The sequence below is a fragment of the Schistocerca americana genome, chromosome 6 (assembly GCF_021461395.2).
Source record: "Schistocerca americana isolate TAMUIC-IGC-003095 chromosome 6, iqSchAmer2.1, whole genome shotgun sequence".
In the NCBI taxonomy this organism is placed as follows: domain Eukaryota; kingdom Metazoa; phylum Arthropoda; class Insecta; order Orthoptera; family Acrididae; genus Schistocerca; species Schistocerca americana.
In genome coordinates, this window is record NC_060124.1 from 494,009,889 (window position 1) to 494,081,977 (window position 72,089).

Sequence of the window (72,089 nt, forward strand, 5' to 3'; positions counted from 1 at the left end):
TGCTCAGACTTTGAGAAAAACACTGCTATTTTACTGTGATGAACGATCAGGACTGTCTTTATGAACTGTGAGAAAATTTTAGCTTTTGACCAACATTGTATCACTAAGTGTGTGCATTTGATTTCTTTGTTATTGTAATTATGGAAAATTTTATCAAATCATTATTTGCCACTGCCCAAAACAATTTGTAAAATTTTTTGTGGGGAGCGTGGGGGCTATGTAAGTAGGCTGTTTATGTTTTCTTATTGGCAACGTTACGTAGGGCTCTGTATGAAAATCACTGGCTGTGCTGCGTGCAGTCTGTGGCTGGTTTGCATTGTTTTGGCCATTGTAGTGTTGGGCAGCGGCAGCTGGATTTTAACAGCGCGTAGCGTTGCGCAGTTGGAGGTGAGCCGCCAGCAGTGGTGGATGTGGGGAGAGAGATGGCGGAGTTTGGAAATTTGTAAGACTGGATGTCATGATCTGTTATGTATATTATGATTTTTCAACACTATTAAGGTAAATACATTGTTTGTTCTCTACTAAAATCCTTCATTTCCTAACTATGCCTATCAGTAGTTAGTGCCTTCCGTAGTTTGAATCTTTTATTTAGCTGGCGGTAGTGGCGCTCGCTGTTTTGCAGTAGTTCGAGTAACGAAGATTTTTGGTGAGGTAAGTGATTTGTGAAAGGTATAGGTTAATGTTAGTCAGGGCCATTCTTTTGTAGGGATTTTTGAAAGTCAGATTGCGTTGCGCTAAAAATATTGTGTATCAGGTTAAGCACAGTCCTGTATAATTGTTCAAAGGGATGTTTCATCTATAGGGAGTACGAAACTTTACGTATGGCAGTGGTCCCCTTACTTTTGCAGCTCCCGCCCTGTTCGATTTCCTGTCAGAGTTGTCTCTGTGGTGTCACCGCGACACCACACTTGCTAGGTGGTAGCCTTTAAATCGGTCGCTGTCCGTTAGTATACGTCGGACCCGCGTGTCGCCACTGTCAGTGATTGCAGACCGAGCGCCGCCACACGGCCGGTCTAGAGAGACTTCCTAGCACTCACCCCGTTTGTACAGCCGACTTTGCTAGCGATGGTTCACTGACAAATTACGCTCTCATTTGCCGAGACGATAGTTAGCATAGCCTTCAGTTACGTCATTTGCTACGACCTAGCAAGGCGCCATTATCAATTGCTATTTATCTTGTGATGCATGTACCGTCAGACCGATGTTCACCAATTATGGATTAAAGTTAAGTATTCCAGAAGCTACGTACTTTTTTAACTAGACTCAACTCCTTTAACTGTTCCAGACCTCACGCCAGCCTGCGTGAGCTTAAACGCGTGCCTTTCGGCTACCTCGTAGTGGCTTGGCTGTCTCGCCAAGTCACAACAGTCTCCTTTAACCGAAGATATCCAGTCTTAGTAAACCAGAAACTCGAGTATCAGTTCCCTATCTGCGTACTCAAACAGCGTGGACTGGAGTATACTCTTTGTCATTTTGAAGTTATTAGGGAGAGTGGAAGATTATCTACAACTATTACAGAAACCAGACTGCATTTACGAGAGGCGAAGGATGCGGAAGGGGGGCAATAGTAGAGAAGGGAGTGAGGAAGGGTTGCAGCCTATGCCTCACCTTATTGAATCTGTACACAGAGCAGGCAGTAAAGGAAACCAAGGAGAACTTAAGAAAATGATTTGACGCCTAAGAAGAATTAATAAAACCTTTGAGGTTTGCTGATGGCATTGTAATGCTGGCACACTCGGCAATGACTTCATTTGAAGGGGGTGTAAGATCTACGCCAACGGAAGTAAAACAAGAATAAAGAAGTGTAGCCGAAGGAAATAGACGATGCTGAACGAAATACTTTAGGAAACGAGACACTAAAAGTAGCTGATAAGTTTTGCTGTTTGGGCAGAAAAATAACTGACAGTTTTTAAAGCGAAGAGGGTATTAAATAACGACTGGCAACATCAACAAAAGCGCTTGTGAAAACGTGAAATTTTTAACATCAAATATAAATTCATGTGTTAGGAAGTCTTCGATGAAAGTGTTTGACTGGAGTGCAGCCATGTATGGCAATAAAATGTGGACAGTAAACAGCACCGACACGAGGGGAAAAGAATTATTTGAAATATAGTGTTACAGAAGAATGCTGGGGACTAAATTGGCAGACTAAGGATTAGAGAGGAAAGATCTTTGTGCCTCACTTGCTGAGGCATCGAGAAATACGATAATGGAGGGAAATGTGTGTATGAGTAAGGGGGAGGGGAACTGAAGAGGGAGACCTAAGCTTGTAGGCAGGTTCAATTGGATGTCAGTTCCCATTGTTACACAAATATGAAAAGGCTTGCAAACGATAGAATAGGGTGGAGAACTGTATGCCTTCTAAAATTGGAGTGAATAAACAGTTAAATTCTGAGCCTCCATACTATTACAAGAAAAATCTATTTTCATCAATTTTATCGACAAACAGTGATGAATTATAGAGGTTTTTGTAGGCAACACTCTACAGCTGTTATATATATATATATATATATATATATATATATATATATATATATATATATATATATATATATATATCCTCACCTCTACAATGTGGGTATGTTTAATGGGTTATTAACTGCTTCAATTTACTTAAGTGGGATTTTTTGACATTTCAAGATGTATGTAGTTCTGAGAGAGACTACTCACAGATTTTTTAGACCTTCGGTTTTACTTGGGACTGACCCTATGTGATCAGTTTTATAGAAACAGATACGATAAACACTACATTGGTTGCTATCAGATGCAGGGGTGATGTTTTGCAGTCTTATTTCAGGTGCATGCTGCAACATTTTTCATGTACTCTGTAAGGTTTTTTATCAAGTACATTACCAAATATTTTTCCTCTCCAGGTGCATATCAATAGCCACTGCCAGTAATTTTATTCCTTTAAAAATTATCAGTCATCTGCCTGTATGACTGATATAAAGTTACATGACATAGGGTGCACATATCCTTATACATGTGATTGACTTTGATGACAATGGCACTAAGGTGAGTGATAATACTTCCAATCATTGCTTACTTTCTTTCTCTGTCACAGTTTAAAAATATATTGTTTTTATTATTTTAGCATAATATTCATACTGACTGATGTATTTATTTTAGATATACTTTAAAATGTAATTTTATATGATTTTTGTCAATGAAACATCCCTGGTATTTCCTCTCCCTAGAATATATTTTCTACTGTTGTGCGTAGCCAATACGAACTCTTATGTTCCTATCCTTATATAAGTTGATGATATACTTACTATATAACTAATTTTATTTGTAACCTGTGTTGGGATTTTACGTGACTTGAGGTACTATTGGTTTACCTAATAGCATAGCTTACCCCATAAGTAATTAAGAATCTGAACCTCAATATGAGGTAGTTTAGGTACAAGTCTTTATCTATGGTCACGTGAATCTCAGTTTAATGTGATACCACTAGTTTTACACAAAATCCATGCCATATAATGTTTAAGATGTAAGTTTCGTATGTGTTCTTGACAGTCACGTCTTCTAAAAAAAATGATAGTAGAAATAGAAATAAATGTCACTTCACTACCTGGGTACTACAATTATTAAGTTGTTAATTAAGGCTCATGGGATTAGAGGCATAAGCACAAGGTGCAGGACATCTGTTACTTAAATGTTACACAAATCCCCATCTGTGGTCTTAGTTTCAAGTGCCTGAAGCCATGATTTGGCTATCCAGAGACAGAGATATTACCCATCACCCAAGGTCCAAATATAATACAAACAGACACTTACCATCTAAATTCTAGACAGATCGTAGTGTTCTTGGGATCACACCATCCGTTACTCAGTATCTAGGTTCTGTGCTATCTGTTGCCAGAGGTCTAGATATCATGTGTATATGTGATCTGATTATAGGGATTTGTGGAACTTTCCACTTAAGATTGTTAGTTAGACATTACATGGCAGGGTCTAAGATTTATATTTCTTGGGATTGAATTTATTTGTGGGCTTTTCACTGAAACTCCCTATTAAACAATAAATAAATTGAATATGCTACTTTCAGTGCCTCATATGTAAATTAATACCCACAAAATCTGGATGGAGATGTTCAGTAGTATGATTAATTGTCTACATGTGTTAAACCGAGATTATTCTGTAGATCTTTTACTGTTAGCTAATGGTTTCCACAAGGACAAAATAGTACTTAATAAGATCTGGCAGTCACTGTAACACAAATTTAAAGTCAGACAAGATGAATGGTTCTTAGAGACAGTTGGTTTCTATGTCTGGCTTCAGCACCTCTTATGCTGTTATTGCATTTGTTGATCTATGTACATAATACCTTCTTCTGCAATTATCACGTAGTATAACAGTTTTTAATCTTCTACTCCACTTCAGTCCTTTAAATTGACTTCTTTCACTGTGTTTAGTTCAAATAAATACTTCCTTTTTAATTTCTGTAACACTAAAGTCAATGTACCACTTACTAACAGGTTATGTATTTATGTTCTTGCTCATGCTTTTTTGCATTTCTATTATTGTAATATTTGAATTTCAAGTATTCATCCTTTGTATGTGTTTCAACTTGACATCTTTTATATTCACATAGTGTATGTACCTTTGACAGTAATAATGTGTCAGATATTAAATGTGGAGTTATCACTAAGTGTACATTACCACACTGTATTTGTACAAAGGCACAGTGCATTTTTATGGAACGTGTTAAGACAGACCATTATGAGAATTATATATATTCTACATTTAGTTGGTTCATACATGACAAAAATATATGTTTAGTCTACTAAGGTACACTGTATAAGTACTATGATTTTAAAAATGAACTGTTTCTAATTCCTCAATTTCCTGTAATGCTTGTGTATTTTCTATATTCGTCTCCTTTGCAACTTATAGTTTTCTCCTTTAAAGATGATTGTAATAATTGGAACCAGGAGAGAATAAAAATGCCATTGTACAGCTGATGACACAAATATAGTTTCTGAAGTAGTGAATTACAATGGTTGCAGTCCATTCCAGGAGTCTTATCCCAGGGATCACTTGTTCTGGCACAGTGTTCCATCTACCAAGTAATAAGTAGAAACGTGTGACCATAGAACTGCATTTATTATGTAAACAACATCAACCGTCAACAAAAATAGTCACAGTATCAACATGCGTCAGACATATTTTCCCATTGCTGCCAACCTAACTATGGAAAGCAGTTATAAAAATACAGGTAGTGTATTGTTAGTCACAATGACTGACCTCAACATTAAGTCACTCTGAACTGCCTGAGGCCTCTCCTAAAGACCTTTATGTATCTATGATGCCTCTTTTCATTAGTTTAAGAGATATGAGGTGAGAACTTGTATGAATAAGTAATTAATAGTAAACTGAAGCTGCCTGACGGCTATTACTTTCCTTATTTCAACATAAAAGAATTTGTCTCTAATACATTAAATTAATATTAATGTATAGCAACGTGGTAGAAAAAATACTTCAGTCAACTACTACTGCCAAAAATCGTTCTGCCATCGTAGAAAAGTAAAATAACGTTTAGGTTACAGGTGTAAAATATGATCTTTTGTTCCTACCATCAGTTGAATGAATTTTATTTTTAAAATAGTCGTTTAATTGAATTTTTATATTGCAACATATTGCTTACGTTAATTGTGACATGGTTTTGCAGTTAGCCAAATTACTAGGCCTCCCGTCGAACCTTCTGTCCTATTACAGTCATTGTAGAACCTCAGTTCATTGTAGCAAAATATAGGATGATGAATTTAGCTGGTTACAACATTCGAAATAGGGACTTGTTACATGAATCCTAAAATACAGCTTCAGAAGGATTGCGTGGTATCTATTGAATCAGCAAGCAATCAGCATTGTTGTGCTGTTTTTTATAAACATGTTATATGTATAAAAAAGTACAATTTATGTAATATCATTTTAGGTTAGCGTCAAAGAGTCTGTTGATAGCCACCATGATCGACTTTTCTTCAATAATCGACAGTCGGCTATGAAATTATATCACAGTTATCAGTCATTTCTCGAAGTGAAGGCCACGACAACAGTTACAGTATTTTCTGACAGAGGTGCTGCGAAATCGTAGAGATATTCTTTAGTATTTACTACACTTATGTAGGAACAAATCAATTTAATATATCTGTACATAAAATCAAACGTCTATCCTTCATAGGATGCTTGTCAGCAATATTATGTGTGACGATCAGTAATATTCAAGTAGTCAATCATTTCAAATTTCTCCTCTGTTAGTCTAGTTTATCCAAGAAACAGATACTGTCGATAAGCTGGAAAATTGCTCTCCAATGAGTGAAAAACTTAGAAGCCCATTTCAAAAATAACCAGAGTTATACGACAAAGAAATTATATAGGTCTTTGTCGGTGTTGGAACAATGCTCCGACGATCATGATTTAAGGGTTCTTCCAGATCCACGAAAGAACATGAACCTCGGGCATAGTGTGAGCAATAAAACGTGATGTGGCATCACTGCGTCATTTAACTTGAAGTTAGTGCTACATGAGAAAACTGACGAATATGTGATGAGTGGCACTTACCTTGTGTCGTGCAAGCTCCACCCATAGCATACGGAATCTAAATAAAGTTTGTGTTGTTCTTGTTTGATAATAGAGGATACACAGGGAATACTCATACTGTAGTCCGGTAATACCTATCCTGGTTAGTCAAGCACCCAATGTAGGTCAACACTGCATGCGAACTGGATTTTTTCGGCGGAGAGCGTCTCATGCATTTCTACAACTACATATACACTTTCCAAGCCACTGTTGAGTGCACATGAGAAGGTACTTCGTATACAGGGTTTCACGAGATCGACGTCGCCTGTTTTGCGAAACTTCCCTCTCACGTTCTCCGATCACAGTTCCGTACTTCCGTAGGGGCTATACCGACCTTTTACGAACCTTGCAGAGCGTCTCAGAATTCGTTCGTTGCCTCTTTTAATTCCTAATTGATGAGGGATACAAACGATGGAACTGGTCGCACTTTCACGTTCTCCGAACACAGTTCCATACTTTCGTAGGGGCTATACCGACCTTTTACGAACCTTGCAGCGAGTCTCAGAATTCGTTCGATGTGTCTTGTAATTCCTAATTGATGAGGAATACAAACGATGGAACTGGTCGCACTTTCGTCTTTTATTCGGTTTCTGCAAAAATGTACCGCGCATTCGCAGAATTCATCCAACAAGTCAGTCTTTCATTCGCCTGCTCTAATAATGATTTAGGTTAACGTTCCATTTCAAACAGTTTCTTAGTATTCTTTCCAGTTTGTTTTGTTCGTTGAATATCATTTAAAGATAGTTACCATTAATTACACCCGGTGAGTCGAAATATATAGCTAGTGCAGTCACGAGATGTCCTTACATTGCGGGTACTCATCCATCAACTACACTACTGGCCATTAAAATTGCTACACCAAGAAGATGACGTGCTACAGACGCGAAATGTAACCGACAGGAAGAAGAAACCGTGATGTGCAAATGATTGGTGCCGGTGGCGACACCTACAACGTGCTGACATGAGGTAAGTTTCCAACCGATTTCTCATACACAGACAGCAGTTGACCGGCGTTGCATGGTGAAACGTTGTTGTGATGCCTCGTGTAAGGAGGAGAAATGCGTACCATCACGTTTGCGACTTTGATAAAGGTCGGATTGCAGCATATCGCGGATGCGGTTTATCGTATCGCGACATTGCTGCTCGCGTTGGTCGAGATACAATGACTGTTAGCAGAATGTGGAATAGGTGGGTTCAGGAGGGTAATACGGAACGCAGTGCTGGATCCCAACGGCCTCTTATCACTAACAGTCGAGATGACAGGCATCTTATCCGCATGGCTGTAACGGATCGTGCAGCCACGTCTCGATCCCTGAGTCAACAGATGGGGACGTCTGCAAGACAACAACCATCTGCACGAGCAGTTCGACGACGTTTGCAGCAGCATGGACTATCAGCTCGGAGACTATGGCTGCGGCTACCCTTGACGCTGCATCACAGACAGGAGCGCCTGCGATGGTGTACTCAACGACGAACCTGGGTGCACGAATGGCAAAACGTAATTTTTTCGGATGAATCCAGGTTCTGTTTACAGCATCATGATGGTCGCGTTTGGCGACATCGCGGTGAACGCACATTGGAAGCGTGCATTCGTCATCGCCATACTGGCGTATCACCCGGCATGATGGTATGGGATCCCATTGGTTAGACGTCTCGGTCACCTCTTGTTCGCATTGACGGCACCTTGAACAGTGGACGTTATATTTCGGATGTGTTACGACTCGTGGCTCTACCCTTCATTCGATCCCTACGAAACCCTACATTTCAGCAGGATAATGCGCGACCGCATGTTGCAGGTCTTGTACGGGCCTTTCTGGGTATAGAAAATGTTGACTGCTGCCCTGTCCAGCACATTCTCCAGATCTCTCACCAATTGAAAACGTCTGGTCAATGGTGGCCGAGCAACTGGCTCGTCACAATACGCCAGTCTCTACCCTTGATGAATTGTGGTGTCGTGTTGAAGCTGCATGGGCAGCTGTACCTGTACACGCTATCCAAGCTCTGTTTGACTCAATGACCAGGCATATCAAGACCGTTATTACGGCCAGAGGTCGTTGTTCTGGGTGTTGATTTCTCAGGATCTATGCACCCAAATTGCGTGAAAATGTAATCACATGTCAGTTCTAGTATAACATATTTGTCCAATGAATACCAGTTTATCATCTGCTTTTCTTCTTGGTGTAGCAATTTTAATGGCCAGCAGTGTATGAGATAGGGACACCTTCCACTCACAGAGCCAGAAAGGTTCGCATACTCTTGCAGGAAGTAAACTCTGTACTGTATGGGACGAATGTGACTTCTCATCGCAACCTTTTGAAACAATAGGATAATCTTGTTTGTTTGTGATAATTATAAATACAGACACCAGAGTGCACTATTATAATTTGCGAAAATTCTTGATACAAACACCAGAGTGCACTGCTATTACATTAAACATCTCTGACTTTGATTGTTGTTTCTAACTTACTGGGAAGATGTTATCTAATGATGAAAGAAGTTGTGCTTTAAAACATGGTACAAAGTAATACTTAAGTAACAAATATCTCATTTATGTTGAAGTGTGTGCGACGATAACGCAAGCAGTTGAGGACTTGAAAGAAGCCATTTACAACGTTTTTGAAGACATTGTTTCTGATAAAAGATTGTGTGCACAAGTATGCTTAAGGGTCACAGGTCGTCTGACGAAATGTATCAACAAAAATGGAAAACAGTTAGAGAAAGAATGTTATAAATAATCCCGCATCTTCAATAACGTGTTCAGTTATTTTAGAATTCCAACTGTTTGTTCTGTATTCAGTTAGGTTACGGTGGGTAGCGACTTTTGGCCCACCCTGTGTGTCTCATCCACCACATTTTACTTTTGTTTTTAGATGAGGCATCAGGCATTTGACTTGTCACTAATTCGTCTCTTGTGCCAACCTCTTCACCTGCACACTATGTCCTTCGCTATTTGTTCTATGCTTTCCGATCGCTGCCTTCCCCTACGGATTTTACCCCCTACAGTTCCCTCTGGTACTGCGGAAGTTATTCCCTGGCGTCTTAATACACGTCCTGATGCCCTGTCATCCAGTTCCTTCTTCTTGGCTGTATTTACAATAGGTTCCCTTCTTAGTCGATTCTGCGGATAACCTACTTACACCTCCTTTATTAGTTCATCTAGTTTTTAACACCCTTCTATAGCACCACAACTCAAATGCTTAAATTATCTTCTTTTACAGTCTTCTCACAGTCCATGATTCACTACCACGCAGTTCTGTGCTCCAAACGCACATTCTCAGTATTTTCTTCCTGAAATTAAGACCGACGTTTGTTACTGCCAGGGTTCTTTTGCCCTGCTAATCTGATTTTAATACCCTCCTTGCTTACAACGTTACCTTGCTACCAATATAGCAGATTTCCTTAATGTAATTCACTTCGTGTTCTCTAATTTTGATGTTAAGTTTGTCGCTAATCTCATGTATCCTATTCCTTATTACTCTCATCTTTGTTCGGTTTATTCTCAATGCATATTTTGTAATCATTAAACTGTACACTCCATACAACACGACTTGTATTTCTTCTTCACTTTCATTGAGGACAGCAATGTCATCACCGAATATTATCACTGATATCCTTCGTTCCTGAATATTAACCACAATGTTGAACCTTTCTCTTATTTCCGTCATTGCTTCTTCCATATATAAACTGAATAGTAAAAGCGACAGACAACATTTCTGTTTTACACGCTTTTAAATCCGAGCAACTCGTTCTAAGTCTGCAGTTGTATTGTTTCCTCTTGGCTCCTATACGTATTTTACATTATCCGTCGATCCCTACAGCATACTGGTATTTTTCTAAAAATATCTAACATCTTCCAACAGATTACGTTGTTGAACTCTTTTTCTACGTCGACAAACACTATCCTAATTTTTCTTAAGGTTTCATAATCAATTTCAACGCCAGGATTGTCTCTGTAGTCTTTCCCTTTCCTAAAGCCAAACTGATCGTCACCAAATGGATCCGCAGTTTTATTTTCCGTTTTTCTCTATATTATTCATGCCAGAAACTTGGATGAATCAGCTGTTAAGATGATTTTGCGATATTCTCACACTTGTTCGGAACTATGTGAACGATATTTTTTCGATAGTCTGATGGCCTGTCTTCCGATTTATACATTCTACGCACCAACCTGAATAGTCTTTGGATTTCCACTACTCCCAATTACTTTAGAAATTCAGGAGGAATGTTACCTGTTCCTTCTGCCGTATTTTATCGCAAATATTCGAAAGCTCGTTTGAACTACAGTATTATGTCCCTATGTCTTCCATAGTTTGTCTCTCGATTTATACATTCTACGCTCCAACTTGAATAGTCTTTAATTTTATTTGTTCCTTCTGCCGTATTTTATCGCAAATATTCGAAAGCTCGATTGAACTATAGTATAATGTCCCTCTGTCTTCCATACAGACCCCAGTTTTGTTCTCAGTCATGTCGTTAGGCAATTGCTCCCTCTCATACAGACTTTCAGTCTATCCTTCCACCTATTTTCTTTCTCTTCTGCGCTTAACTATAGAATTGCCTTGCTTTTAATTTTACCGAAAGTTGTTTTTATTGACTTTTCTATAAGCTGAGTCAGTCTTTCAGACGACCATTTCCTTTCCAATTTCTTCACATATTTTCTGAAGATATTTGGTCGTAGCTTCCCTGCACTGCCTGTTCATTTCATTCATGAAGTGAGTTACGTTTGTATATTCCTGAATTTCCTTAAACATTTTTTTACTTTGATCTTTCGTCGATCAATTCAAGGATTTTTCGTGTTGCAAAAAGCTTCTTCCTAGTTACCTTCCTTATACCTATGTTTGTGTGTCCAACTTCTGTAATCACCCTGTTATAGAGATGTCCATTCCGCATCAACTGAACTGCCAAATGTCGTATTCAATATCGCAGTGCCTATAGTCTCAGAGAAGTCTAAACGCCTGTTATCATTCCTCGATACCTCAGTATCCCCCCTTCTTTGGAGACTGATTCCTCCTGATAAGTCACTTAAGCTTCATCATAACTAAATTGTGAGGAAAGGTCAAACTAGTGAGAGAGGCATAATGTTGATTTGATTATTAACTGCCCCTTACCTAGTTTGTTCAGTATGAGCACCGGAGACGTCGACGAGATGCTGTACCTGTAAAACTACGTGATCAATAATTGCTCGCAGAAGTTTAGCTGGAATCTGAGCATCGTGTTCCTATGTAATGGCCTTCGTATCTAGTGACGATCGAACGTGTCCCTGGTAAACGCGTTCTTTTAGGTATCCCCAGAGCCAAAACTCACATGGATTCAGATCAGGTGATCTTGCGATCTGTGCATGTGGGAAACCTCTGGAGATAACACGTTTGTGGAAGGTTGCATTAAACAGATCTTTCATTGACCGAGCGACGTAAGATATTGATTGTCTCATCTTGCATAAAAACAATCATTTTCATACAAATGCGCTCTTCGAAAATAGGAATCAGGTGGTTTACAAGGAGGTCTCAATAACTTGCAGATTTCACGCAACACCTGAGAGGCCCTCTGGTTGTATTATCTTCAAAGACGAACAGACCGAGAATAAAGGTGCTCATGAGTCCACACCACACAGCCACATACGGCGAGTGCAATGACTTTTCGTGCACAGCACGCGGTTTAACAGTACCCCAAATTCGGCAGTTCTGTATATGCACTGCGCTGTAAAATGTGTAAAATGAAATAGTGTATAATGTACCTAGTCACTTCATAGAATTTGCTAGCATTATGTCACCAAGTTCGGTCCATGCTAGGAAGCGAAGAGCAAATTCAGAACGTTGCTGCAAATCATGAGGTTTCAGTTGCTGCTGCGCCTCGGCCTTGTACGAGCATCAGTGTAAAATAGACCGCAAAATTTTCCGCACTGTTCTTGACCATGGGATGGACAGTTCTGCAGACACTATACGAGCACCAACACTACCCGGGGCATGTGCTTCAAGGTCAGTTGCAACAACAGAACCTCGTCAATAACTTCCACAGGGACAGGACGCTTTCTTCTTCCCGGTGTCACACCAGACTCTTTCGTGCTTTTTAATTTCATTATAATTTTCTCTACACCATTTATTAACATCGGGCCTCTCGCCAGAACTTTCAGTCGGAAATACCCTCTCAATGCAGCACTGTAATTATTGCCGTCCACACAAAGCAGTTTCGCTAACGGCGCACGGTTTCTTTTCTCGAGAGCCATACTGTTCACTAACGGTATGAATTTTCAAATGACAGCGTAAATGTCCTACTGTTAGACAAAGTACAGCGCCAGATTTGCACACACATGTGGCACTAATTTGTTTTCCAGCGTAAATCGGTTCCGCATTAACACATTAGCGAATCTACCAAGTTTGCGTGTTATACGATAATTATAGCCCACACTGGACCTCTGTGAGTTCAAATGGTTCAAATGGCTCTGAGCACTATGGGACTTAATATCTGAGGTCATCAGTCCGCTTGAACTTAGAACTACTTAAACATAACTAACCTAAGGATGTCACACACATCCATGCCCGAGGCAGGATCCGAACCTGCGACTGTAGCGCCTAGAACCGCTCGGCCACCCCGGCTGGCCCTCTGTGAGAAACTGCACTTCAGTTATAGCCAGCCGGTACATACCTTCCACCACACACCTCCCGCTAGCTTGTGAAATACAATTGTATCTATAATCAATTTGCAGCGCTTAGAATCTAGTACCAAGTACACATTTTTTTAATTTTTGCTTTAAATACTACAGCCAACGCTGAGAACCTATGTCTGCTTTGTCGAACCTCAAACAGAATGCCAGAAATTGGGAAAATGATTGAAATATAAAAGTCATTAGCAATTACGATACAATCTACTTCAAACGGACCTGAACGTATGGAAATACATCTAAAAACTTGGTTGTTTGCTAGCTTACTACCTTATATATTGTAACGCCCCAAGGACAGAAAACCCCAATTAACAAACTTTGTGAAAACTTAAAGCAGGGAAGTGAGTCATCTTGACAGTGACAACTATTGGTGATAAAAAAATTAATTACACTGATAATGTTTTGATTAACAACTATAACACTTAAATACTGAGAGTAACATACAAAAGAGGAGATAAAAGGAAAGGGTTGTCATGCATTGTCTTTTAAACATCTATAGAATAAATTTAAATTCATACGAACGAAGGTTAAATCCAAGGAGGTAATTCGGTCATAGGTAAAATTTACCATGGAAAAGAATTGTAGCCGCATCGAAAAAGAAATTCAACGTGCCTCCAATGCAACTCGGATATGGAAATGTTAGTTAGTTGCTCTTGAGTCCCTCTAGAGTACTATTGCGATAGTTTTCTGGAAGCAAACGGTATTAGATTGTTTCAGTTATGAAAGTTCGATAGTTCGTGAGAGAGAGACCAAAGCCATACTCAGTCATTCGACTGCATAAAGTAATTTTTACCGTTATCAACGCGACGGTGATTTTAATTGAGTGATACTGATTTACTGGACTTAACTTTCGGACTTAAGAACAATTACGAACTTGATAGTAATGGATCAGTGACACGAAAACTATTCGTAGTCTTGAGTAGGACACAATAATACAATGTGAAGAAAAACCAATACGCCGTTCAATAAAAAGTTGTCACGATTACTGGACTGATGTGAAGTTAATCTCGAATGACATATCGGCGTCTGTGCGTGACAGGGACAAACGATTAATTACAAAAACTTTAATAAACTATTAGTTAAGAGATAAATCAGATGTGTCACCTACATTCTTCAAGGAATAATATTACGTATGTTCATACTAGTGACTGAGCCTTTAAAAAATTTCAAGTGACTGTGTGAAGACAGGAATAACAGACAGTGGAAGGTGAATAATATAAAAATCAGCATTACGGCATGTTACAAGGACGTTACTTCTACATAAGTGATCTCTGGAGTTACGTTGAACCGTTGTCAATAATTTGACGTAGCAACGGCATAGCAACGGAATTACGAACAGCAATTATTAATCCTCGCTAAGGATGATGTGGAAAACGACCGTAATGGTAGGATTAAGAACCAAGATTTCACTGCTCAACGAAACTAACTGGGCATAAGATATAAGATAAACAATTGATCAGTTAACGCAAACTGATAAGACTGCTACTGACGAACAATAGAATATTTCTTAACTGCATGAAGAACTGTGTTTTACGAGAGTTACAGGTGCTGTTCCACGTCATACTGACGGGAACGAACATCATTACAAGTCACGTCTCGTTCCTACGAGTGCAGAAGGAGGGAAGGGTCGTCACAGTATACACTCACGTTCAGAAAAAAAAGTACACCTTGAACGACTAGAGGCAAGACGTTCATACTCATAGAACATGTACATTAGTATATTCTGCAGAAATAATTAGCACTTGAGCCGTGTCGGCCCGCGGGTTCAAGGTCAACACCGATATCGTGACGCAACATCACCTACCGGTAAAATGCGTCTGCACTTCTCGTTGACGCTATAAACCGAAGGTAATGGATCAGTGTGACATGAGCAGACGTGTAGGACGCCTCGCAGACGTATGCCCGAACCGTATTGTAAAATCGGTAAGTCTGAAACAGGGCGCGTTATTGGCATGAGAGAATGTGATACATCCATCCGGGAAATTGCTCTTCGTGTGGGACGAAGTGTTTCGGCACTGCAACGGGTGTGTGCAGAATGGTTCACAGAAGGTCGTAGAACACGACAAGATGTGGCAGGTCGCACCAGCGAGACCACCACCAGAGACGAACGACACTTCATCCGAACGGCATTGCAGGACAGATCTGGGTCCTCCTCCGTTCTGGTTAGTTGGTTGCGTGTTACAGTGATCGATCGCACGGTACGGTAGCCGTTATGATGTGGAACTTGTCAGGTGCACAAGAAATGCACATATGAAACAAGATTTTCTAATATATACAGAGTAAAAGTTTAATATTTCTATTCTTTACCCCATTCCCTTAAATGGCACAAAATGCATATACTATATTTATAGATTTATTTATTCCTATTCAACAATTCATCTACGTTATAGAAGGAGTTGTCTATGAGATATTATTTCAATGTATTTTTGAATCTATTACTGCTGTCTGTCAGTTTATTTCATCTGAATTTGTCGAAAATTTTAATAGCAGCATATTTTACCCCTTTCTGTGCCAAAGATAGGTTGAGTAGAGGATAGTGTAAGTCTTTCTTTTTCCTGGTATTATAATTATAAATGTCGCTGTTGTTTCTAAACTGGTCCATGTTGCTGAGAACAAATTTCATTAGTGAGTAAATGTACTATGAGGCTGTTGTAAGAGTTCCCAATATTTTGAAAAGATGCCTACAAGATATGCGACCATGAACCCCACATATTATTCTAACCCCATTCTTTTGAGTAGTGAATAATTTTCGTCTAAATGTGGAGTTACCCCAAAATATTATTCGGTATGACATCAGAGAGTGAAAGTATGCAAAGAATGTTAGCTTACTAATTTCTATATCCTCAAAATCGGCAGTTATTCTGATTGCAAAAGTTGCTGAACCTAATCGCTTTAGAAGATCCAAAATATTAATTTTCCAATTAAGATTCTCATCTGTATGTATACCCAAAAACTTAGTATGCTGGTGCAACAGTGGAATAGTGCAACGCATCCTACACTATCAGGGGTGACATTCCATCAACGTTTATTACGGCATGGGTTACGTGTGCGTCGTCCACTTCTCTGCTAACCTTTAACGAATGTACAGAAACATGCTATTATAGATAGCAATTATGTCTGGAACGAACGTCACTGGAGACAGGAGTGGTATCAGATAGTGTTTTCGGACGAATCCAGGTTCTGTTTGTTTGAAAATGATGGTCGCATTTTTGTTCGCTGCAGACAGGGGAAGCAGCATCGCAGTAACTTCATTCGCACAAAACATACAGCGCCAACTCAAGGCATTCTGGTATGGGATGCTATTGGATACAACCACAAATGACAGTTGGTGCACGTCCATGGCACTGTGGCCAGTGTGACCTACGTGAAAGACATCCTGCGACCAGAGGCCATACCGTTTCTGCGCAACAGCACAGACGCCTTTTTTGCAGCAAGACAATGCGCGACCAGATGTCGCTGCACGAACACGTGCCTTCTTGGTGTCACAGGATATCAACCTTTTGCACTGGCCCGTCAGATCACCATACTTGTCACCAGTCGAAAATATGTGAGATATGATGAAACGATGGGTGCAGTGCTGTGACCCAATGCCAACTACCGCAGGTGAACTTTGGAAGCAGATGATGAACGTAGCATGGATGTCTATACGACACGACGCAATTCACATCTCGCTAATGGTTATAATTATTGTAGCATACACATTTTAGTAAGACGCTACGCATAATTCGAAAAGTTTACAATGAAAAATAGGGGTCTGTATAATTTTGGGCTTGGTGCGCATTACACGATATGTTGCTGCGTATGCAATTTAGCCAACTTGTTGAATTTTTCTTTAGACTTGGGAGGAAGTCTCTATCTGCCTCCGATCTCGAGAAAACTGATCCTATGTAGCGCGCTCACTCCCGATCTGACACCCGCGAGAATGAAATATTCACAACATCTCTCACGTCTCCTAAACCTCTCGAGACATCGAAACGGGAGTTTTGCGTATGATATGGTTCACACGGCTCTGAGCACTATGGGACTTAACTTCTGAGGTCATCGGTCCCCTAGAACTTAGAACTACTTAAACCTAACTAACCTAAGGACATCACACACATCCATGCCCGAGGCAGGATTCGAATCTTCGACCGTAGGGGCGCGCTGTTCCAGACTGTAGCGCCTAGAACCGCTCGGCCACTCCGGCCGGCTGCTTATGATAGTACACAAGGAGAAGAGTATTTTACCAATTCGTTAACACACGGAACTCTCTTATCAATGGCGATATACCAGTAGTTATACTTCCCTTTTTATTTTTTTCACTCCAGTCACTGTAATTTTTTAAGAGTTATCGACAGCCAGTAAAACAAGTTTCCTAGCATGAAAATAAACATGAAATTTCTTCTCTTATGTTACTGCAAACCGACAGTATGCTGTTTTTCGTAAGCTATTGAGCCCTTTGATTGCCAATTTTGTTTAATACACTCTGTTTCAGAATTCTGTCGCAATAGCTACTGTGAGATGAGTTTGTACAAATTACAGTGTGTTTCGGTAAAGGAAGTACAATTAAACCTGTCAGCAAGAGAAATGTGGCCGTTAATTATAAATGGTAATGCTTCTTCGAGTGAGAAAAGGTTAGCAATTCACACAAAAATAAATTGTCAATTTTGTTGGAATTCCCGTAACCCATCGTATTTTTTACACTGAATGATTGGAATGGAAACTTATCAAAGGATTTCATTAACTCTCCCGATCTGAGTAATATTAAAGTAATAACGACCATTCCCTTCAGGTGGAATGATATGCCAGATGCCAGATGCTGGTAACTCACCTACGGCTTGCCAAACTGACAATGTGTGATTCTCGAATAAAATAGTTGTTACTGAGAAAAATAAACAATTGATAGGTCGCACAACACAACAGTCTTGCATTGTCAAAAATGGTTCAAATGGCTCTAAGCACTGTGGGACTTAACATCTCAGGTCATCAGTCCCCTAGAACTTAGAACTACTTAAACCTAACTAACCTAAGGACATCACACACATCCATGCCCGAAGCAGGATTCGAACCTGCGACCGTAGCAGTCGCGCTATTCCAGACTGGCGCGCCTAGAGCCGCTCGGCCACACCGGCCGGCAGTGCAGTGTCAGCAGCTGACCACATTCCGAGCGAAAGGAATGCGGAAGCTTGCCATGTGTGTCTTGTGAGCGGGAGTTCGAAAAACATTGTCATGAAAGTAGAGCTGCCTTTGTCAGCAAAAGATTTCAACAAATAACATATATCTAATCACCACACTCTTTCAGGATACTCCTACTTTCGTAATAATACCCACCATTTTTTAAAATTTGTATAGCCTGTTGTATAATTAGTTTATTAATACTGATAAATTGTATGCTTTTTCTCAACACGGCGAGCCAATTACAACATTGCACTTTGTGACTACTTTTCGACTGTTTCTAGCTTGCAGTCCACATGTACATAGTATAATGTCTCTTATTACATCCAAATCCAAATAACGAAAGTGAAACTTACGTACTTCATTCCTTGAACGATTTTTTCGAGATGAGCTAAGAGTCATATCTGTGGAAATTACGCCTTTTCAACTATTTACAACAGATCGTAGAAATGCGTCAGCATAACAGGAAACAAGTAGATAACTTTCTTTCACTTTCCTGTCTTGCATCTAAATCACGTGATTTTATAATATTCCTTACTTCCTTATTTACTACCTTCACGATGACCGGCTGTCCCTTCTTACGATCTGAAAACATTGTTGAAATGGTTCAAATGACTCTGAGCACTATGGGACTTAAATTCTGAGGTCATCAGTCCACTAGAACTTAGAACTACTTAAACCTAACTAACCTAAGGACATCCCATACATCCATGGCCGAGGCAGGATTCGAACCTGCGACCGTAGCGGTGGCGCGGTTCCAGACTGTAACGCCTAGAACCTCTCGGCCACTCCGGCCGGCAAAACACTGTTGAGGCAGAAGATATAATCCCAGTGGCTAATGGCTCACCAGTTATTGAACTGTGCATTGTTCTTGACAAAAGAATAAACAAAACAAAAGAACTGTACAGAACAGATATATGTAACTCAAAACTATTTTGTACTAACGAAAAGAGATGGAGCGCTTGAACGGAACATTACTCAGTGATAATAAAATTCAGTATACAATAAGGCCGTATTTTTCGGATGGACAATACTTTCACTGCCCATATGCGCCATGCCGAAGTGAGCATACGGCAGGACTGCCTTCCCTCTCCCCGCCTCACCCCTCCCGCAGTACTCGCGCGGTGCGAGAAACTGTGCCGCAACCACAACGACGCGCGACCCGGCGCAGGCACGTGTCGCGTTCCAGTCGCGTCGCGTCGCAATTTGCGCGATCTCATTTCGTATGAAGTTACAAAAATGCGTGCTGCGCTGCGTCGCGCCACACGCGCTATACGCGTCTCAGTTTGTGCCTAGCCTTATACACGTCAATGCTATCACTCATGGAACAAGTTATGAGCATCCATGGGGGACACTCTTGCCTCATAGCCAACAGGACACATGCTGAACCGAGATGACTGAAATTGTCATCATTTCTGCAGAACGTACGAATGTGCATGTCCAGTGAGTATTAACGTCTTATCTCCAGTTGGAAGGAAAGTCATAATTTATAATCGCACCAATAGATCCTGGGAAAACTGCTGTTATTTTATGATTCGTTTCGGTGTTCCAGCTGTCGGGGTATCTGCCCGTAACGATTCTCATAGAGTATCTTTGGTTCAAATGGCTCCGAGCACTATGGGACTCAACTGCTGAGGTCATTAGTCCCCTAGAACTCAGAACTAATTAAACCTAACTAACCTAAGGACATCACACACATCCATGCCCGAGGCAGGATTCGAACCTGCGACCGTAGCGGTCTCGCGGTTCCAGACTGCAGCGACTAGAACCGCACGGCCACTTCGGCCGGCACAGTATCTCTGGAACTTTACTTATTATATATTTGCAAAAAAGATCATTCACTGCACCATCGTAAATGCGCTGATTTGAAACGTTCTGGTAGATTAAAACAGTATGGTGGACTGGGACTCTAGCACAAAATATTTGCCTTTTCTGTGCGAATGCCCTGCCCAGTGAGCTATCCACGCATGGCAATGACCCGTCCTCACAGCCCTCTTCTTCTGGAAAGTGCGTGAGAGTTGCTGACGTAAATAGAGCTGTGGAGGGGGGTTAACCGTGAGTTGTAATTAGGTAAGTCACTCAGTAGAGCATTTGCTCGCGAATGGCAAAGGTTCTGGGTTCTGCTCCCGATCCGCTTATAATTATTAAGCTATTGCCGCGAGATCTTTAGGATCTGCCATTTAGGTCTCATTGCGGGCACTACTTTCCTTTAATAAGAGACAGATGCACAAAACTTATTTGAATAATAACGTCATGTACACCCATTACGCAAATCGCACTTTAAATGAACAACATGGTTTGAACATGAAGTAGCATTTTCTCTGTCTATGCGGTACGAACGTTGTGTAAAAGAGTATTGATTACAATTTCTATGTCAAAGGGATTCCAGTCTGCGTTATTGCTTGTTTTATGTTGCAAGGGATTCTTCCAGATGTTATTGGAATTTTGCCGGACGCAAAACTAATACAGAACTTCTGATGCTCTCTGACAGAATCGAACAGTTTGCATACGTGGACAGTGTGCCAAGCTTGATCTCAGTGTCATATTACGTATGGTAACATTTTATTTCGGGTAAAATTTGTAGGCTCAGTTTGTACTTCCTTGTGTTCTTGCACTATAATATTATTTTCTCGATTTAACTATTTTTTTAAGAATAATCTACATCATTCTTTCATTGGGTTGTATACACACACAAGTTATGAAGATATGTCCCGCCGTTCCGCAGTTCTACACTAATCAATGTATTTTGTTGTTGCATGTATCATGTGATGGAACTTTATACTTGTGTATTTCTTATATGCAATTTTCTATACTGCAGATCTGAAGATGGCTTTTAAATAAGATAACCTAGTAATCAATAAAATTAGTGGCCGAGCGGTTCTAGGCGCTACAATCTGGAGCCACGCGACCGCTACGGTCGAAGGTTCGAATCCTGCCTCGGGCATGGATGTGTGTGATGTCCTTAGGTTAGTTAGGTTTAAGTAGTTCTAAGTTCTAGGGGACTGATGACCTCAGAAGTTAAGTCCCATAGTGCTCAGTGCCATTTGAACCATTTGAACCAATCAATAAAATTATGTTTGCGACGGTGACTGTTACAGGTTTCTCTGAAGTCACATCTTTAACGGGTGGAAAAGTTCGCTTGACTTCTTGCTCATCTTTAATCGCGAATTCGTGTGGACACACTCAAACTGGTGGCCATGTGCAGAAAATACCCACGCCACTTGGTTCCTGTTTTGCGTCCATCTTTTCTTTCACCTCCCGCACAGTGAAATAAAGGTGTTACAAAGTTGGGAGAATGGATACTGTAACGGTTCTCAGCAAAACGCATCAGATATTTTTGCGTTAATATTAAGCCATTAGCGTCCGGATACTTGTGCCGTGGTTTTTACGTTGAAGAAGCAGCATCTAAAGTGAAAAAGCAATTTTTACTGGTGATACGCCATACCATATATGTAACTCTGAATGTTATTGAGAGCAAAACATACACGTGTAAGAAATTGTTACACGTTTTTATACTGAACGTAATAAATATAATATAAATGGAAATTACAAAGCAGAACAAAAACAACAAATTAACCAATAGGATAAAATATTTTAACTGGTATACTTACTCTGAATCCACTGCGTAATGAGTTAATGGCTGAATAAAAAAATGTTTAAATCCAGTTGCCATTTGTTCCCAGAAGTGGACAAACTAACACAAGACTGAAAAAACAGATGTGCAACAACCCTTGAATAAAACAAGGTTATGGGAGCTCATTGTTGTTCAAAAAATCACTAGAAGCGGAATCCGGTCATGTGCACCTTTAAAGTAAAACTGGGCACTCATAGGTTAAATTGAGTGGGGTGGCACGCGAACAGGCCGCTCCCACAAATAGCAACTCGCAGGCTACATGTGTAGCAACAGAGGTTTTTGTAGCAGGGGGAATGGAGGCGGTGGTGCTCGTGAGGGCAGCAGCTGCAGATACACATGCAATTTTAACGTCAGAACGAAATGTTTGCTAAACATTAATCAACATAAGTAGCGGCTACAGAGGTGGGCCAAAGGTATTGGTATTCTTTTTAATTAACTAAAAAGTACCATTTTTGCAAAAAGACTGCAAGTGTGTCACCTACTCGAAAACAGCCGAAGATGGTTTGAAGGTTGTCGAAATTCTAATATCGAAATTTAGAATGCTAGGAAGTCAGTATTGTGCGTATTGCGTATTGTATATTGAACTGGGGATCTAGAAACGACGGAGAGGCATCGTCTCGTCGTAGTCCTCAGTGGTTCACAACCCTACAACAGGCTACAGCAGTCCACTCACCCCACCGCCGCCCCACACCGAACCAATATGGTTAGTGCGAGGTTCGGCCCCCAGTGGACACCCCAACCCTCTGGGAGCGTCTCATACCAGACGAGTGTACCTCAAAAGTTTGCGTGGTAGAGAAATTATGGTGTAAATCAGTCTTGGGTAATGTTTCTTCTTGGAAACATTAAGTGATACTTGTGATGAAATCGTCTTTACACTTTGACTTTTGTTGACAATTAGTGAACCGGTACTTAGAGGACAGGGATTTTGGAATGCTGCCACATGACGAATGATTTTATGTAATGTACTTCGTTAGAGTGATTGCGGGGGAAGTCACGAAAATTTTTCATGGATTTTTCGCTCCAAATGTGCTCATTTGGTTACATCTAGTAAATTTCAGTTAATGGGATCAGTTTTATCATTCAAGACGATGCCATCATAATGTACTTGTCGTGCAGTCCGCCAGAAACAAACGAAGTAATTTTTAGCCGATAAGCGCTTCATTTGTATGGAGACAAGTAGTGTCGAACGAAGGCGAACTATTTAGCTGCGATGAGACCGGGCCCAGCTCAGAGTTTAGTATATGAAGTACTAGATTCAAACAGGAGTCCCCTGTGTGATTTGTCTTCCAGAGGTGTTATACATCGGCTTCAGTGCAGCCTAAGGGCTGAGGGATAGGGCAGTTATGTGATCTACCTTGGAGGTAGCTGGCAGTATGATCAATGGTAATTTCTGCACTTACGACAAAAGCCAATCATTTTCACCACAGGGCTGTTTACTTGAGAGGCCTCACCTTTTAACCCTTACAGCCTTCGATGGATCTTCCGAAATCGTGTAGTCGACTGTCATTCTCTGGGGATGATGTGCCATTCATTAGTGTTCCATACCGACAGAGTTGTTCTTTAGGTAAGATGGCTTATAGGAATTTTCAAGTGCGTTCACAGTGCATAAGCATGATGTTCTAGGCCGACATTTACGACTTTGGTTGAGGTGTTGTAACCGGCCTGTAGATATATTTTTTATTTGTCCTTAAACTATTAATTGAGTATACCAGAGGGGATATAATGAGTATTAAACGATTACTGAGTGACAGGAGAAGGGCGACCGGTGAGAAAAACTTCTTTTATTAGTCATGTTACATCTGGGGAAGAACGTTCGATCAGACATCTAGCATCGCAGTCCAGGGAATGAAGTACTCGAAAGACTGATATGGATGTGGTGACGACGGGGAATAATGGCCTAAGAACAACAGCTACGACAATGGTGAATAGCAATTGTTTACACAAGAACTGAGATAAATATCTAAATGTAATATCGTCACTCGTTGTATTGCATCCATCCTGGACTGTCGTGTTCACGGTTGCGCCAGGCAAGGGCTATTGCTTTTATAATTACTTACTCAAACTTGATGCAGTGCCTATAGTACACTACTGGCCGTTAAAATGGCTACACCACCAAGATGACGTGCTACAGACGCGAAATGTAACCGACAAGAAGAAGACGCTGTGATATGCAGATCATTAGCTTTTCAGAGCATTCACACAACGTGCTGACATGAAGAAAGTTTCCAACCGATTTCTAATACACAAGCATCAGTTGACCGGCGTTGCTTGGTGAAACGTTGTTGTGATGCCTCGTGTAAAGAGGAGAAATGCGTACTATCCCGTTTCCGACTTTGATAAAGGTCGGATTCTAGCCTATCGCGATTGCGGATTATCGTATCGCGACACTGCTGATCGCGTTGGTCGAGATCCAATGACTGTTAACAGAATATGGAATCGGTGGGTTCAGGAGGGTAATACGGAACGCCATGCTGGATCCAACCGGGACCTTATCACTAGCAGTCGAGATGACAGGCATCTTATCCGCATGGCTTTAATAGATCGTGCAGCGACGACTCGATCTCTGAGTCAACAGATAGGGACGTTTGCAAGACAAAAACCATCTGCACGAACAGTTCGACGACGTTTGCAGCAGCAGACCATAGCTGCGGTTACCCTTGACGCTGCATCACAGACAGGAGCGCCTGCGATGGTGTACTCAACGACGAACCTGGGTGCACGAATTGCAAAACGTCATTTTTTCGGATGAATCTAGGTCCTGTTTACAGCATCACGATGTCGCATCCGTGTTTGGCGACGACGCGGTGAACGCACATTGGAAGCGTGTATTCGTCATCGCCATACTGGCGTATCACCCGGCGTGATGGTATCGGGTGCCATTGGTTACACGTCTCGGTCACCAGTTGTTCGCATTGACGGCACTCTGAACAGTGGACGTTACATTTCAGATGTGTTACGATCCGTGGCTTTACCCTTCATTCGATCCCTGCGAAACCCTACATTTCAGCAGGATCATGCACGACCGCATGTTGCAGGATCTGTACCGGCCTTTCTGGATACAGAAAATGTTCGACTGCTGCCCTGGCCAGCACATTCTCCAGATCTATCACCAATTGAAAACGTCTGGTCAATGGTGGTGGAGCAAGTGGCTCGTCACAATACGCCAGTCACTAGTCTTGATGAACTGTGGTATCGTGTTGAAGCTGCATGGGCAGCTGTAAACGCCATCCAACCTCTGACTCAATGCCCAGGCGTATCAAGGCCGTTATTACGGCCAGAGGTGGTTGTTCTGGGTACTGATTTCTCAGGATCTATGCACCCAAATTGCGTGAAAATGTAATCACATGTCAATTCTAGTGTAATATATGTGTCCAATGAATACCCGTTTATCATCTGCGTTTCTTCTTGGTGTAGCAATTTTAATTGACAGTAGTGTATTATTGGAAGCTTATACAATGTTTGTAATTCAATAAATGGTTCAAATGGCTCTGAGCACTATGGGACTCAACTGCTGAGGTCATTAGTCCCCTAGAACTTAGAACTAGTTAAACCTAACTAACCTAAGGACATCACAAACATCCATGCCCGAGGCAGGATTCGAACCTGCGACCGTAGCGGCCTTGCGGTTCCAGACTGCAGCGCCTTTAACCGCACGGCCACTTCGGCCGGCTGTAATTCAATAATCAGTGATTTATTTTACACGTTGAGTTGACATGAAAGTATGCTCGTACGAGGGGCTCTCAATAAGTAAAGCAACACATTTCTTTTCTCGGTCATTTTCGATTCAAAAAATGCAGAATTTGTTGAGCGACATCGTGGAATATTCCAGCTTCAGCCCCTATGAACTTCCGATACGCGGCGGCGCTGTACGCAGCCTTCAAAATGGCGTCTGTAAAGGAGGTGCGTAACTGGTGTCACTCCTGGAATTTTGGAACGTGCGGACAGTCTCATACGAGATGATTGGCGGATCACAGTCAAACATTCGGCCTCATACTGGTCTAAGTACCCAAGAGGACATCACAAAATTGGATTGAAGCGTTCTTCCTCATCCACCCTGCAGCCCAGATCTCGCATCTTCCGACTTCTATCTGGCTGGCTCAGTGAACGATGCAATCCGCGGTAAGCAGTACGTGGTCGATGGGGAGGTTATTGATGCTGCAATACGTTGGATCCGACGTCGACCAGTAGAGTGGCACCATGCAGTCATACAGGCCCTCCCAGTAAGGGGGCATAAGGCTACTGCACTGAATGGAGTTGAGCTGTGCGTGGCTCGTGTTCCCGCCATCATGTATTTTACACCCTGTTCTTAACGTACTTCCACCTCACTACGTTAATTTAAATTACTACTGTCACTGAGTTGCTGCTTTGCCTGACCGTGACCGGCGCTAGCAGTGCATATCGATATATCACCTCTCGTAGTATTGACTGCTATTACTTCCCAGTCGTTGTCTGTCGTAAGCAGTTCGGGTTGCGAGTTCGGGACGCGAGTTCGGGCTGCCAGTCACTTGGAACGCGTCTGCAGCGCAGCCCGGACCTTCCCGTCAGGGAGTTGTAACGCGGCACTAGTGCAGTCGGGTTGGAGCAGCAGTGAGGTTTGCGTCGACATGGCTCGGCCGACCATTGCCGCCACGCATCACTTGAGCCGGACCACGGTCTTGGTGGATCGTCGGTCGGTCGTCCAACCAGACGACGCGTTTTGGCTCGCCGATCGTTCATGAGTCTGCTGTGAGTGTGTGCATCGACTTCCGATTTGTCTTCGTGCGTGTTTAGTTACTGTTGGGTAGCGTTCAGGTCTTCGTGCAAGTGTTTGTCAGGTTGTGTGTGCAGTTGGCGTTATTTTAGATGTTGTCGCCATTCTGAGTGGAGTCGGTCGGTTGCTGCGGACCAGGGAAGCTATATCCGCGCGGTGCAGTCGGCTGGGTCCGCTGGTGGCCCCTGGGCGGTGTCGGAGCGTGTGTGGAGCTGTCCGATAGCAACGAGCTACGTGGTTCACCGACCCAGGACGTCGAAGTTGAGTAGTGGTTTCATCTAGCCAAGCCGCGCCCATTCATGTTGTGGTGGTTCGTTTCGGTGGTTTGCTGTTGGGGAGGTTTTCCTGTGAGCAATGCCGAGCGTTTCTATTGTTGAAATGTAGCTGCCATGCGGTGCAATTAATTATATTGGTTGACTACAATTCAAGTGCACCAGCGGAATTTTGTGCTTTGTGGCCATTAGTGTTCCGGTTACCTACCCTGGCCACTAACGTAATTTCGCTGTCCAACATGGTGTGTAGTTTTGACAGCTAATGCACATTTCATTGTGGGTAATCACGTTCGTAACCTTTTGTGTTTGAGTTCTCACGTACCGATTGGTGGCAAGCAAGTCGTTTTGTCGGTCGGTTCGTGGCTGTCACCTGGTTTGGTTCCGATGGATCAAGTGTAGTTGGGCTCACCACCTGAATCACCTAAGTGAACGAGGGCAGACCGACCTCCCTGGCGGCTTCTGATGGCCGTTTTCTTTATTGTCTTTCTCGCCGGTCTTTAGTTGTCTGTTTATAATCTTTCATAGCCAACGATTTAAAAAATTCTTGCTTTCACTGGACTTTACGTATTTTGAATTTTGGTAAATCAGTTGTGGGCCTTCAGCCACTTAAATCCTTATTCTAAAAAAAAGAAAAAAAGAAAAAGACATTGCGGCCTTCTGCCTTTGAAAGGTTGTTGTAATTTAATTTAAAATCTTGAAAATTTTATTGTGGGCCTTCAGCCGTTTGTATTGTATCTTGTTTATGTCTGTCTACTCACCCTTGCCTTGAGGCTCTCAGCCTCGTTGTGTATGTATATGGTAATTATTTTATTTGTAAATTTAACTGCATGTTTTTACCACTTGATATTTATCTTGTTGCTTTAAGATTTCTTGTTCGTGAAATAATTGGCTTTTTGAAACTCGTAGTTCTAAAGGTTCGGCTATGTGCCGCTTTGGTTTAAAGGTGTTATTAAATTACAATAAATTACAATTTTGAGTGAACCTGACCGACACCTTATTTGGACTTCCACAATCCTAATCTCTTGTTCTACCCATCGGGTTTAGCGGGCGTTTAAGGAGATTATGTTGAAAAATAGGATTTTGTAGCCAAAAGAATGGGGAGTAACACGGCGTATTGGAATCCTGAATAATACCAATCTAATTTCAGAAAAAATATGTTGGCACTATTTATTGAATGCCCCTCGTATTTTTCAGTCAGTCTGCATACTGTACAGTTAGTAAGCCTTTCACTTCTGAGTCGTCCATAACAGTGCGCTTATCCCTGTGCGGTCGGGACTTCCACAGGGCAGTGTCTGCCGTGCTGGGCACGATATGGCGCTGAGTAACGCATCGCCTGCTGCGCTGAGTCATTACAATCGCAGGCTCTTCTGTGTCTATTCTCGCCAATAAGTTCTTAACATAAAATGTAATTTTAATATCCTTTATTACTGAAGTCTTACAACTAGATACAGTACAAAGAAGCACATCTCTGAATTTTTTTTTTTTTTTTTTTTTTTTACGATATATTTCGAAACAAGGCCCAACACACAGTCCAACTTCACGTTGAAACTTCCTGGCAGATTAAAACTGTGTGCCCGACCGAGACTCGAATTCGGGACCTTTGCCTTTCGCGGGCAAGTGCTCTACCATCTGAGCTACCGAAGCACGACTCACGCCCGGTCCTCACAGCTTTACTTCTGCCAGTATCTCGTCTCCTACCTTCCAAACTTTACAGAAGCTCTCCTGCGAACCTTGCAGAACTAGCGCTCCTGAAAGAATGGATATTGCGGAGACATGGCTTAGCCACAGCCTGGGGGATGTTTCCAGAATGAGATTTTCTGGCAACTTCACGTTGTTTTCAGCAGTAACACGATTGATTTCCTTTTTTGTTCTTGCTGCATATGATTTATCTCGTTAGAGGACAATGCCTTTTCACTGTCGATTCAACGATGCTTTGAAAGTGTCTTTCTCGAAGCCGCAATCGATTTTCCTCTTCTGATAGACACCTCGTAATGCTTTCCTTCTTTTGTGATACGTCTCCAAAATATCGCGAACATGACTGAGTTGAAACATGGTGACTGATGTATGTTTTCCGATATGAACCTTTTTAAATAACGTGGTAATTTGGCAAGCACATGTCTAAGGAATAAAATGAGTTTTCGGGGTCTTTGCAGTGTTCTGCGAGTGTATTCCATTGAGATAAGTATCATGTCGCATTTTCCACTTCAGACATAACACATTTTAGTTTAAATTTTTGGTCTTAATTTGGTGATCCATTTTCACATCTGATTCCATTGAAACTGAGTGACATGTCGCTTGTCATGCCACTCCAAAGCCGTCATAGTGTCTGTGGATCTAAATCCGATTTCACCGTTTTGCAACATGGTTTCAGGTTTTGGTGTAGCTTTTCTGTTCATGTCAAACGTATCTACAGAATCTTTTTTCATGCAAATAGTACAAGAGAGATGGATCTGTGTACCAAGAATTCACATACAGCACGTGTTTCATTGCTTGTTTTTACTAAGAACACCACGAAACTTATATATCCGACGTTAGCACTAGTGGGACGCTCAGCTACTGCCGCATATACCGGGTGACTCAAAAAGAACAGATTTCAGTTGGTTATTTCAGACAAAGTGAAAAAAGTAGCGACACATTGCACATATCACTGGACAGAGGGAGGTTCAAGGTTCTGACACAGCTGCGCTGTTGTTGATTTGTAGCAACGTGGTGGCTAGAAAAAAATGGTTCAAACGGCTCTGAGCACTATCGGACTTAACATCTGAGGTCATCAGTCCTCTAGAACTTAGAACTAATTAAACCTAACTAACCTTAGGACATCACCACACATCCATGCCCGAGGCAGGACTCGAACCTGCGACCGTAGCGGTCGCGCGGTTCCAGACTGAAGTACCTAGAACCTTTTGGCCACAACGGCCGGCGGGCGGCTAGACCACAAGAGAAATTATTCCGTAAGTTCGAATTTGCAATCTATTGTTCAAGTGCAACGTGCATTCCACACAATTTGCGATTGTCTTTCTATGGCAGTTGGTAAAAGACAGAGTCTTTGTCCCATCTGTGGCAGTTGAGAAATCGAATTGTCGAAGGTGCCTACTCATTAAACAGGTATCTGTTGATCCGTGTGTGAAATGGAACGGACCATCGTATCGTTATTTCTCGAGCTCATGTTGAGTGTATGGTTTAGTGCCTGTGCGACAATAAAACTTTGAATCTTTCTCCATACAGTGACATGCACAACATGTTTCCTTCATACTTTGTAATACACAAATGAAATATGTTCTTTAATGGGGTGATACTATTAGTCACTCTGAAGAAAAAAAAACTTCGTATTGACATACGCCCTATTCAGAACGGTTTCCTATGTAAAACACACTTAATTTATCACTTTTGAACGTTTTTGTTGAATAGCCTGGCGAAAATGTGTCGCAGTACAAAATTGATCTAAAATTTCCTCGGAAAACGGTCCCGTTAATTTTTCCTGAAGGACTAATAGTGCGAAAAGAGAGCGGAGAGTATGGAAAGTCTCTCGGGACGGGTATGTGCTGAAACTTGCGCCGTCCTTGTAGGCCAGTTTAAGGTTGTTCCTCGACTTGGTAGACCACAATGATCTGTATCAAACTTTTCGTCCTTAACTTCCTCTACATTACCGTGATACGTTGTAAACAATGCCAGAGTTTGAATGATACAGAAAATAAATAACAGTGTAAATAAAACGTGTTATATTTCGGAAACATTCGCAATAGTGCAAATGTCCACATGAATTGTTTCGTTCAGAGTCACTAATACTATTACCCCTCAAAGAATGTACTTTTCCTCCTGACTCTGGTTGTATACTTCGCTAGCAGTTGGAGGGTTAAAACGCTGCGTAAAGCAGTAATTTTCTCCTTGGAAAGCTGTCTGATTAGCGGTGCTGGTCGGCGGTACATTTTTCATAAAGTCAGGCACTAATGTATAGGCCCAATTACAATTTCTATACTGATTAACATAATTTTCCCAGGGGATTTTAACGCATCGGATAACCCGAGACGAAGTACAAACTGTGCCGCTCGGGATGCTAGGCTGTCTAACGACGGTCAGAAACAAGCCTCCGTCTCTCTCTCTCTCTGTCTTTTTTTTTTTTTTTTATAGAAAGTAAATGTCGCAGTTTGTTGAGGCTTAGTGCATGTGCATGTAGTTTCTAGGACAAGGCTTCGAACTAGATGGTGGATCTATTACTTTGAAAAAGGTGCTGGTGACAATAGACTGGTTTGACGAGACATAATAAAAGTCGATAAACACCGAATGTAAACATGGCTAGAAGTGCGTTGATATCGGACTCGGCTGTCTGTGAGACTTTGCACGATGCGAATGTATCGTAGGCGACGATGATAGACACTCGCACGGTGCATGTAGTATCAGTGAGAGTGTTGTCCGCGTGTAGAACGGGGAAGACGCGCGAACTGACTGAGTTTGACAGAGGGCAGATTCTGATGATACGGAGGCTCCACATGAGCATTTCAGAAACTGCACAACTTGTCGGGTGTTCGAGGAGTGCTGTGGTGAGTGTCTTCAACAAGTGGCGAAACGAAGGTAAAACCACGTGCAGACATCGTGGGGTTGGGCGTCCATCCTTCATGTCTGCTGTCGTAGATCGGGTAGACCAGTAAAACAGGCCAGATGGCAAACTGTGGCGGAAGTGACATCAGACTTTAGTGCTGGCCAGAATACAAGTTTGTCTGAACACGCAGCGCACCCAACACTCCTAACGATGGGCCTACACGGGTGACGACCCACTCACGTGCCAATGTTAATACCGTGACATCGGCAACTACGACTGAAATGGGCACGTTGACCATCAGCACTGGACGTTGGTGCAGTGGCAGAGCGAAGCATGGTCTGATCAACCCCTATACGTTCTTCATCATGCCGATGGGAGGGCGCGAATATGTCGTCTTCCAGGGCAACAGCTCCTTGACGCCTGCACTGTGGGACGGAGACAAGCTGGCGGCGGTTCCGTTACGCTCTGGTGAGCGTGTATCTACGGGTCCGATGGAGCTCGTGCAAGGCACTATTACAGCCAAGGAGTATCGTACACTGTTTGCAAATCAGGCACGCCAATTCATGACGATCATGTTTCCCGACGGCAGTGGCATTTTTCAACAAGATAACGCTCCAGGTCATAAGGCCAGGAGTGTGATGGAGTGGTTCGAGTAACACAACGAGGAGTTCCAATCGATGTGCTGGTTTCCCAACTCGTCAGATCTGAACCCGATCGAATACATCTGGGATGTTATCGAATGTGGCGTCGTAGGTCATCGCCCCCCTTCCCGGAATTTACGGCAATTAGGTGACTTGTGTGGGCAGATGTGGTGCCAACACCCTTCAGCAACCTATCAAGGCCTCATTGCTCCCAAGCCACAACGCGTCGCCGCTGTTATCCGTGCCAGAGGTGGACATACCGGCTATTAGGTAGGTGGTCATAATATTCTGGCTGATCAGTGTGTAGACGTTATGCTGTGATCATCCGATACGTTATCCTTCCCCCTAAGTCGGCTGCAATGCATGGATTCGTTGCAAACTTTGGTTAGGAAACATTCACATCCCCAAGGTCAACTCATGATTTCCGTCCGATTTTGCACGTAACGGGTTTTCTTGTTGGAAAGAGGCACACGAATACGAAGTTATGAAACAGACTGATACCGTTTTGCTATCTTCATAGAGAGCATCATTCTTTCATGGGCGATGCAAATATGGTGGCGTGTTGCCACAGATGACGTAACGACGATTTTTATGTAGAAATAAAATCCAAGTCTGTATTTTGTTATGGAGAAGAGTGTTTTTAAAAAAATAAACAAAAAAATTCTCACTTCGAAAATGTTTCCTGTTAGTAAACGTGTCGTTAGCGCCATGCAGTTCATCTGAACGCCACACGTTTTTACTTGTCACGTCTCCTTAGATTCCACGGAGCAGTCAAGTCCCCAAAATTTGGATTGTTGGGAGAGAAGGGTAATGTGGAATCCACCTCAGAAGTGGATATATGATTTTTCAAGAATGGAAGGTACTGTCTCTGAAGGAGATAAATTTAAATATCAAAGCGTCACTTCGCAATCGCACTGAAATTCTACAACGCGGACGAACAGGGAAGGGACAACATTTATGCGAAATGGAGTATATCATTTGTCTAATAAATGTCGACAACCTATTAACAAATGTTCTTGATTTATACTTCTTTGCCTCAATCGATCATTAAGTAAAATTTGATAATTTTGTCGTATAGCTATCACTAATACACTCCTGGAAATGGAAAAAAGAACACATTGACACCGGTGTGTCAGACCCACCATACTTGCTCCGGACACTGCGAGAGGGCTGTACAAGCAATGATCACACGCACGGCACAGCGGACACACCAGGAACCGCGGTGTTGGCCGTCGAATGGCGCTAGCTGCGCAGCATTTGTGCACCGCCGCCGTCAGTGTCAGCCAGTTTGCCGTGGCATACGGAGCTCCATCGCAGTCTTTAACACTGGTAGCATGCCGCGACAGCGTGGACGTGAACCGTATGTGCAGTTGACGGACTTTGAGCGACGGCGTATAGTGGGCATGCGGGAGGCCGGGTGGACGTACCGCCGAATTGCTCAACACGTGGAGCGTGAGGTCTCCACAGTACATCGATGTTGTCGCCAGTGGTCGGCGGAAGGTGCACGTGCCCGTCGACCTGGGACCGGACCGCAGCGACGCACGGATGCACGCCAAGACCGTAGGATCCTACGCAGTGCCGTAGGGGACCTCACCGCCACTTCCCAGCAAATTAGGGACACTGTTGCTCCTGGGGTATCGGCGAGGACCATTCGCAACCGTCTCCATGAAGCTGGGCTACGGTCCCGCACACCGTTAGGCCGTCTTCCGCTCACGCCCCAACATCGTGCAGCCCGCCTCCAGTGGTGTCGCGACAGGCGTGAATGGAGGGACGAATGGAGACGTGTCGTCTTCAGCGATGAGAGTCGCTTCTGCCTTGGTGCCAATGATGGTCGTATGCGTGTTTGGCGCCGTGCAGGTAAGCGCCACAATCAGGACTGCATACGACCGAGGCACACAGGGCCAACACCCGGCATCATGGTGTGGGGAGCGATCTCCTACACTGGCCGTACACCACTGGTGATCGTCGAGGGGACACTGAATAGTGCACGGTACATCCAAACCGTCATCGAACCCATCGTTCTACCATTCCTAGACCGGCAAGGGAACTTGCTGTTCCAACAGGACAATGCACGTCCGCATGTATCCCGTGCCACCCAACGTGCTCTAGAAGGTGTAAGTCAACTACCCTGGCCCGCAAGATCTCCGGATCTGTCCCCCATTGAGCATGTTTGGGACTGGATGAAGCGTCGTCTCACGCGGTCTGCACGTCCAGCACGAACGCTGGTCCAACTGAGGCGCCAGGTGGAAATGGCATGGCAAGCCGTTCCACAGGACTACATCCAGCATCTCTACGATTGTCTCCATGGGAGAATAGCAGCCTGCATTGCTGCGAAAGGTGGATATACACTGTACTAGTGCCGACATTGTGCATGCTCTGTTGCCTGTGTCTATGTGCCTGTGGTTCTATCAGTGTGATCATGTGATGTATCTGACCCCAGGAATGTGTCAATAAAGTTTCCCCTTCCTGGGACAATGAATTCACGGTGCTCTTATTTCAATTTCCAGGAGTGTAGATTCACCAGCCAAAAAATTAATGATGTAGATGGAGCAATTAATACATTAGTACCAACCGATTCCGAACTGACCAATAAGTCCCGGTAGAGCTTGGATACAGTTTTGATATGTACCACAACACTACCGCAATTCCAATTGTATAGCGCTGACATGCGTAAGTTCACTTTCGTGTGTTCGTTTGAAATGTGTGTGAATACCTAAGGGACCAAACTGTTGAGGTCATCGGTCCCTAAACTTACACACTACTTAAACTAACGTATGCCAAGAACAACCCCCCCTTCCCCCCCCCCCACACTCACACAAGCACACGCACGCACGCCCGAAAAAGGGCTCATACCTTCGGCGGGAGGGGTCGCGCAATCCGTGACATGGCGTCTCAAACCACGCGGCCACTTCGCGCGGCTGTGTGTTTGCGAACAGCCACTCATACAGCTGCAGATGACATGCTACGTGCCGAAAAAAGGCAACAAAGAAACGCGGATAAGATGCCGAAAATAGCGGCAATAAAACTAAAACCATGCTTTCACTTATAGTAAATAAGGTATTATGAAATTATTCACACAAAACAATATTTGGAACCGAACAGTACACATGTACTAATGTTTTACAATACATTATAACCATGTAATTGGTTCAAATGGATCTGAGCTCTATGGGACTTAACATCTATGGTCATCAGTCCCCTAGAACTTAGAACTACTTAAACCTAACTAACCTAAGGACATCACCCAACTCCCAGTCATCACGAGGCAGAGAAAATCCCTGACCCCGCCGGGAATCGAACCCAGGAACCCGGCCGCGGGAAGCGAGAACACTACCGTACGACCACGAGCTGCGGACTAACCATGTTATTACTATATGTTTTAGAATCAAAGAACCCATTGATAACAGTGATGTTTGTCGCTGAAACTAGTTTGGTAATAAATAAATAATGAAAGTTTCTTGCATCAAGGCGGATCCATAATCCCATATTGTTGTGAATGTAAACAAAACACAAGCAAAAGTCGCTGAAACAACAATGTCTTATTACAGGCGATTATGACCTGAAGATTCACCGGAGGTAAAAATGAGTCATTGTTAAAGTTAAACGTTGGTTGAAACATTCTATATTTCCCGAAATAGATGTTGCTGTTTCCCAAACTTTACGGCTATCTATGGCAAGCCGAGACAAGATATAAATGAAAAAATTAATAACACAGGGTGACAGTTATTGGACCATATGAAAGAAAATCGTCGTAACTTCTGAACGATTTGCGTTAGGATGTTCAAACTGCACTGTTGACCACGAGGTATGATGGGAATTAGTTAGCTGTATGGTTTGGTTTAGCGACGAAGCCTACTTTCATTTGGATTGGTTCATCAATAAGAAAAATTGGCGCATTCGGGGACAGAGAATCCGCATTTCTTGATAGAGTAGTCTCCTGACCCTCAACGGATACCTGTGTGGTGTGTAATGTCCAGTCACAGAATAAATGGTGCGATATTCCTTGATGGCACGGTGACTAACGAACGGTACGTGAAGGTTTTGGATGATGATTTCATCCCCATTATCCAAAGTGACCATGATTTCGACAAGATGTTGTTCAAGAAAGACAGAGCTTGACTTCCTCAAAGCAGGAAGTGTTTGATGTCCTGGAGGAGCACTTCGAGGACCACCTTCTGGGTCTGGGGTACCCAGAGGCCACTGGCATGGGCCTCGACTGGCCACTATATTTTCCGGATCTGAACACACGCGAGTCCTTTTCGTGGTGCAATATTAAAGACAAGATGTAAAGCAATAACCCCAAAACCATTGCTGAGCTGAAAAGAGCCCTTCAACAGGTCATCGACGGCATGGATGTTCCGACACGTCAACAGGTCATACAGAATTTCGCAATTCGTCTGCGTCACATCATCGCCAATGACGGCAGGCATACCGAACGTGTCATAACCGCAATCCAAATATCTGCAGCGACGTTTACACGTTGAATAAAGTGTGTGCACGCCGTAGTTTGTAACTAGTTTACTTTTTCCGTGTAGTTCAATAATTGACATCTTGTAAGATGTGTCTATTGTAGGCATAGCATTTTTAATGTGCATCATTCATTAGTGCTTTCTGTTTCGTGCAAAGACCTTTCATTATGATGTCGACACGCCAGTAACGCGTATCTGTAAATTTTGTTAGTTTCTTTTGTATATGGCATTACAACCAACAACTGTCATAATTTCAACACAAATATTGTTGAAAAAAGACATTAGTGTCATTAAACACAACAAAATCAATGGCTACGCGTTTCTGGCTTGCTGACATTACACTGAAGATCTTTACGTAACAACAGAAAGCTCAATTGGTGAAGCTCTGACCTCTAAACGTACAATGGCATAGTGAAAAGTAGACGAAGTTATTATTACGTGATTAGATTAGATTAATTATTCATTCCATAGACCCATAAGAGGGAATCCTCCTGGGTGTGGATCATGTCAGATAAACACATTACAAAAATGTAATTAGAAAAACTTGAGTTTCATTAATTTTAATGATCCTCAGTCAATAAACAGTACAATTATGTACATGAGTTAAATTTAAACTTCTAATATTTACAGGTTTTATACTTACATCTGCTTTCATTAAATCAACATTCACACAGTAGTTACTTGGCTATTACAACCAAGTATTGTCAAAAATTAGAGTAAATTATTCATTTCAGTGATCCTCAGTTAAGAACAGTCAGATTATGTACAAGATTTAAAATTAAACTTCCACTATTTACAGACTTAAGACTTACATCTGCTTTCCGTACATCCATCATTCACACAATAGGTAGTTACTTGGCCATTACAACCAAGTATTGTCAAAAATTAAAGTATAATAAATTTTCATTAAAATGGTATACTGCACTTGTTGAGAAACTCGTGGATGGAATAGAAGGAGTTGGATTGGATTGGAAGTTAACCGGGGCCCTAGAAACGACGGAGTGGCTCCATCCCCGCCACAGCCGCAGTGGTCCGCAACCCCACGATGACTACCGCAGTCCACCCCTCCTCCGCCCCACACCGAACCCAGGGTTATTGTGCGGTTCATCCCCCGGTGGACCCCCCAAGGAACGTCTCACACCAGACGAGTGTAACCTCTATGTTTGCGTGGTATAGTAATGGTGATGTACGCGTATGCGGAGAACTTGTTTGTGCAGCAATCGCTGACATAGTGTAACTGAGGAGGAATAAGGGGAACCAGCCCGCATTCGCCGAGGCAGATGGAAAACCGCCTAAAAACCATCCACAGACTGGCCGGTTCACCGGACCTTGACACAAATCCGCCGGGCAGATTCGTGCCGGTGACCAGGCGCTCCTTCCCGCCCGGAAAGCTGTGCGTTAGACCGCACTGCCAACCGGGCGGGCTATAGAAGGAGTTGGTCACCAAATATTCTTTTAAATTATGTTTAAATTGTGCCTTGTCTGGAACTAAACTCTTAATGGTTGCTGGAAACTTACTGAAAATATGCGTTGCTGAATACTGGACTCCTTTCTGGGCTAGAGTAAGTGATTTTAAATCTTTATGTATATTGTTCTTATTCCTAGTATTGATACTGTGTACTAAGCAGTACCTTGGAAAATGAGATGCATTATTTACAACAAACTTCATTAAAGAATAAATATACTGAGAAGCTGTGGTTAATATGCCCAATTCTTTGAATAGATTTCGACATGATGTTCTTGGATTTACACTACTCATTACTCTTATTATACGCTTCTGTACTCCAAAATTTTTTTCTGTGTTTGTGGAATTACCCCAAAATATGATACCATATGAAATAATGGAGTGAAAATAAGCAAAATATGCCAGTTTTGTATATTTATACCTCCTATGTCTGACATCATTCGCATTGCAAACACAGACTTGTTTAGGCGCTTTAGCAGTTCGGTAGTATGTTGCTCCCAACTGAATTTATTATCAAGTTGTAATCCCAAGAATTGTAAACTCTCAAATTCTGCTATTTTTTTTTCTTTATTGTATTTCAATTCCCCATGGGGCGGGCTGGCAGCAGCATATGCGCTGCTCTTCAGCCAAAAGACATAGAACAAACAATAGAAGACATTTAAAAATAACAAAGGAGAGAATATGGTGAACATAAATATAAAAAAAGGGGGAACATAATGGAAGGCAATAGACAAAAAACGGGGTAACTGTAAAATGGAGATAAAAAACTGTTTGAAAGTTGCACACACAAAAAGCCACACACTGTGACAATTAAAAGAACACAAGGCACAGTATGACTGGAGCATAAAAGGTATCGACAGATGGTGTAGCACATAACAAACACTGACGGCGAACCTCAAGGCAGTACACAATTAAAATCACACCTCTTGACGCACAGGAGAAACAGCACTAACACAACACTGATGTGGCAAACTGATGATGATCAAAACAGAGGATCTGGCAGGCGCAAGGAGATGAGGGAGACCGAAAGAAGGGAGGGAGGGGAAGAGATGGGGGAGATGAGCGGGGGGCGCGCTGAAGAGGGCCAGGTAGGGAGGGATGTGGGAAGGAAAGAGGCAAGTATGGGGTGCAGGGTCTCAGGGGAGGGGGGAAAGGAGGAAAATCCGCTCTGAGAGAAGGAGGGAAGAGGAAAAAGGGGGCCCTGGGGAGGGGGGGTGGGGAACAAGGCCAGGTCATAGTTGGAAGGAAGGGTAGATGTCATGGCGAAGTTCGTCATCCGGGAGGGGGAGGCATTGGAAATTGCCCTGATGATGGAGATGGAGGGTGTGGAGGTGAACAGAGGGAGGGATACAGCGATAGAGGCACGGCAATGGGCGGGGGGTGGAGAGGAAGGAGGAAACCAGAGGGTGGGGGGGGATCAAGCCTGCGGACAATGTAAAGGATGTGGAGATGTTGGAGGAACAGGAGAAGGTGGGGGAAGGGGATCAGGTCATACAGGAGCCGTGTGGGGGAAGGAAGGCGGATACGGAAGGCAAGGCGGAGCGCATGGCGTTCAAGGATTTGGAGGGCCTTGTAAAAGAGGGTGGGGGCGGAGATCCAGGCAACGCTGGCATAGCAGAGGACAGGACGGATGAGGGATTTGTAGGTGTGGAGGATGGTAGAAGGATGCAATCCCCATGTCCGGCCAGACAGGAGTTTCAGAAGGTGGAGGCGGGAGTGGGCTTTCTGCTGGACGGTCTGGAGATGAGGGGTCCAGGTGAGGTGTCGGTCGAGGGTGAGGCCAAGGTATTTCAGGGTGGGGGTGAGCTGGATGGGACGACCATAAAGGGTGAGGTAGAAATCATGGAGGCGAAAGGAGCGAGTGGTGCGGCCTATGATGATTGCCTGGGTTTTGGAGGGGTTGAGACGGAGGAACCACTGGTTACACCAAGTGGTGAACTGGTTAAGGTGGGTTTGGAGGGTACGTTGAGACCGTTGAAGGGTAGGATAGAGAGCCAGGAAGGCGGTGTCATCAGCATACTGGAGAAGGTAGACTGGTGGGGGTGGCTTGGGCATATCAGCTGCATACAAGAGATAAAGGAGAGGGGAGAGGACAGAACCCTGGCGAACACCAGCTGCGGGATAAAAGATATGGGAGTTGGTGTTGTGGAGGGTGACATAGGAAGGACGGTGCGAGAGGAAGGAAGCGACCAGACGAGCAAAATTGATAGGTAGGGCGTATCTGCTATTTCCATGCCGTCATATTTTATACACACACCAGAAGGAAATCTCTTGGAGGTTCTGAACTGCATATAGTGGGTCTTTTCGAAGTTTAATGACAGTGAATTGGCTATGAACCACTCATTAATGTCAGTAAAAATTTCATTAGCTGCCCTTTCTAAATTTATATTTGATTTACTACGTTTTCCAGAAGTTTCTGTGCAGTCTTTTTACTTTCTGAGTGACTGGTAGTGTTTACGCCGGCTGCACGTGACGCCAGAGGGCGCGTCGCTCACTCCGGAATCTCAATCACTTGCTGCAAATCGGAGGTTGGCGCTTGGTTCTGTACGCAAACAGAGATCGTCGCTTCCAAATCCACCAGAAACAAACGCAAAATAATTTTATTTAAAAAAGCGGATAAAGTGTCACTAGAAGCCTTCCTAAGAGACAATCTCCATTCCTTCCGAATTGACTATGCAAATGTACACGAGATGTGGCTCAAATTCAAAGATATAGTAGCACCAGCAATTGTGAGATTCATACCTCATAAATTGGTGAGAGATGGAACTGATCCCCCATGGTACACAAAACAGGTCCGAACGCTGTTGCAGAGGCAACGGAAAAACCATGCGAAGTTCAGAAGGACGCGAAATCCCGAAGATTGGCTAAAATTTACAGACGCGCGAAATTTGGAACGTACTTCAATGCGAGATGCCTTTAATAGGTTCTACAACGAAACATTGTCTCGAAATTTGGTAGAAAATCCGAAGAAATTCAGGTCGTATGTAAAGTACACAAGCGGCAAGACGCAGTCAATACCTTCGCTGAGCAATGCCGATGGTACTGTTACCGACGACTGTGCCGCTAAAGCGGAGTTATTGAACGCAGTTTTCCGAAATTCCTTCACCAGGGAAGACGAATGGAATATTCCAGAATTTGAAACACGAACAGCTGCTAGCATGAGTTTCTTAGAAGTGGATACCTTAAAGATTGCGAAGCAACTCAAACCGCTTGATATGGGCAAGTCTTCAGGTCCAGATTGTATACCGATTAGGTTCCTTTTAGATTACGCTGATACAATGGCTCCCTACTTAGCAATCGTCCGCAGCTCGTGGACGTCCGGTAGCGTTCTCGCTTCCCGCGCCCGGGTTCCCGGGTTCGATTCCCGGCGGGGTCAGGGATTTTCTCTGCCTCGTGATGACTGGGTGTTGTGTGATGTCCTTAGGTTAGTTAGGTTTCAGTAGTTCTAAGTTCTAGGGGACTGATAACCATAGATGTTAAGTCCCATAGTGCTCAGAGCCATTTTTGAGCTTAGCAATCATATAAAACCGCTCGCTTACCGATAGATCTGTACCTACAGATTGGAAAATTGCGCAGGTCGCACCAGTGTTTAAGAAGAGTAGTAGGAGTAATCCATCGAACTACAGACCTATATCATTGACGTCGGTTTGCAGAAGAGTTTTGGAGCATATATTGTATTCAAACATTATAAATCACCTCGAAGGGAACGATCTATTGATACGTAATCAGCATGGACTCAGAAAACATCGTTCTTGTGCAACGCAGCTAGCTCTTTATTCGCACGAAGTAATGGCCGCCATTGACAGGGGATCTCAAGTTGATTCCGAATTTCTAGATTTCCGGAAAGCTTTTGACACCGTTCCTCACAAGCGACTTCTAATCAAGCTGCGGGCCTATGAGGTATCATCTCAGTTGTGCGACTGGATTCGTGATTTCCTGTCAGAAAGGTCGCAGTTCGTAGTAATAGACGGCAAATCATCGAGTAAAATTGAAGTGATATCAGGTGTTCCCCAGGGCAGCGTCCTGGGACCTCTGCTGTTCTTGATCTATATAAATGACCTGGGTGACAATCTGAGCAGTTCTCTTTGGTTGTTCGCAGATGATGCTGTATTTTACCGTCTAATAAGGTCATCCGAAGAGCAGTATCAGTTGCAAAGCGATTTAGAAAAGATTGCTGTATGGTGTGGCAGGTGGCAGTTGACAATAAATAACGAAAGGTGTGAGGTGATCCACATGAGTTCCAAAAGAAATCCGTTGGAATTCGATTACTCGATAAATAGTGCAATTCTCAAGGCTGTAAATTTAACTAAGTACCTGGGTGTTAAAATTACGAACAACCTCAGTTGGAAAGAGCACATAGATAATATTGTGGGGAAGGCGAGCCAAAGGTTGCGTTTCAGTGGCAGGACACTTAGAAGATGCAACAAGTCCACTAAAGAGACAGCTTACACTACACTCGTCTGTCCTCTGTTAGAATATTGCTGTGCGGTGTGGGATCCTTACCAGGTGGGATTGACGGAGGACATCGAAAGGGTGCAAAAAAGGGCAGCTCGTTTTGTATTATCACGTAATAGGGGAGAGAGTGTGGCAGATATGATACGCGAGTTGGGATGGAAGTCATTAAAGCAAAGACGTTTTCCGTCCCGGCGAGATCTATTTACGAAATTTCAGTCACCAACTTTCTCTTCCGAATGCGAAAATATTTTGTTGAGCCCAACCTACATAGGTAGGAACGATCATGAAAATAAAATAAGAGAAATCAGAGCTCGAACAGAAAGGTTTAGGTGTTCGTTTTTCCCGCGCGCTGTTCGGGAGTGGAATGGTAGAGAGATAGTATGATTGTGGTTCGATGAACCCTCTGCCAAGCACTTAAATGTGAATTGCAGAGTAATCACGTAGATGTAGATGTAGATGTAATGCCTACGGCCTCAGTGCAGCTAAGAGTATTCATCCGCGTGTCGTTAAAGCCTCTAATAAACGATGCATCTGAGGTGTACACCTACGCAACAGTGCCCCAAGCGTATACACCTATGTAGCAGCGCCCGAAGCATACATGTTTGGAATTACAGACTGATTCACGAGACCAGGTTGTACAATGTACACGGGATAATCCTGAGGCGAACCCACGCATGCGGGCAAGACGGCAACATCGCGCGAAACTCGGGGTGGACTGTCAGATTACTTGTAAAGTCCTTCATTCACATTAAAATTATCTGAGAGATCAAGGTTCCTATTTATAAGGCAATTGTTTTCATTTTTTGTTGTTATTGTTTATTAAGTAATTCTTGCTCTCTTATATAACTATCATGGTATTGTATAGTATCATAAGATAATAATAATACTGTATAATAATAATAATAATAATAATAATAATAATGGTGCGGCTGATGCGAGCTCCAGGAACTGAAAATCCCTGGTTCTACCAAACTGGCGCAAGCCAGACGAATTACAAGCATAATGGCAAGTACACCTAAAAACAACATTACCCCAGGTGGACGATCCACCCGTCGCAAGACGGCAACCAGGCACTCGGATTCTGGGGGACCTGGAGATGTACTAAAGGGCGAGTCGGAGCGCTCTGGCAAACTACCCAAGAAAACACACACATACTTTGGCACCTTCAACATACAGACACTAATACAAACGGGAAAATTACACAATCTAACAACGGAACTCAGCAGTCAAAAGATCTCGATCCTAGGGCTACAAGAAACAAGATACACGGATTCAGACACAATAGACTACGGAAACTACAAATTCTTCAAGAGTGGAACCAACAGGAAAATCGGCAAAGGAGGAGCACTCCTCGGCATGGCCTTCGCAGTAAACAAAAACATCCTAGACTCAGTAAAAGAAGTCAACGCGATCAACAACAGGCTCATGACCATGCGAATCAAACACGCCAACAAGAACTACACCCTCATCAACGTACATGCCCCCACGAACGCAGACAACAAGGACAAACCAGAAGAAACAGACAAATTCTGGGACAAACTCGAAACCACCCTGGCAAAAATACCCCAAGACAACGCGAAAATTCTACTAGGCGACTTCAACGCACAAATCGGCAGAGAAAAACGCTACAGAAAAACAGTAGGAAATTTCCCTGCACACAAATTCACCAACAAAAACGGCACCAGACTGATCGAACTCTGCCAGCAAAACAACCTCAAAATCATGTCAACCTCCCTGATGAAAAAGCCCAAGAAACAAAAGACGTGGCGATCACCAGTCCACTCACTAGGCGAATTCCAGATAGATCACGTGGCAATCTCCTACGAATACCAGAAAGAAATCCACGACGTCCAAGTGAGAAAAGGCGCCAACATAGATTCGGACCACTACCTAACAAGAATCAAAATCAAACTCACACCAAGAAGGCAACACAAAAAAAAAAATTGACCTCACCGAAATTTGATACAAGAAAGATCAGAGAATCGAACATCACAGAACACTGGGAAAAACAAGAGGCGGAAGATTGGACCAGCTTTAAACAAAAAATTGTGAACACAGCCAAAGAACTGATCCCGCTGACTAGAAAACCCAGGCACCCTTGGTGGAACACTACCTGCGAAATCGCCCTACAAAATCGAAGAACAGCTTTCACAAACTACAACAGCAACAAAACACAAGAAACACAGGACAACTTCTACGAAATTCGAAGACAAACATCGAAAACAATAAGACAAGAGAAACGCAAATACATAAACGATCAGCTAAACTCCATCGAAGAAGACTTCAGAAATTTCAACACACGGGATTTCTACAGGACGTTCGCCAACCAAGTCAAAGGATACTCACCACAGAACCTCTGCTTCAGAAAAGAAGACGGAAAACTGGCACTTACCAACAAAGAAAACTGTGAAGAGCTCGCGAAGTACTTTTCAAAATTACTAAATTGCCCGGAACCTAACTCAACCTTCGAACCCCGAGAACCGGCCAACGCACCGGAAGACTCACCATCACCAACAAAAGAAGAAATCCTCCACTGCATAAAGAAACTGAAAAACAACAAGGCAGCCGGTGAAGACGGAATAACGGCAGAACTGCTGAAGAACCTAGGACCAAACTCGCTAAACGAAATCACACAAATCATACAGAACACCTGGACAACCGAAATCATACCTGACGACTGGAAGACCGCACTCATTCACCCGCTACACAAGAAAGGTGACAGGACAGACACAAACAATTATAGAGGAATTTCCCTGCTACCGGTCATCTACAAAATTCTATCAACCTGCCTTCTCACCAGAACGCAAGGACAACTGGAACCCGCCATCTCGGAATACCAAGCGGGTTTCAGACCCAACAGAGCCTGCCCCGAACAAATCTTCAACCTGAAATCAATCATAAAATCCCACATGACAAGCCCCAAAAAAAATCATCTGCGCTTTCGTCGACTTCAAAAAGGCTTACGACTCGATCGACAGAACGTCCCTCATCCAAATCCTCAGAGAAAAAGGCCTAGACCAAAAGACCCGAAGACTAATCGAACAGACACTAACCAATACAAAATCCAAAGTCAAATTCATGGGCGAAATCTCGGACCCCTTTGAAATCCACACTGGCCTAAGACAAGGAGATGGACTATCCCCGCTATTGTTCAACATCGTCCTGGACAAAGTAATGAGCGAATGGGAAGCTGAAGTAAGGAGACAAAACACCTGGAGACCAGTCACATTAGGAAGGAAAAGACTGGAAATCCCTTACCTAGCATTTGCAGACGACCTAGCGATACTGACCTATGACCCAACATCAGCAAAAACACAGATCGAAATCCTGAAAGAATGCGCCGAGAAAGTAGGCCTACAAATCTCTTTTGAAAAAACGCAAGTCCTAACAAGAGAAGGCGACGACATCACAACCAAGTACGGCAAAATTAAAGGGGTCACACACTTCAGATACCTAGGCGAAATCATCGAACCGACCGGAACAGAGAAACTGGCTTACGAAGACAGACAACAGAAGACACGGAAATCACTAGGCATGGTACGAAACGTCTACAACAAACAATGCATTTCCAGAAACACCAAGATCAGACACTATAACACAGTGATCAAACCCGCCGTACTGTATGCCAGCGAAACACTAGCACTCAACAGGAAAATCAAAATTGAAGAAATCAAAAAAGAAGAACGCAAAATCATGAGGAAAATTTTAGGAGGAAGACCCACACCAGATGGCTACAGACTACAGAAGAACTCGACAGTAGAAGCATATTCGAACATCGAGAACGATATGAGAAAAAGGCGCCTTAAATTCTACGGACATTTAGATAGACTCCCTGAAACAAGACTCACCAAGAAAATTCTAGAACACATCAAGACACTTAAAGTCTCGACACCCTGGATGGAAGGAGTCCGAAAAGACCTACAAGCAATTGGCACCACAAACACCACAGACAGAAGCACCTTCCGAAAACACATAGACAATTGGGAAGTAAAGTCAGAAGCGCTAAAACAGCGGACCAAACAAGAATGGTCTGAGGAGAGAAAAGAGGCCCTCTCCAAGAGAATGAAGGAGTACTGGAAGGACAAGAAGAACAAGCCTTCAAAGTCATAAGCTTAACGATTTCCTTTTAGGGAAAATTCGCCAACAATAAACAATAATAAAAGCTTTTGATAGTGTACCCCACTCATGGTTACTACAAATATTGCAAATATACAAAGTAGATCCTAAATTGAAACAGTTCCTAAACATAGTAATGAAAAATTGGAAAACCACACTTAATATCCAAACAAATTCAAATAATATCACATCACAGCCAATACAGATTAAGCGTGGAATATACCAAGGAGACTCATTAAGTCCTTTCTGGTTCTGCCTTGCTCTGAACCCACTATCCAACATGCTAAATAATACAAATTATGGATACAATATTACTGGAACATACCCACACAAAATCACACATTTGCTATACATGGATGATCTAAAACTACTGGCAGCAACAAATCAATAACTCAACCAATTACTAAAGATAACAGAAGGATTCAGCAATGATATAAGTATGGCTTTTGGAACAGACAAATGTAAGAAAAATAGCATAGTCAAGGGAAAACACACTAAACAAGAAGATTACATATTGGATAGCCACAGCGACTGCATAGAAGCGATGGAAAAAACGGATGCCTATAAATATCTAGGATACAGACAAAAAATAGGAATAGATAATACAAATATTAAAGAAGAACTAAAAGAAAAATATAGACAAAGACTAACAAACATACTGAAAACAGAATTGACAGCAAGAAACAAGACAAAAGCTATAAATACTTATGCCATACCAAAATTGACCTACTCATTTGGAGCAGTGAAATGGAGTAACACAGACCTAGAAGCACTCAATACACTTACACGATCACAATGCCACAAATATAGAATACATCACATACATTCAGCAACAGAAAGATTCACATTAAGCAGAAAGGAAGGAGGAAGGGGATTTATCGACATAAAAAACCTACATTATGGACAGGTAGACAATTTAAGAAAATTATTTCTAGAACGAGCAGAAACTAGCAAAATACACAAGGCAATCACTCATATAAATACATCGGCTACACCACTGCAATTTCATAACCACTTCTACAACCCTTTAGATCACATAACATCAACAGATACGAAGAAAGTAAATTGGAAGAAGAAAACACTTCATGGCAAGCACCCGTATCATCTAACACAGCCACACATCGATCAAGACGCATCCAACACATGGCTAAGAAAAGGCAATATGTACAGTGAGACAGAAGGATTCATGATTGCAATACAGGATCAAACAATAAACACCAGGTATTACAGCAAGCATATTATTAAAGATCCCAATACCACAACGGATAAATGCAGACTTTGTAAACAACAAATAGAAACAGTAGATCACATCACAAGCGGATGTACAATACTAGCAAATACAGAATACCCCAGGAGACATGACAATGTCGCAAAAATAATACATCAACAACTTGCCTTACAACATAAACTTTTAGAACAACACGTTCCTACATACAAGTATACACCACAAAATGTACTGGAGAATGATGAATACAAATTATACTGGAACAGAACCATTATAACAGATAAAACAACGCCACATAACAAACCTGACATCATACTCACCAATAAAAAGAAGAAATTAACAACTAATCGAAATATCCATACCCAATACAACAAATATACAAAAGAAAACAGGAGAAAAAATTGAAAAATACATCCAGCTGGCTGAGGAAGTCAAAGACATGTGGCATCAGGATAAAGTTGACATCATACCAATTATACTATCAACTACAGGAGTCATACCACACAATATCCACCAGTACATCAATGCAATACAGCTACATCCAAACATATATATACAACTACAGAAATCCGTAATTATTGATACACGTTAAATTACCCGAAAGTTCCTAAATGCAATATAACACATACCGTACAGTTAAAAGGAAGTGACGCTTGATCAAGGTCCGCGTCACTCCATTTTTAACCGGACTTAACGTCTGAGAAAGTGAAGGAAATAATAATAATAATACTGGCTTGAATAATGGGCTGAACTGTTCGTTTTATATTACGAAAATTCCTAGCTCAAGAGTATTTTTATATAAATTTGCGTTTATACACCATTTTGTACACGGAAGATGCAACCGGAAGTAAGAATTGCATCATTTATTTACTTATTTTCCGATCGGTCTCTCTCGTCGACTATTACCGCTTCCTCCCTCCCGATATGCTGAAATAGAGCAAAAGATGCAAAGAAATCAAAAGTGAAGTTTCATCCATTAAGGCCCTATACAAGCAGATCGAAATCACGTATAAATTTATATGGATATCTACTCAGATATAACCAATTTCCAACGTACGTTATTATGATACAGCGGATTATGATGGTCATACAGACGCCGTTAGTGAGAAGCGGCTGGGTTAGGTCGCTTAATGCTTGTTTGGTCCACTCCATTTCTAGAAGTCGAAGCAATCAGTACAAATAATGCTTTTTGAAAACAGCTTGTTTATAACAGAATTTGTTGGCAAAGAATACTGCTTTAGTTAAATTGCTGCAGTTATGAAATTTAATCGCTGAAAAACTCACAAACTCTCCAACATGAAAACCTGATGTTAAGTGCTCGCCACAGATGTCAACAACCCCTTGAAAATCGACACACGCGAATTGCCCCAGAGAAAGGAACGGCGAACAATGGACGACTGCCATCGAAGCCTTGTCGAGATAGCGAGTTCTTACCTGCGGCATAATCATCAGTCCCCCCATGAACCATGGACCTTGCCATTGGTGGGGATGCTTGCGCCCCTCAGCGATACAGATAGCCGTACCGTAGGTGCAACCACAACGGAGAGGTATCTGCTGAGAGGCCAGACAAACGTGTGGTTCCTGAAAAGAGGCAGCAGCATTTTCAGCAGTTGCAGGCGCAACAGTCTGAATGATTGACCGATCTGGCATTGTAACATTAACCAAAACGGCCTTGCTGTGCTGGTACTGAGAATGGCTGGAAGCAAGGGGAAACTACAGCCAGCCGGCCGTTGTGGCCGTGCGGTTCTAGGCACTTCAGTCTGGATCCGCGTAACCGCTACGGTCGCAGGTTCGAATCCTGCCTCGGGCACGGATGTGTGTGATGTCCTTAGGTTAGTTAGGTTTAAGTAGTTCTAAGTTCTAGGGGACTGATGACCACAGATGTTAAGTCCCATAGTGGTCAGCGCCATATGAACCATTTGAAACCACATCCGTAATTTTCCCGAGGGCATGCAGTTTTACGGTATGGTTAAATGATGACGGCGTCCTGTTGGGTAAAATATTCCGAGGGTAAAATAGTCCCCCATTCAGATCTCCAGAACTGGACTACTCCCGAGGACGTCGTTATCAGGAGAAAGAAAACTAGCGTTCTACGGATCGGAGCGTGGAATGTCAGATCTCTTAATCGGGCAGGCAGGTTAGAAAATTTAAAAAGGGAAATGGAGAGATTAAAGGTAGGTATAGTGGGAAATAGTGAAGATCCGTTTCAGAAGGAACAAGACATTAGGTTTAATAACGAATAAAAAATAGGAGCGCGGGTAAGCTACTACGAACAGCATAGTGAGCGCATTATTGTAACCAAGACAGACACGAAGCCCACGCCTACCGCAGTAGTACAAGTTTATATGCCAACGAGCTCTGCAGATGACGAAGAGACTGATGAAATGTATGATGAAATAAAAGAAATTATTCAGATAGTGAAGGAAGTCATTGAGTACTGGAACTCGATAGAAGGAAAAGTAGTAGGAAAATATGGAATGGCGATAAGGAATGAAAGAGGAAGCCGCCTGGTAGAATTTTGCGCAGAGAATAACTTAAGCATAGCTAACACTTGGTTCAAGAAGAACGTTGTGTATGTGGAAGAGGCCTGGAGACACTGGAAGTTTTCAGATAGATTACATAGTGGTAAGACAGATTTAGGAACCAGGTTTTAAATTGTTAGACATTTCCAGGGCCAGATGTGGACTCTGGCCACAATCTATTGGTTATGAACTGCAGATTAAAATTGAAGAAACTGCAAAATGGTGGGAATTTAAGGAGTTGGGATCTGGATAAACTGAAAGAACCAAACGTTCTAGAGAGTTTAAGAGAAAGCATTAGGAACGATCGACAAGAACCGGGGAAAGAAATACAGTAGAAGAAGAGTGGTTATCTTTGAGAGATCAAATAGTGATGGCAGCAGAGGATCATGTAGGTAAAAAGGAGATCGCTAGTAGAAATCCTTGGGTAACAGAAGGAATATTGAATTTAACTGATGAAAAGAGAAAATATAAAAGTGCAGTAAATGAAGCAGGCAAAAAGGAATACAAACGTCTCCAAAATGAGATCGACAGGAAGTGCAAAATGGCTAAGCAGGCATGGCTAGAGGACAAATGTAAGGATGTAGAGGCATATTATCACTATGGGTAAGATAGATACTGCCTATAGTAAAATTAAAGAGACTTTTGGAGAACCACTTGTATGAATATCAAGAGCTCAAATGCAAAAACCAGTTCTAAGCAGAGAAGGGAAAGCAGAAAGGTGGAAGGAGTATATAGAGGGTCTATACAAGGGCGATGTAACTGAGGTCAACATTGTGGAAATGGAAGAGGACGTAGATGAAGATGAAATGGGAAATGTGATACTGCGTGAAGAGTTTGACAGAGCACTGCAAGACCTAAGTCGAAACAAGGCCCCTGGAGTAGACAACATGCCATTAGAGCTGCTGATAGCCTTGGGAGAGCCAGGCGTGACAAAATTCTACCATTTGGTGAGCAAGATGTATAAGACAGGCGAGATGCCTTCAGAGGTCAAGAAGAATATAATAATTCCAATTCGAAAGAAAGCAGGTGTTGATACACGTGAAAATTACCGAACTATCAGTTTAAAAAGTCACGGCTGCAAAATACTAAGACGACTTCTTTACAGACGATTGGAAAAACAAATAGAAGCCGACCTCGGAGAAGATCGATTTGGATTTCGCAGAAATGTTGGAACACGCGCGGCAGTACTGACCCTCCGATTTTTCTTAGAAGGCAGATTAAGGAAAGGCAGATCTACTTTTCTGGCATTTGTGGATTTAGAGAAAGCCTTTGACAATGTTGACTGGAATAGTCTCTTTCAAATTCTGATGGTGGCAGCGGTAATATACAGGGAGCGAAAGGTTATTTACAATTTGTACAGAAACCAGATTGCAGTTATAAGAGTCGAGGGGCATGAAAGGGAAGCAGTGGTTGAGAAGGGAGTGAGACAGGGGTGTAGCCTATTCCTGATGTTATTCAATCTGTATATTGAGCAAGCAGTAAATGAAACAAAAGAAAAATATGGAGTAGGAATTAAAATCCATGGATAAGGAATAAAAACTTGTAATTCTGTCAGAGTGAGCAAAGGACCTGGAAGAGCAGCTGAACGGAATGGACAGTGTCTTGAAAGGAGGATATTAGATGAACATCAACAAAAGCAAAGCGAGGATAACGGAATTGGATTAGGAAATAAGACACTTAAAATAGTAGATGAGTTTTGCTATTTGGGGAGAAAATTTAACATTGAGTATAGATTTAAGTGTCAGGAAGTCGTTTCTGAAAGTATTTGTACGGAGTGTAGCCATATATGGAAGTGAAACATGGACGATAAATAGTTTAGACAAAAAGAGAATAGAAACTTTCGAAATGTGGTGCTACAGAAGAATGTTGAAGATTAAATGGGTAGATCACATGCGGCGGTATTGAATAGAATTGGAGAGAAGAGAAATTCGTGGCACAGCTTGACAAGAAGAAGGTTTCGGTTGGTAGGACATGTTCTGAGGCTTCAAGGGATCAATTGGGTAGAGTAGGGCAGCGTGGAGGGTAAAAATCGTAGAGGGAGACCAAGAGATGAAATCACTAAGCAGATTCAGAAGGATGTAGGTTGCAGTAGGTACTTGGAGACGAAGAAGCTTGCACAGGATACAGTATCATACCAGTCTGTGGACTGAAGACCACAGCAACAACAACAATCATCAGTATACGAATGATTGAACTAGAAACGCTCTTCATGGTAGTCAGATGACAAATTGTCTGTTGAGCACAGAAGCTAAGCACTTTGTGTTATTACTTTTGCCAGCTTGTCTACGTATAACATTGTAAATAAAAGTGTGTAAATTTTACTACTGCACCTCTGTGTCTTCATGTTTGTAGTGTCTACCTCATATCCACGTCCTAGAACTGCAGACACAATACGCTGTTTATTCGCTGTCGAAGGCCGAATGTGAAGCTTCAGTGAAGTGATTAAAATACATTCTAATGGAACAATATGCACACTGAAAGGGGCAATCAACGTACAGACTGCTAAAACCATTTTCGGTGTTTCTGCACTTCAATTGTCGACTGTCAAAAGCCACAGTGATCACATTATCAACTAATGCAACACGAACTGAACTTGGTAACGAGATGTTCGCCACGCATATGTTAACATGTGTACATGAGAGCACATAGTTAGCTGGAGATCACGAGGAGAAATGAAGTACTTTGCGTGTTACGTTACCTTCATTTTTGCAGTTTGCGAGCGTACGAATGCAATAAGACATCTAGCATAACAATTTTACTTCTAAAGAAATATAATGTCAGAGGATGACAGTATTTTGTTTTCTTTATTGGCAGTACTTTAACGTTAAGTTCTTGAGAAACCGTTATTCAGTCACACTGTATCTTTTTGTGCCCCGACCAGGCATGACAAAGTAATAGGCGTCTTCACCGTAGGCCGAATTACGTAACATCTTAACGTGCGCATTACTCATTTTTCCACTTTTACTCTTTTCAGCATGGATGCTGCATGGACAGATTACTTCCGGTTCCTTTGTAACCATTGTTTCATGTAAACAAATGTAAATATTGTTCGCTAATCTACCATCCGTGGTTTCTGACTCTTCTATTGTGTAACTGTCTGTGGAACACTGCATATGAGTACTTTTGTCCCTCTGCATGTCTGTATCGAAGGAGACGAAGCTGATTTTCCTCGTTACTGAATAAATTCACATCCACCATAAATGTTTCTATCGTATGCGTGATAAAACGGTTCTCTTCAGTCACTTTGCGGGCGTGACAGTAGTGGTACACTTAGGTGCCAAATATTATGTGCTTCTTTGAAGCCAGTGACGAGGAAACTCAAAAAACATCTTTATTAGTACAGATCCGTCCTGATCACACAAATTTTACAATTCACTATTACAAGTTTTGGCTCCTACCATCTTCAAATCTGTTACAAATAAAAAACAGTGATGTATCTACGTACAGTTAACTGAAGCAAAATCCAGCCGGCCGCGGTGGTCTAGCGGTTCTAGTGCTCAGAGCCATTTTGAAGCAAAATCCGTAACAGGCCCGATGATACAAAAGAAAAATAAAAATAATTATGTGATTAACCGTCAAGCATACCAGCCATACATACCATTAAACGAATACACACAGACACACACACACACACACACACACACACACACACACACACACATATATATATATATATATATATATATATATATATATATATATATATATATATACGAGGGTAACCCCAAAAGTAAGGTCTCCTATTTTTTATAAGTACATAGACCTTTTTATTTCTACAATGGTTTAGATCAGTTTACAGCTTAAACATTTAGCTGTTTTTCGACATAATAACCATTTCTGTCGATGCATTTTTGTAGACGCTGTGGCAGTTTTTGTATGCCCATGTCATACCAGCTCGCCGCCATGTTGTTCAGAAAGTTATGAGTCTCTTCTTTCACCTCGTCGTCTGAGCTGAATAGCTTTCCGGCCTAATGTTCTTTTAATCTAGATAACATGTAATAGTCACTGGGTGCCAAGTCAGGACTATAGGATGGGTGGGTGACTATGTTCCACAGAAACTGTTGCAGAAGAGCAGCGGTTTGTCGAGCGATGTGTGTGCGAGCGTTGTCATGGAAGATGTGTACGCCCTTGCTCAACATTCCTCTTCTCCGGTTCTGAATTGCTCGTTTGCGTTTTTTCAGAGTCTCGCCGTACCTGTCAGCGTTAATTGTGGTCCCAGCGATTCAGCTCCGACGACGAGGTGAAAGAAGAGGTTCATAACTTTCTGAACAGCATGGCGGCGAGCTGGTATGACATGGGCATACAAAAACTGCCACAGCATCCACAAAAATGCATCGATAGAAATGGTGATTATGTCGAAAAATAGCTAAATGTTCAAGCTGTAAACTGATGTAAACCATTGTAGAAATAAACAGTGTATATACTTATAAAAAAATAGGAGACCTTACTTTTGGGGTTACCCTCGTATATCAACGTCAAAATCTACACGTGAAGGTACATAGAAAGTACTGGTGATGGTCTGCATATGTCTGGTATTTATACAAATAACTGAGGTCAAATAATTGGGGCCACTATATCCGAGGTACTGGAGAAACCAGTATCATAAATTAAATAGTGAAAATGCAGTATTCGTAGTCTTTAGTTAAAATTACTTCACATGGAAAAATGAGCTCTGACAATAAAACATGTACTGAAATACAGTATGTGGAATTAGATCCTTACTTAAAATCGAAATAAAAGGTTTAAAGAGTAATAATGGGAAGTTCCTAGCATGGTATAGGAAATAATACATAGTTGTCTAAATGCCAGAACAAAAATGTCTAAAAATAACATCACATCCATAAATCGAAGGCTTCTAGCGTGAAAAACAATAAAACCAAAACGGTAAGTGCAAGGTAATTAAAAAAACAGTGACTATGGATTAAAAACGCAATAGCCGATAACACATCAGGATTGGGATTTCATTGGTACCGCCTCGTGCCTTCTCTGTATGTAGTTGTTTTTAAGTGACGGAGCTTGCGGTAGAGGGCCGAGTCTCCTCGCCGCTAGTGGCCGGCGAACTCGACCACACGTGCGGGCACGGCCTCAGTTATTGAACTGTATGAAATAAAATTGTCGTAACTTCTGAACGGTTAACGTTAGGACGTTCAAACTGCTCGGTTGCCCGCGGGGCTCGAAGGGGATTCAACGGTTTGGTTTGGCGAAGACGGCCACTTTCGTTTGGATAGGTTCGTCAATAAGCAAAATTGGCGCATTTGGGGTACTGAGAATCCGCATTTCGCGGTCGAGAAGTTCTCAACGGGTAACTGTGTGGTGTGCAATGTTCAGTCACGGAATAATCGGTGCGATATTCCTTGATGGCACAGTAACTACCGAACGGTACGTGAAGGTTTTGGAAGATGATTTCATACCCACTGTCCAAAGTGACCCAGATTTCGACAAGATGTTGTTCATGCAAGACGGAGCTCGACCCCATAGAAGCAGGATACTGTTTTATGTCCTGGACTTTGGGGACAGCATTTTGGTTGTTGGGTATTCAGAGGTGGACTGGCACGGGCCTCGATTGGCCGCCATATTCTCTTTACTTGAACACATGCTATATTAAAGGCGAGATGTACAGCAACAAACCCAAAACCATTGTTCAGCTGAAAACAGCCATTCAGGATATCATCGACGCGCATCGATCTTCCACTTCAGCAGGTCATGCAGAATTTCGCTATTCGTCTGCGCCACATCATCGCCAATGACGGAAGGCATATCGAACGTGTCATCACCTAAATCGGAATATCTGTAGTGACGTTTACATGTTAATACTAATTTACGTTTTCTTTCATATAGTTAAATAATTGTCACACTGTACCTACATGTATAGATTTCGTTGATCGCTACATTAGAATATATTACGGTATGTATGACGAATGCGTGGCTGTTAATCATGTAAATATTTTTTAATAATTTTTTTATGTATCACCAGGTCTGTTTCAGATTTAGCTTCAGCTAATTGAACTTAGTAACAGCATTTTTTTTTAATAGGTAAAAGATCTGAAAATGGTAGTAGCCGAAACCGGTAACAGTGGATTGTAAAATCTGTGTGATCAAGATGGACGTGTTGTTCATATGATCGCCAACTCATTTACAGACTTTATATCTTCAAATGTCAAAAAACGTCCCGGGCAGCTGCTTTATTATAATCAAAAGCTCACCCTTGATGTAACAATAACGTCTAGTGATCCATTGTCTCTAACACTGTCACACTGTGCTCTAAAGGTCCAACAAGGCCTTCAATTTTGATTGGTTTTGTTTCCCGTGACACGGGTCTTGCCTGCTCTGCATCGCGCAATCTGAAATGATGTCGTCCTAGGATTTCAAACGAAAGCAGCTGTAACGGTTCGTTAGCATCTTATAAAAATAATATTTGTACTACAATAATCAAGCAAAAACGTCATGCGATCTCCAAATCTGACGTCATGTGCCTAACTGTGCGAAGAGCGGCAGTACTGACTGAATAAAACGTCGGCGAACGATCAATGCAATCATTCCCCACCCTCCAGTAATTAGGGGTACGCTTCAACGACGAACATTCAATCTGGTTGTGAGCAAAGTTGACAGAGGATTATTGGAAGATAGGTAGTAAGTGTGATTTCTTCTATAAAGAAGAAAGTGTGGGACTCTTACCATTGTCCATTAAGTCATCGGCAGGATTAATAGAAAAGATTTGCCCGATTGTTCACTAGTTTGTTGAGTCAGCTCAAGAACATCGTAGAATTGCTGCTATATCCCCACTGTGAGACTCTACAGGACAGACATTGTGAAAGAGGTGCAGGCCTGCTGCTAAAATTTCAAGGTCCTACGCTCCAAAGTCGATTAAATATTTCTTCCTCCCAAATACATCACATGTGATGGCCATAACACTAAAATGACAGAACTTCGGGCTTATCCTGATGAGTACTGACAATCGTTCTCACCCACTGGGAAGTGAGGGTCTACTCATAACGGCAAACTAGGCACTACTAGTCATACATCGTAAGATAGCTTAAGCGGTGTAAATGCTGCGATTCAAATTTAGTGATATAAAATTCTTAAATCTTTCTGTTGATCTTTGTTACTGACAAGGAAAAACGTTGGCGAAAAGCGTAACAGTTGTCATTAGCTTCAGACTTCCTCTTGGACTTCCACTTGGTACTGAGATGGATGGACAGTACATGTTCACAAATGGTCCAGCGTGAAAGCTTCCAGTGATAATCATTCACAAAGTGAAGCAATAATAATTTTAAACTATCTATTTTACGTTTGAAATACTCTACTGGTCAATAAAATTGCTACATCACAAAGATGACGTGCTACAGACACGAAATTTAACCGTCAGGAAGAAGATGCTGTGATATGCAAATGATTTGCTTTTCAGAGCATTCACACAAGGTTGGCGCCGGTGGCGACATTTACAACGTGCTGACGTGAGGAAAGTTTCCAACCGATTTCTCATACGCAAACAGCAGTTGACCAGCATTGCCTGGTGAAACGTTGTTGTGATGCCTCGTGTAAGGAGGAGAAATGCGTACCATCACGTTTCCGCCTTTGATAAAGGTCGGATTGTAGACTATCGCGATTGCGGTTTATCGTATCGTGACACCGCTGCACGCGTTGGTCGAGATCCAATGACTGTTAGCAGAATATGGAATCGGTGGGTTTAGGCGGGTAATACGGAACGCCGTGCTGGATCCCAACGGCCTCGTATCACTAGCAGTCGAGATGACACGCATGTTATCCGCATGGCTGTAACGGATCGTGCAGCCACGTCTCGATCCCTGAGTCAACAGATGGGGATGTTTGCAAGACAATAACCGTCTGCACGAACAGTTCGACGACGTTTGCAGCAGCATGGACTATCAGCTCGGGGGCCATGGCTGCGCTTACCCTTGACGCTGCATCACAGACAGGAGCGCCTGCGATGGTGTACTCAACGACAAACCTGGGTGCACGAATGGCAAAACGCCATTTTTTCGGATGAATCCAGGTTCTGTTTATAGCATCATGATGGTCGCATCCGTGTTTGGCAACATCGCAATGAACGCACATTGGAAGCGTGTATTAGACATCGCCATACTCGCGTATCACCCGGCGTGATGGAATGGGGTGCCATTGTAAATGTGTAGTCTCGGTCACCTCTTGTTCACATTGGCGACACTTTGAACAGTGGACGTTACATTTCAGATGTGTTACGACCCGTGACTCTACCCTTTATTCGATCCCTGCGGAACCCTACATTTCAGCAGGATAATGCACGACCGCATGTTGCAGGTCCTGTACGGGCCTTTCTGGATGCAGAAAATGTTCGACTGCTGCCATGGTCAGCACATTCTCCAGATGTCTCACCAACTGAAAGCATCTAGTCAATGGTGGCCGTGCAACTGCCTCGTCACAATACGCCAGCCACTATTCGTGATGAACTGTGGTATCGTGTTGAAGTTGCATGGGCAGCTGTACCTGTACTGCCATCCAAGCTCTGTTTGACTCAATTCCCAGGCGTATCAAGGCCGTTACTGCGGCCAGAGGTGGTATTTCTGGGTACTGATTTCTCAGGATGCACCCAAATTGCGTGAAAATGTAATCACATGTCAGATCTATAATAATATATTTGTCCAATGAATACCCGTTTATCATCTGCATTTCTTCTTGGTGTAGCAATTTTAATGGCCAATAGTGTACCTTTGCGACTGACTTTCCACCGAGTAACGGCCAGACAGCAGTCAAGCTGTTCTTTCTCGGGCGCCATGTGGTCGCTGTGTGCCAGGTCTGTAGCTGCATGTAGCGCTGTTATTAGTGGCTGTGTGCGTTCCAGCAGTACTGCAGTACTGACCACCCATCCAGAGAGGAGAAAAAATTGTAACGTACCGATACATAGACTTTTGATAAGTCGCCCTGACCTATTCCAAATACAATCCAGATATTTCCGATATGTCTAATAAAGTGTGATTCTTATTTTAAGGGGAGCCGGAGGTGCCTATGCTGCCCATGTTAAAATCACTAAGTTTGAGGAACATTTATGAATAATCTACCAAATAGAAAAATTTGAATTTTTTTTTACATATAGAGTGGTTTAGTATCCCAGTTATGACAGAGGGATTTTGGAGTTTCTTTTCTAGTTTCCTTCCAATAATTTTTTTACTAATGACCCAAATTTTTTTTAGAAATAATTGCTTTATAGTTAAACTGTAATGAAACTACTGAACATATAGCCAAATGGCTGTGTTACAATGTACGTTTGACCACTAGGAGTGCTGTATAAAAATTTCATCTCTCTAACTTGGGTGGATTTTGAGAAAATGTTCCTTATATTCGAAAAATTCTAATTTACGGGAAATGGCTATCAAAGTTTCTCAATACATGCCTGCACTATAGGATGGATTATCAGGGTCTTCTTCTTCATCCTCCAAAAGCTTCCACTTCTGTCTTCTTTTCTGGCCTGTTGTTCCATCATACTTCATATGCTTTTCTCTTCTTTCTGCTCCTCTTATCCTTCCTCCATCAATATTTCTTAGTGCTCGTACAATGTTCACCCCAGCTGTAAAGCCTAATGCCTTCAGAACTTCACACTTCACACTGTTCCCTTGGTTGTAGGTTGCTATTGCATCATAAATGCCAAAGTGCAGTGTTTTTATGCTTACAAACACCCTTTTAGGAATCACTTTCCAAATCAAATTGTTTACGCTCTCATTAGGATTCTGCGTCTTTCCGGGAAGACATTTGTGTAACAATTCTGGCAGTGCTAAGTCATGAAAAATTGGTTTTATTGTTCCCTCCTGATTCTTGTACACACTGCATATTACCCGCTTTACACAAGAAGTGTAATACTACCAACAACAGGCGCAACACTGAACTAATTCGAAACGGTAAACTGCAAAGAGACGATGTTCCGCGCTCTTATTCATTGTAGTATCGCAACTTGGTATTAGTGTTAATTTTCTTTTCCCTACGTTCTTCCTCTTCTTATATACACGGTTACTAAAACGTGGCATCGTAACCAGAACAAAAGTGTACGACAATATTAAATGGAGCAAGATGTTCGAAATTCTGAGGAAAATAGGAGTAAGCTGTAAGGAAATACGGGTAATATTTGTCACAGAAAACAATGTAGCCAACCCCTGCACACTCGCTGTATGCGTAACATAAGGTGCTGTATGCGTAACAGGCCGAGAAAATCCCAAGCAGTTCGCCAGGAAGTCACGAGAGGGTGTTAGATGCAATCAGCGGCCGCCCATTTCCTCTGCAGGCGTGGGGGAAAATGGTAATAACTCCACTTCTAGGGCGAGTAGAACAATAATTCAAAGTTTACATTAAAGAGGAATGTTTCAATTAATTTTTGGTAGCAAAAAAAAACCGTAATTTTTTGGATTCGACCACTTCCGGCTTCCCTTAAACAGTTACAAGGTATTATATGCACTATGTGCTCAAAGGTGTCCGAACACCCCCCAAAACATACATTTTTCATATTATGTGCATTGTGCTGGCACCTATTGCCTGGTACTCCGTATCAGCGACCTCAGTAGTCATCAGACATCATGAGAGAGCAGAATGGGGCGCTCCACGGAACTCACGGACTTCGAACGTGGTCAGGTGATTCGGTGTCACTTGTGTCATACGTCTGTACACGATATTTCTACAGTACTACACATCCCTAGGTCCATTGTTTCCGATGTGATGTTGTTGTTGTGGTCTTCAGTCCTGGGACTGGTTTGATGCAGCTCTCCATGCTACTCTATCCTGTGCAAGCTTCTTCATCTCCCAGTACTTACTGCAAGCTACATCCTTCTGAATTTGCTTGGTGTATTCATCTCTTGGTCTCCCTCTACGATTTTTACCCTACACGCTGCCCTCCAATGGTAAATTTGTGATCCCTTGATGCCTCAGAACATGTCCTACCAACCGGCCTCTTCTTCTTGTCAAGTTGTGCCACAAACTCCTCTTCTCCCCAATTCTATTCAATACCTCCTCATTAGTTATGTGATCTACCCATCTAATCCGATGTGATAGTGAAGTGGAAACGTGATGGGGCATGTACAGCACGAAAGCGTACAGGCCGACCTCGTCTGTTGACTGACAGAGGCCGCCGACAGTTGGAGAGGGTCGTAATGTATAATAGGCAAACATCTACCCAGACCATCACACACGAATTCCAAACTGCATCAGGATCCACTGCAAGTACTGTGACAGTTAGGCGGGAGGTGAGAAAACTTAGATTTCATGGTCGAGCGGCTACTCATAAGCGACAAATCACACAGGTAAATGTCAAACGACGCCCCCCTTGGTGTAAGGAGCGTGAACATTGGACGGTTGAACAGTGGAAAAACGTTGTGTGGAGTGACGAATCACGGTACACAATGTGGCGATCCGATGGCAGAGTGTGGGTATGGCGACTGCCCGGTAAAAGTCATCTGCCAGCGTGTGTAGTGCCAACAGTAAAATTCGGAGGCGGTGGTGTTATGGTGGTGTCGTATTTTTTATGGAGGAGGCTTGATCCCCTTGTTGTTTGAGTCTCACTATCACAGCACAGGCCGACATTGATGTTTTAAGCACCTTCTGGCTTCCCACTGTAGAAGAGCAATCCGAGGAAGGCGATTGCATCTTTCTACATGATCGAGCACCTGTTCATAATGCACGGTCTTTAGCGGAGTGGTTAGACGATAATAACATCCCTGTAATGGACTGGCTTGCACAGAGTCCTGGCCTGAATCCTATAGGACACCTGTGGGATGTGTCGGAACGCCGACTTCGTGCCAGGCCTCACCGACCGACATCGATACCTCTCCTCAGTGCACTCCGTGAAGAATGGGCTGCCATTCCTCAAAAAACTTCCAGCACCCAGCATTAGCAACGGAGAGCACCACGAACTTGTAAGTCATTTTCAGCCAGGTGTCCGGATGCTTTTGATCACATGGTGTAAATTTGAATATTTTAGGTTTGCAGCTGCCTCTTACGAAGAAAATGTACTAATAAAATTTATGTAAGTTCTATAAAGGAATTTTTACATTTTCATTGTGTACAAGTCAAAGAAAAATGTGTAGAAGTGGTTAATTACACGCATCTTATACTACAGCGGAAAACCGTTCTTATGAATTGAAAAAGAGATTTGTAAGTCAGCAACAGTAACAGGTTTTTGAAATTGTACTTTGTATCTTAGTTCAATGTTCCCATAAAGAAATGATACGTATAAGGCACGTCAATGTAATTAACAACGAAAGTCACCAAATTAAGACTAGGCTCATTTGAAAACAAAAGAACAGTATGTGCCAAATATAGTCTGACACTCAATTTTAAAACTGACAAAAATCATTTTACAAGATTGTTGAGGCTTTCATGGCCACTTATCAACAAATATCGTGTCTCGGGTTCTTCAGCCGACGTATGTTTGACGATTTTTATGACATTGTATAATTTATAATTCCAAGTACGCTGCTAAGTTTGATTTGATTGCTTTTGTTTTGCAGCAGGCCTATTTCGGCTACACTACCATCACCAAGATATCTGTAGGTAATTGATGCATAATTTTGGTACTTTATTCATCAATTAATAGGTATTTATTAAATTAGATTTCATTATTATACATTTTTACATGCGTCTGATGGTTTTGACATCCACGCGATGTCACTGGCTCTATAACTATCTGTTCGTTTGTTCGTTACGCTTCGTTGGTGATATTACAGTAATAACGGTTGGTTATCACCTTACCTGACTTATTTTATGTAGTTGTAAGATTATATTCTTTATATCGGTATTTTCGTGACAGCTTGTTTGACAGATAATCCAGCAAGTTTGTATGGTTACATACAGTACTGTTTTACACATGGATTTTTCATTGCTGTTATGTAGGTATTGATTTACGCATGTCCATTGAACATCGCTGAATGTTGTCATTGTAATCTGTGCTTTGAAGAAAAATTCTTCGAAACAAAAAATGCAACTAATCAAAAAATCGTATACTACTAGTGACACGTAGACGGCACTTTAATGCTTATAGAAGGTAACCTTACTGACCTAGACGAAATACATAAAGGTCTGAATTAATTACACCGCAAAATGAAAATTACCATGTAACATGAAACTAACAAAACAATTAATTTTTTCGACTTAACCATTACGAACAGAAACCACAAACATTGCTTCGAAATTTACAGAAAGCCTATCACAACAGACTAGATTATTAGCGCGAACTCATGTGTTTCGAAAGCGCAGAAACTTGCATTCTTCCACACAACATTAAACAGATTAATAAATTTGCAACTATAAGACGAAGCAATGCAGGAGGAAACAGAAATGTTGGAATACGTAGACGAGCAAAATGATTATGGCCCCAAAATTGTAACAATTATACTACAGCAAAACAACCAAAAAGGCTCAATATGCACGAAGAAGTAACACTAAAAACACACACAACGAAAAAGAAGAGCTGGCCGGTAAGGCCGAGCGGTTCTAGGCGCTTCAGTCTGGAACCGCGCGACCGCTACGGTCGCAGGTTCTAATCCTGCGTCGGGAATGGATGTGTATGATGTCCTTAGGTTAGTTACGTTTAAGTAGTTGTAAGTTCTAGGGGACTGATGCCCTCAGATGTTAAGTCCCATAGTGCTCAGAGCCGTTTGAACCATTTTTTTGATAAATAAGAAAACTAAATTCGTAACACAATAGAATACAAACATCATCTGGTTTACTCCATTGCGTGCTCAAATGATAATAATATTAATAATAATAATAACTGTTATGATGATGACGAACGAGCTGTCGCACTAATGTTGACTGGTGGCCAATGCTAAATAGAAACATGTAAATCACAGCAGGTTTGTCAGTAACGTCGATAAGGTGCTGACTGCATGGTCTGGATCTGCAACGACTAAAATAATTAGAAGTAGTTGGTAAGAAATAATATATATTGGTTATAGTGGTTGCATACATAAATTTATAAACAGATAGCTATTGAGGCCTCACTTAAGAAATACGTTACTAAGCGCGCTGTTAGAGGTTGCTTCCTATCAGCTGAAGGCTATGCTACTTTACTACTTGGCGTCCCGAGCAAGTGTGGACCAGAGCTCGCTAGAAACTTGATACAAGCCACGGAGCGGCGCTGGTCGCGACTCGCGGGTCCAACGATACTAATACGGACCGCGGTCGACAACTGCAACACCTAACAAGTGTGGTATCGAACGTTGATACCACATCCCTCCCCCGAAATCTGCAAACGGTCGTTGAATATAGATTACGACCGCCGGGTGGAGGACCTCATGCTCACGTAGTTGCGGAGGTGGGGAGCCTGACTGCAGGCGAGGCATGCCCACCCGCATCCTGCCATTCAGACCGAGGGGGAGACCGGAAACGCCTGGAATCCTACTCCAGGGTGCACGGCAACATATAGTGTCTGCGCTTCTACAACTATGGGAGGAACCGAAGGTTCGACCTCCATCGGGTCGGGGCACCCGACCGGCAACAAAGACTGGAAACCAGGAAGTGCAGGCTGTTCTACGGCGGTGGACGGCGTTGTAACCGGAATTTCACTGTGACCTATCACAGCTGAAGGCACCTGGTCCATATGGTCATCCGGTCGCCGCAGCGATGCTGGCACGGCTGGCGTCGCGTGAGAAAGGCGAAGCTACTGGCGATGGCACCCAGGGGCGACGAGAGCAAGGAAGGGGCCCTCCCGGGGACACCCCGTCGGCGCCGCCACTGGAAACATAGGGCAAGCGGAAGAGACCCCTCCACTAAAGAGACGCATCTTAAACATACAATACTGGCCATTAAAATTGCTACACCAAGAAGAAATGCACATGATAAACGGGTATTCATTGGACACATATATTACACTAGAACTGACATGTGATTACAATTTGGGTGCATAGATCCTGAGAAATCAGTACCCAGAACAACCACTGGCCATGATAACGGCCTTGATACGCCTGGGCACTGTGTCAAACAGAGATTGGATGGCTGTACAGGTACAGCTCCCCATGCAACTTCAACACGATACCACAGTTCATCAAGAGTAGTGACTGGAGTATTGTGACGAGCCAGTTGCTCGGCCACCATAGACCAGACGTTTTCAATTGGTGAGAGATCTGGAGAATGTGCTGACCAGGGCAGCAGTCGAACGTTTCCTGTATCCAGAAATGCCTGACGGGACCTGCAGCATGCGGTTGTGCATTATCGTGCTGGAATGTAGGGTTTCGCAGGGATCGAATGAAGGGTAGAGCCACGGGTCGTAAAACATCTGAAATGTAACGTCCACTATTCAAAGTGCCGTCAATGAGAAACAAGAGGTGACCGAGACGTGTAACCAATGGCACCCCATACCATCACCCTCCGGGTGATAAGTCAGTATGGCGATGACGAATACACGCTTCCAATGTGCGTTCACCGCGATGTCGCCAAACACGGATGCGACCATCATGATGCTGTAAATAAAACCTGGATTCATCCGAAAAAATGACGTTTTGCCATTCGTGCACCCAGGTTCCTCGTTGAGGCGCTCCCGTCTGTGATTCTGCGTAAAAAGTAACCGCAGCCGTGGTCTCCGAGCTGATAGTCCATGCTGCTACAAACGTCGTCGACCTGTTCGTGCAGACGGTTGTTGTCTTGCAAACGTCCCCATCTGTTGTCTCAGGGATCGAGACGTGGCTGCACGATCCGTTACAGCCATGCGGATAAGATGCCTGTCATCTCGACTGCTAGTGATACGAGGCCGTTGGGATCCAGCACGGCGTTCCGTATTACCCTCCTGAACCCACCGATTCCATATTCTGCTAACAGTCATTCGATCTCGACCAAAGCGAGCAGCAATGTCGCGATACGATGAACCGCAATCGCGATAGTCTACAATCCGACGCTTATCAAAGTCGGAAACGTGATGGTACGCATTTATCCTCCTTACACGAGGCATCACAACAACGTTTCACCAGGCAACGCCGGTCAACTGCTGTTTGTGTATGAGAAATCGGTTGGAAACGTTTCTCATGTCAGCACGTTGTAGGTGTCACCACCGGCTCCAACCTCGTATGAATGCTCTGAAAAGCTAATCATTTGCATATCACAGCATCTTCTTCCTGTCGGTTAAATTTAGCGTCTGTAGCTCGTCATTTCGTGGTGTAGCAATTTTAATGGCCAGGAGTGTATAACACATCAGCCTCAGTTGCAATTACAAACTAATCTTTACTCAGGTTTCAGCCAAAATAATTTGGCCTTCTGCAGAAGCTATTAACACTACACTATTGCATGGCAAAGTTTGGCCATGTCAAGTATAAAACTATAGCACCGTAGTACCCAGTCATAAATCTACGTTACTTAGGTGAAGAGAAAGACCAGGCCCCATTGCGCCGACGATGTCGGTAGAACGCGAGAGCTCCGCTGGAACTAATCGCTGCGAGCAGCTGTGTACCGAGCACCACTGATTGTCATGCGCATCCGCGCGTGGAAATATAGATGCTTAACAGTAGCTATCTTTACATTAGGAATTCGATTAATATAAGCATTAAAACTGTTAATGGCGTAATATGTAACCGAACTTACTTCTGAGGAGAACGAGAACCCTATGAACGGATTCAGAGCTCGTAAGAAAGACTAGCTATTACCCTGCAAAATTATTCCTCAATTTTGAATACATTAGTATTCGACAAAGGAAAGTGGAGACAGGCGTCGGCGACTCTGAAGGCAACGTAACATCAGGGGCGGTGAAGCAAAGGTTGAAAACCTTCGAAAAAGTTCTTATTTCACAATTGTAGCTGGTCATTAAATAGGTTTTCTTTATCAAGCAACAGGTGTTTAAAGATTTGCAACCCCTCAAGTATCTCAAGCCTAGTGCCTTGAACCTCGCAATTTAATAGCTCTGTTTTATTTGGTGGCTTGGGAGCATAGGCCAATTGAACAAGTTGTGATATAGACGAAATTTTCACAACCTTTCATAAACTCCACGAGAAAATAAGCTGTACGCTGGAAAATTAATATCCCAATAAATCTTTGAATTATTTGGACCTAAATTTGGCAACAGAGGGCAACCGTATTAGGTGTAAAACTTTTCGGAAAAATACCTTTTTCCGGTAATATCCTTGCAGCCGACTCTACACACCCTCAAGACCACAAAATGGCCTTCCATTCTTGCATACACCCAGGGCTCGCCATTCCTCTTTCAGCAGACGCAATGGAGAATCTAGAAGTTATCGCGTATAATAACTGATATAAACCAGAAATTGTGAGACAGCTCTTTAAGAAGAAAACAGGTAGAAAAAAACTGCGACCTCACCTACGCTGGTGTCGCACCAGAGGATAACTTCACTAGCTTCATTTCTATTCCCTTCATAGGCAAAGCATCATATAAAATAAGGTGACTCTCAAAGAGCCACGGCTTTAAGATTGCATATTCTGCGAATAACAGCCTCAAAAAGAACTTGGTCCACTCGTTAAAGACAAATTATCTCGTTCTGGGATGTGCAAAATCATCTGTAGTGATTGCCCGGGTTATTACATCGGCCAGACATGGAGAGCCCTCTCAGCTAGGTATAAAGAACATACGCCCACGAAAAGTGGTGATGGCACGCGTGGCTCGACTTTTGCCGAGGACCTTGTTCATTTGGCCTATGCCCCCAAGCCATCAAATAATACAGAGCTATTAAATTGCGAGGTTAAAGGCACTAGATTTGACATCCTTGAGGAGTTGCAAATATTTAAACACTTGTTGCTTGATAAAGAAAACCTTGTTAATGACCAGCTGCAATTGAAAAATAAGAACTTTTTCGAAGGCTTTCAACCTTTGCTTCACCGGCCCTGATGTTACGTTGCCTTCGCAGTCGCCGACGCCTGACTCCACTTTCTTTAGTCGAATATTAATGTATTCAAAATTGAGGAGTAATTTTGTCGAGTAATAGCTAATCTTTCTTACGGGCTCTGAATCCGTTTATAGGGTTCTCGTTCTCCTCAGGAGTAAGTTCGGTTACATATTACGCCACTAACAGTTTTAATACTTATATTAATCCAATTCCTAACGTAAAGGTAGCCACAGTTAAGCATCTATGTTTCCACGCTCGCATGCGCAAGACCATGAGCGGTGCTAGGTACAAAGTTGCTCATTGCGATTCAATTTTGGTGCGATGTTCAGCAAGATACACTCCTGGAAATGGAAAAAAGAACACATTGACACCGGTGTGTCAGACCCACCATATTTGCTCCGGACACTGCGAGAGGGCTGTACAAGCAATAATCACACGCACGGCACAGCGGACACACCAGGAACCGCGGTGTTGGCCGTCTAATGGCGCTAGCTGCGCAGCATTTGTGCACCGCCGCCGTCAGTGTCAGCCAGTTTGCCGTGGCATACGGAGCTCCATCGCAGTCTTTAACACTGGTAGCATGCCGCGACAGCGTGGACGTGAACCGTATGTGCAGTTGACGGACTTTGAGCGAGGGCGTATAGTGGGCATGCGGGAGGCCGGGTGGACGTACCGCCGAATTGCTCAACACGTGGGGCGTGAGGTCTCCACAGTACATCGATGTTGTCGCCAGTGGTCGGCGGAAGGTGCACGTGCCCGTCGACCTGGGACCGGACCGCAGCGACGCACGGATGCACGCCAAGACCGTAGGATCCTACGCAGTGCCGTAGGGGACCGCACCGCCACTTCCCAGCAAATTAGGGACACTGTTGCTCCTGGGGTATCGGCGAGGACCATTCGCAACCGTCTCCATGAAGCTGGGCTACGGTCCCGCACACCGTTAGGCCGTCTTCCGCTCACGCCCCAACATCGTGCAGCCCGCCTCCAGTGGTGTCGCGACAGGCGTGAATGGAGGGACGAATGGAGACGTGTCGTCTTCAGCGATGAGAGTCGCTTCTGCCTTGGTGCCAATGATGGTCGTATGCGTGTTTGGCGCCGTGCAGGTGAGCGCCACAATCAGGACTGCATACGACCGAGGCACACAGGGCCAACACCCGGCATCATGGTGTGGGGAGCGATCTCCTACACTGGCCGTACACCACTGGTGATCGTCGAGGGGACACTGAATAGTGCACGGTACATCCAAACCGTCATCGCACCCATCGTTCTACCATTCCTAGACCGGCAAGGGAACTTGCTGTTCCAACAGGACAATGCACGTCCGCATGTATCCCGTGCCACCCAACGTGCTCTAGAAGGTGTAAGTCAACTACCCTGGCCAGCAAGATCTCCGGATCTGTCCCTCATTGAGCATGTTTGGGACTGGAAGAAGCGTCGTCTCACGCGGTCTGCACGTCCAGCACGAACGCTGGTCCAACTGAGGCGCCAGGTGGAAATGGCATGGCAAGCCGTTCCACAGGACTACATCCAGCATCTCTACGATCGTCTCCATGGGAGAATAGCAGCCTGCATTGCTGCGAAAGGTGGATATACACTGTACTAGTGCCGACATTGTGCATGCTCTGTTGCCTGTGTCTATGTGCCTGTGGTTCTGTCAGTGTGATCATGTGATGTATCTGACCCCAGGAATGTGTCAATAAAGTTTCCCCTTCCTGGGACAATGAATTCACGGTGTTCTTATTTCAATTTCCAGGAGTGTAATAGAGTCACAGGATTGCACAATACCCCTCACCAACGTAATACCCCTCACCAACACGCGGTAGTACTTCTACATGCTCTCGAAAACACTCATGTCCGACGTTAATACTGAAAAGCGTTGTCCGCGGTGACTTCACGTCATCATCACCTACTGCGCATAACCTATAACGTGGCGAACGCAGTCACTTTCTGCCCAAGAGATCCAGACTCACTACTGTCCACTGACACGTGACTGTGTTCACCAGAAATTTATCTTTCGTAACATTTGCCTAGCCTAGCAAACAACACTCCATATCTGCATACGTTTCTGTGGTCTCGTGTCCTACTGGGAATGCCGTCCGATTGATGAGACACCGCCTCCTGGTTAACGACCAATTATTAGGATGTTGCTTTTCCGGTGCTTTCCTCCGACAATGTCTAACAACATTGTTTGCTGATGTGGCCCGTGGGCCCACATCTAACACACTTCACTGGAGAAGAAAAACCAGAGACTTGTCTGGCTTCGTGTAGCATTGTCGATCTCCAACAATTGCGGGCTAATACTATGGCAGCAGGTAAGTCACTTGGGTTCTCCATTCTGACCCTCCTTGGTATATCAGCAGAAATGCCTGTTAGAAGCACATCAAGAGCCCTCCGCATTCTGCGTTAGTTCACAAATTTGTGAGTTCAATTTCTTAATCCTGTCAAGTAAGGATTCCACTGATTCGCCGTGCTTCTGCGACAGTCCATTAAGTTTTTCCCTAAAGACCCTCGCGCTGTTCTGCTTCCGGTACCTCTGTACTACACCGTTTGCCAGTTCACCAAACGTTTGGCCCTTACTGAGGATCTCGGGGTACATAATGTACGTTTTCGCCTCACCTGTTAACCTTAATGTACCCATATTCAAGGATGTTTCTTAAGACCATTTTCTCAATTTGGCGGCAGCCTTTATATCACTAATAAAAATGGATACATCCTCGGTTGCTTTTCCCGAAAATGGTGGTGTTAGTTCAGTTGCTGCGGGATGGACGAATGGGCGAGTGCATTCTGCATGGTTTTATTTTCTCCTGAATTAAGGAGTCCTTTCCCTCCCAAATGGCTTCCCATTGCTCTACACGTGAGCCCCTGTGTCCACCAGAAATTTATGTTTCGTTCCATTGACGCAGTCAACACTCCTATGCAATACTTCACTGTCTCGCCCATGTTGCGTGGAAGTTTGTATGAATGCGGCTATCTACCCCTTCGACGCTTTCACCATTTCATGTAGAGCCGCTGATCGTGTTTCTGCAATTTGGGTATAGTTCAACCGCCGTTATACGAGAAAAGAACTAAAATGCACACACAATAGGAAAAAAAGAGGAATCAAACTACACTTATTCTTTACGCTGTATCATAGTCCAACGAGATTCTATGCACTGTGTGCTTCTGCAAGTATTACAAGCAGCAGACACAGATTGAACATATGGTAAGTCATGACAAGATAAATTACAGTACGGACACCTCACTGGTTGCAAGTGAAGGTCTCCAGTGTTTCCACGGATCTGAGACAAATCTGGAGGTTCCTACGGTCTAACAAAAGACTTTTAACGTTGTCTGAACGACCCTACGGTTCAACATAACCGTAAGAAAATACAGAACAAGAAAGCAAACAAATATTAGTCACTCACCACACTGTATTGCCACTAACTTCAACAGCTGCTTAGAAGTTCGGCTGCCGTTGTTCTATATGTGTGGGTGTGGCACTAATCATAGACGTCTCTATCACTGGCAACAACTTGCTGACAAGAGATGAAGGGGTCCGGTTCCGAACACCTACAGTCGTCAGACGATTCCTGGGCATGATGCGGTGCTGAGGTCCTAGTTACGTTCGAGAGTTCCAAGAAAACATCATTGACAATAACAGCTTTATTAGGCTAAAATACAAGATTGTCTTCCAAAGCACTCTGCCACAACCAGGTCGCCAGAGTAACGCCTCGTCCGCAATGGAGGTTGGCTTGCTCTCCTCTTTTAGCATCCCCAGCACAGCGATGCAGCCGGCCGCTGTGACCGAGTGGTTCTAGGCGCTTCAGTCCGG